The 72089-nt window shown below is 43.3% G+C and overlaps 2 protein-coding genes across 6 annotated transcripts; both read right to left on the bottom strand.

The window, feature by feature from the left end:
* Positions 1-21914: 21914 nt before the first annotated feature.
* Positions 21915-38497, bottom strand: LOC311511438 (transmembrane protein 45B-like). The gene is made up of 8 exons (XM_084612035.1): positions 38421-38497; positions 33185-33361; positions 32528-32629; positions 28383-28595; positions 27778-27990; positions 26361-26545; positions 25002-25147; positions 21915-24367 (listed from the first exon to the last, which is right to left on the bottom strand). The coding sequence occupies exons 3-8, from the start codon at positions 32529-32531 to the stop codon at positions 24238-24240; spliced, it is 891 nt and encodes a 296-aa protein (XP_084468161.1). The 5' UTR covers positions 32532-32629; positions 33185-33361; positions 38421-38497; the 3' UTR covers positions 21915-24237.
* A 3866-nt stretch (positions 38498-42363) lies between these two features.
* LOC311511261 (transmembrane protein 45B-like) lies at positions 42364-70590 on the bottom strand. Of its 5 annotated transcripts, XM_084611680.1 has the most exons (8): positions 70554-70590; positions 59987-60215; positions 54804-54938; positions 49763-49965; positions 48678-48890; positions 46366-46550; positions 45716-45861; positions 42365-43066 (listed from the first exon to the last, which is right to left on the bottom strand). In XM_084611680.1, the coding sequence occupies exons 4-8, from the start codon at positions 49944-49946 to the stop codon at positions 42949-42951; spliced, it is 846 nt and encodes a 281-aa protein (XP_084467806.1). In that variant the 5' UTR covers positions 49947-49965; positions 54804-54938; positions 59987-60215; positions 70554-70590; the 3' UTR covers positions 42365-42948. The 5 variants fall into 5 exon arrangements, with proteins under 5 accessions (XP_084467807.1, XP_084467808.1, XP_084467809.1 ...); XM_084611679.1 differs by lacking the exon at positions 54804-54938; XM_084611681.1 differs by lacking the exons at positions 54804-54938; positions 59987-60215 and having other exon boundaries at positions 42364-43066.
* Positions 70591-72089: the final 1499 nt, after the last annotated feature.

Genomic DNA, 72089 nt, shown 5'->3' with positions numbered 1-72089 from the left:
CCAGAGGAAAAACCCTTGTCACCTCTAAAGGGTTAAGAAGCTGGGGTAACCTCGCTGGCACCTGACCACAATGACCAATGAGGCGACAAGATACTTTCAAAGCTGGAGGTGGGGAGAAACAAAGGTTCTCCCTGTCTGTGTGATCCTTTTGCCGGGAACAGAAAAGGAATGGAGTCTTAGAACTTAGTAAGTAATCTAGCTAGATATGCGTTAGATTCTGTTTTGTTTAAATGACTGATAAAATAAGCTGTGCTGAAGGGAATGTATATTCCTGTTTTTGTGTCTTTTTGTAACTTAAGGTTTTGCCTAGAGGGATTCTCTATGTTTTGAATCCGATTATCCTGTAAGGTATTTACCATCCTGATTTTACAGAGGTGATTCTTTTACTTTTTCTTCAATTAAAATTCTTCTTTTAAGAACCTGATTGCTTTTTCATTGTTCTTAAGATCCAAGGGTTTGGGTCTATGTTCACCAATGCAAATTGGTGAGGATTTTTATCAAGCCTTCCCCAGGAAAGGGGGTGTAGGTTTTGGGAGGATTTTTTGGGGAAAGACGTTTCCAAGCGGGCTCTTTCCCTGTTATATATTTGTTAGATGCTTGGTGGTGGCAGCAATAAAGTCCAAGGGCAAAAGGTAAAATAGTTTGTACTTTGGGGAAGTTTTAACCTAAGCCGGTAAAAATAAGCTTAGGGGGTTTTCCATGCAGGTCCCCACATCTGTACCCTAGAGTTCAGAGTGGGGAAGGAACCTTGACAGTAGGGAAAATAACTGAAATAATTTAAGTTATTTTCAGTTATTTCACTGGTGTCTGTGAAAAGCCAGCATGTGCGCTGTGAAGTTAGGCCATTCTGGATACCACAGCATCAGTTCAGTCCCTGTTTATGCATGTTTCATCTTTTCATCCTAGTTTCCATGTTCAGTCCAGAAAACAATAAATCTTGGTGTCCTTTAAGCAACATTTTTGGTATCTTTCTGAGGTTTTCATTGTCTTGATATCTTAGAAATATATCACTGTTTGCTTCTGAAGTTTCTTTTGAGTTAGCCTTTGATTTTAATGCTCTGTGTGCTCTTTTGACTTCAGGATTTGGGACATCAGCTTCTCCGCTAACACAGTTTTCAACATGTTGTGGATAAAGATAAACATTAGGCTCCCCTTCCTCTTTCTAGTAGGTGGAAATTAAAATTTCTGCTCCAGTCTTCCAGCTCATTGGATTCTAGCTTCAAAAAGTTGCCACCTTCCTTGGGCCTTTGAATATCTATTTCATTTCCTACTTCTGCTGTCTAAGCCACGGATTCCGCTTTAAGCTTTCTTTGCATTTGGGTTTGTATTAAATCTAATTTGTTATGGGGTTACAGAGACAGAAGATTTTTATCTCTGCAACACAGTTTGTCTTGATTCTGCCTCAAATTCTGAAGCATACTAATTATGTTGCGTATGTCTTCTCAGCCTGGTGCTTCTCCTGGTGCAATACTGGGGATCAGCTCAGAACCAGACAGAGGTTGCTTTATGAATTGTGTTTTTATGAAAGATACTTAATGGTGCCGCCTAATTTGCAGGTGTTTGCTTTTCCTGATGGTTCATCCACCTCTTTGGGTTTGCCAGAGGATGTTCTTTTTGTTTAAAAGTATTTGGGGCAGCTCATGTTTTGAGTGAATGCAGAGGCATGGTAGTATGTGTCTGCCCTAGTGCCTTCAGATATTATCCATAATTAGAACTGTAAAATATACATGATTAGATCTTAATTCAAAACACTGCTATACATAAGGCTTCAGATCTTGCCTACCTTTCTCAGACAAACTGTGCCACTGAAGAGATTGAAATTTGGCCCAAATATTTTGAATAAATGGCCAAGTATTCAAAGAGCAGTTGCTCGTGCTAGAGTTAAATTGTAGTTTTTGGCCATCCATTCTTTTATTTTAATGATCCTTTATGATGCAACTCACAAATTTACAGAGAAACCCTCTGTAAGCAGCACTTGCACGACAGTTACACCAACAAATTCCCATCTCTACATACCTACTAGTGAACAAATAGAATAAACTCACCTGAGGAACATTTCTCAGGCCTGATCTACAGCAATTATAGCCACTCAAGGGAGCTGGTTACAACACAATTCTTAATTTGTTGGGTAGCCAAAAGTTTATACATGTTCCCTAGCCTTGGACAGGCCCAAGTGTAGCCCTGTTAAGGAACACAACTAAGATCCCGTCTGCTTAGCATTGAAACTACATTATAATTGGGTCAGCGGATAACTGGGTTCTTGACTCGACTTTAGCTGTAGCATTGACAGCTTGGACACAAACAGTTACAGCTCTCAAGCCTGAATCCCATGCCTGCAAGCTGAACTTTGAAATGCCACCTTATAAAGCATATTGTATCATCTCCTGAATAAAGGAATATTTAATACACCAGTCTTGTACTCTGTATAGGTAAACTCCACTGAATTAAGCTCCCTGTGGTCTGAATCACACACATGCCCCTCCATGAGTACAATTGGTCTTGGAAAGAAGGTGAGTGTATCTGTGCTTTTAGAGTGAAATTCACCCTTGTGCAGAGGGCCTGCACAAGGCCTATGCACTGTGTAAACGCTCAAAATGGGACTTAAGTGGGGCATAGGCCTTCTACTATTATTTATATTAAAGTAACGCCTACAGGCCCTAACTGAGATTGGGGCTCCATTGTGCTAGGTGCTGTACATACATCTAGGGACAGAATCCCTGCCCCAAAGAGCTGTCAATCAAGGCAAGATAGATAAATGGTGGGAGAAAGGAAGTATCCACATTTACAGCTGGGGAATAGAGAGGCATAGAGAGACTTGCCCAAAGGCATGCAGGAAGGCAAGGTCAGGAACTGAACCCACATCTTTTGAGTTCCAAACTAGTATTTTATCTACAAGGCCCCTTTCTGCCTATTCATTGCTTAGGGGTATCTGGACATCCATAGAGTATGTGTGAAAAATATTTGCAAATCCTGAGCATTTTAATGAATTTTAGCATGAATAATCATATGTCTGAAAAACTCATACCAAAAAGTGGATTATTTGCTATTCACTTATTTGTCTTCTGATTAAAAGTGTCAGTCTTCAATTCAGAGAGCAGAAGCAAAAGCCAATAACTTAGATACCCGCCCCAGACACATACAATAGCAAACAGTTACTTTCAGAAACCAAGTATGTCCCCAGAAATCAGGAAGGATCCATTTGTAAATGATTTGGGAAAGGAGAGGGCATTCAAACATGCTTACAATTTGCAGGAACACCTGTACGTTGTCTTTTTACTTGAAAAATATCTTGCACTTAAAATTCCTCAAGATCTTTAGGAAAAAAAAAGTTGCTTGGATTTGTTGTCCTTACTCTTCATCTGATCCATCTAAAAGGACAGTGTAGGAGCAGGTGTCTAACTTAAATTTCTCGATTCCATTCTCTGTGCTTCTAGAGTTTCTCGTGCATCTCTTAAGGCAGCTGTAACAAACAAATGTTGACCAGGTGCAATTAAAAAACAAATGCTGATGCACACCAGAAAGCATGAAATTCACTTCCCTTCCTAGGGCTGGCACAACGAACGGTGAGTCCTACTTTAAACTTCTTTCAAAGAGTAAAGTGGGTTTAAAATGGCGTATACGTTTTGCACTGACCCTCTTGCAGGGGGTTGAATTTCACCCACCATGGATAAATTCACCAAGGATTTACCTAGGGGCTCAAAATTCCCTTCTGCATTTTAAAGTAGTTTTTGGACTCTCACCACATTTGTCTAGGTAAACGTAATGTAATACGAAACGTGGGGCTCTTTGCTAGTATTTCCCCCATATGTCCCAAAATGACCATAGTCCAAAAGCTGTGACTTTTCGGTTAACTGCTTCAGTTCACAATTCCTCGCCAGAGATTTTTTTTTTTTTTTCAGTGCAGCTAGGGCCAACCCTCCCAATACTCCATATAATCACACATATAAGACTGAACCTGGGATGCATTGAAGTATTGGCCACGGTGAAGAGGGTTAAGCAATTCAATGGTATTCTCTGCTCTAATTATAAAGTATGTTTTCCTCATTGCCTTGTGTGATTGGCCTCAGAATTTCTATAAAAGCAGCAAACACTCAAAGCAAAACATAAGCCCCTCAGCGTATCATGGAACTGAAACCGCTCAGTACCGATTGTGTGTCAGTAACACAAGCCCTGGCTAGTTACTGTATAATACACAAAATATTCTGCCACCCTTGCCCAGCACCACCACCTACCAGTAAATGATGGTCTAGTTATAGACAGTGAAGAGAAAAGCCACTGCATCGTGCCAGAAGCAGCACATGGTGATAAACATGATGTTATCACGGTCAGTCTGGTCCCAGCCTGCCCCTGTCCCCTCTCCCCCCCATGGTGGGTACAGCACAAACCCAATCTGGTTAGAATAAAATGATATATTATCTTTCATATACAGAACCCTTGTCAGCCCACCCAATGCCTATCATCCTTCCACCTCTTCCTCCTCCCATTACAATTAAAGGTGATGGATACTGCAGAAAGGCATTTTCACAAATATGCCATCAAGCTTTTAAATTAATTTCCTTCAACCGTGCCCTTCCCTTTCCATAAATGTTCTGTGACCAAGATTTTCCTGGCATGCATGAACAAAGCCACATGCACGAACAAAGCCACATGCACGAGTGTTTCAGCAAAACAGAATTTAAAATTTGCATGGGCAAGTGTTCATGTCGGGTGCGTTTGTGTCAGAGATTGAACCACCTCCACATCAGTGGCTACTTTTGAACACTTAAGTGTCAGCTCTGCACCAGGATGTGGCATCACTGATGGTCCCATTCCAAGTGCCCAAGGCACAACCACTACACAAATGGCTTTTCAGTTCCCTTGGGGGGGGCGGGGGAGGGAAAATAATTTACAGTGTTTCATTGCCCTCCACCTCAGTTAAAAAGGAAGGGAGGGGAATAAAAACATGAGCTGAGGAAAGGGATTTAGAAGAAAAAGGAATTAAATTGATACATTAAACCTATTTTTTGAGAAAGCTGCTGTTACTCCATTGTCATTTCTGCCCTGGCTTCACCAGTTACTGCTTCCAGTTAATAACAACAGAAAAAACTATACAGATGTCCCAAATGTTTTCTGACTGACTATCTCAAAGCACTTGCGGTTTTACAGATCGGGGTCTTCCCAGGACCTGAAGTACATTTATAATCAGTCGTAGCTATTTATCTAGATAGCTATGTGACTCGTACAGTGCTTGACTCCTTAAAATAAGAAGCGTCAGAACAAAGCGCTGGAACAAAAGTATTGGAAGTACACCATTCTGGCTCCCCAAAAGAGAGTGTTACCGCAGTGTTCCAGCAACAACCTGAGCGCTGGGCCCATGTCACTATAGCATCTGAGTGCCTGGTGAAAATTATATGCTATGAGACATTCATGATATTCCCCAGGACAATAACATGGTGATCAGACAATGCAATCACAGAATTAATCTTTTTATGATAGCTAATTACCACACAAATGCTTATTTGACTGCCCATTCATTCAATACCGCAACATACAGATAAGCATGAGCATTCTCAGCTGGAACAGCACTTATTCAGTAATACAAATACCATATGTGATTATTGCTTTCTGCTAAACCTGAAGGTAAATATATGAGAAATCTGCTATGGTCTAGAGAAGGAAGAATTACTACAGTCATGCAATTTAAGTAAACCTGATAATGCTCCCTGAAATTTATACCCTGAATGGAGGGAAGGGATAGCAATCTCCGACAGCTTGATATAGACAGCTTGATATAGACATAAGCCAAAAGTACTTGGTCAGGACAAATGACCTGCCAGAACCAGGATCCCTGGGTGAGGACCATGCTAACACTGAAGAGCTCCAGGATGGGTGATCTCCTATGAACACTTCCAGCAGACAGCAGATGGCAGTGCTAAATATACTGATGAGCAGTAGAAAGTGGATGTGTTGATCCAGCCCAGAGAGGTGCAGGACATGAAAGTAGAAGACACAACCTGCCAAAATTCAAACTATGTAATTCTGCTTCATTGTTCCTCTTCTAGCCAATCAGCCACCACAGGCCCCTGGAACTTGGGCTGCAATTAACGAAGTATACTTGTCATAATTCTGTGATCTGTGGATTTGGAACTCTTCATGGACGGGACTACTTTACATGTCTGTAGAGCATCTTCGAATTAGATAGGTCTGATTAATGTAGTTACACCAGAGGGGTGCTCTTCTGAGATTTTCTCCTTGATTTCTTGGGGTGGGAGGGGAAGAAAGAACTACCCCTCTCCCCACAGTATCAACGAAAGAGCCCATATAGTTGGACCTGTTCTGCACTATGTAACAGCTGATCTATTTCAGCCCAGAGGCGGATTTGTTTCACTGGTGGGTGAAGTGATTCTTGTAACTATAATGGGTCAAATTCTGAAGTCTTTATATCAACAAAACTCCATTTTCCTTGACCCCCAATAAGAATTCAGTAAAAACTGAGGAAGGACTTCAGGATTTGGCACGAAGTGTGGGAAGTTGTGTGACTTTTGGAGTGGGTGAGATAATTTTCTAAACAATGAATTACTTAATTACCCTGAATAAAATTTACCAACTTGAATGGAGTCATTCCAGGGAGGATCACTGTGTCTGTTCCAGTTCTAGGAAAGGCGATTCCAACCTGTAATTACTATTTTAAAACTAGACAGATTATTGTGGTTTTGGGTGGCAGAAGATCCATGGTGTTTCATCCCGTTAGTGCATGCATGGATGCAATTTTTACTCAATTTTCATCGGGGAGGAGGAAATTGTTCCCCCTACTCTTCCCCCAACCTTCAGCCCACACCTGGGAAGAGGAAGGGAGGCAGAATGGAATCTGAGGCTGCTTTATCCATCCCTCATTGCTGGCTGGCTCTTTAGCAGATCAGCTAGGCAGAGGGGGGGCCACTGAAGTTGAAACTTGCTGCTCCTAGGACCACTCTATTCCCTCCTACTGGGCGGGCAGGAGGCTGCTTTCTGGTGCTGGATCAGCTGCTCACGTCCCAACCCTAGCTCTGAGCAGAGAGCAGGGGCATCCCAGCCAGCTTGGGGAGGGGGGGCGGGGAATGAGCTAGCTGCAGCAACCCCCTCCTCCTTCACGAAGTAGGGTGTGGTATGGGAGAGGTGAGTCCGTCCCTGAAAAATCATGAGATTTTTTTTTAAAATCACTATTTTTAAGACAAAGTAATAAACTTGGGATTCTTTTTACTTGTCTTCTGAGCCTTTAGGGTTCACTCCCTTCATGTTTTCAAAAACTTTTTTCTGAAAGCACAAGAGGTAAAAACTTAATTAATTAGTTAATTAGTAGCAGTAGTTAAATGAAAGCTGGGAGTCTCTTGCAATAGCACGATGCCAACGCCTGGAGCTTTAAGAAGAAAAGAGTAGACCCTTGATAAAATCACAAGAGAGTTGGCCAGGCTGGAGTTGCTGGGCGTGGGACAAAGAGGCTCAGGGAGATTTTGGGAGGAGATGTGTCTGAGGCGGGGGGGAGGGGGAAAAGAGAGCTTGGCATTGGGGAGGATGAGGTGTGGGGCAAGAGGGACTGGAAATCTGGAAGGCAGAGTGAGGGAGGGGATGTTTGGGGAGAGCACTATTCAGAGCCAGAGGAGGAGTCACTAGGGACTTTGTTATTGTGATACATTTCAAGTGGGAGGTGCTCAGATACTGCCCTGAGGGCTGATTATACAACATGCCAAGAGAGATCATCACATGCCAATGGCTTCTGTGGAGCTTTGGGGGACTGTGATTCCAGAGCTTAAAGAGATCTGAAAAAAGTGTGTGTGTGTGGTGGTGGTCGGGGGGGGGGGGGGGTCTGTCATAACCTGGGAGCAGCTACTTTGGTAAGACAGCACTTAAAAGGTGAAAGTGAGCCCCTCAGGGAATGTCTACAGTGCAGCTGGGAGCGACCTCCCAACCCAGGGAGACAGCCTCCTATTAGCTTGAGAGCCCGAGCTCCAGCTTGCACTGGCAACACCCATGCTGTTCTAGTCAGCGCCTTATCTCAAGCTCCCCTAGCACAATCTGTGTACCCAGGCTGGGAGGCTCGCTCCCTGCTGCAGTGTAGACATACCTCAGTGACCCTGGTCATTTTACTTTATTGGGAGGGGGGTGTCAGAGACTCCCTGCCACACACACACACACACACACACAGTACCATGGGTCTCCCCACCCATAACTTGGATGACAAAATGTCTCCACTGGGTTAGTGCCATTCCAGATAGATCTGGCAGGGCTGGAGTGTCAGGCTTCGGGGAACACCGCACTTGGCGAGCTTTGCATCCTCCTCCTCCTCACCTCACTCCTAAGATTATAAGCGGGAGCAGAGGTTAACTTAGTTCTACCAACAAATCTCCTTTAGAGGTAACCCCGTCCCTCTGCTACTATGGGTATGTCTACACTGGAGATGTAGGTGTAATTTCCAGCTCAGATAGACATACCCATGTTTTTAATAGCAGTGTCGCTGTGTCTCCATGGGCAGTGGGACTGCTTAGCCGTCTGATTATAATCCTGTCCGAGACCCTAGGTATGCACTCAGGGCAGCTAGCCCATCCTGCTGCCTATGAAGCCATGGCTACACTGCTATTTTTAGCATGCTTGCTTGATCAGAGCTAGCATGGACATGTCTACCCAAGCTGAAAATTACACCTTCAACTCCAGTGGAGACACACTCTGAGTACTTTACTAACGGCCACCTTGCAAAGCGATGGACCAGCACAGCATTCCACCTCAAGGAACCTCCAGCCAGCAATCAAACCATCTGGACCAAGAAACTGACCTAAGTGTTTACCCTCCTTGAGAATACATAGAGTGCAGCAGAAATGGCAAAAGGTCTCAGGGAAGCAGTGATCGGAGTACTTTGCATAATTACATTAAGTGGTATGGTTAGCATAAACAGAGCAAAGGGACGTGATGATATAAAAATAGCATGGACATCAAAAGTTATGTAAACTGAAGCCTGAGCTTGCATATTGTACAGGTTATGTCAGACACAATGCTTACTCTTAGTTAGATGGTTAGTTAATGTGCAAAGGAATAAATATGCTAGAGTATAAGGACATAGTTGGAGACTCTCAGGAGAAATCCACCATGACCTGCCTATGCCTCAGGAAAAAGTAATTGATCAATGCCTCTTTCTGTGTGTCTGCCATTCATTGCTTTTATCATAATTGGGAGAAGAAGAAAAAAAATCAAGCCAGCAGCCTGTGCCTTATTTGAGAGAGCGCACAGATGTTGTGGAGTTGGCCAAGACAGTGCATCCTGCTCTCGGGCAAAGAAGGACGACAGAGAATAACAGCTAGTAGTTGTGGCAGATCTAAGCTGAAATGAAGGTTAAATGCAGAGGGGGAAGCATTACCTACGCATTAGAAGGTTGACACCAAACAAAATCCGGCAAGTGCTAATGATGGCAGATTTGCGGGGGTTAATGTAGTAGACAAAGCATATTATCTGAATCTGTTTCATTGACCCAAACTTCAAGAGTACACATCAGGGTCTTTCTTCTCATGTCTCTGGAACCACTCCCAGGGCTGGGGAAATCCCTTGCCAAATCCAAGAGTCAGTAAGGGCACATACTATGTTACAGGAAGAGAATCTTCACTCTGTTGGAAAAATGTCACAGATGCTGCTTTGACCTAAAAAGTTACCAAACCTGAAACCCAGCCCTCTTACAGAGCAGCTATTAGTGAAATATGATCTCTTCCGTAAACGGAGTAAACTCACATTTTTAAGGTACGATTCTTCTAGACCCCCTTGCCCGGCTAGTAGGACTCCCTTACTGTACAGGGCTGGAAGAACAATTTGATAACACAGGTCTGCTGACCACAGAACCATACCTAATCCACCAGCCCACAGTGGTTTTGAAGCAAGAATTTTTACACCCCCTACTCTTTGTCTCCCTCCCCTGTAAAATAGAGATAATGGTATTTTCCATAGGCATTGGCTAAAAATATGCAAGATTTTAGCTGCCCATGCTCCTGCTTGCCCTCCCTTGTGCTTGCCCCGATGATGAGTATCTTAAAGAAACACTTCAGTTAAATAGGATGTTGCCCCCAGATAATTATGGTATAATTATTACCTTAAGGTAGGAACCTGAGAGGCTTTTGCCTATGCCCCTGACAACACATGGGCAATCACAGTGTGCTAGGAGGCAGATACTACAAGCATGCCTATATGGTATCTGAGAGACAAAGTGGATGAGGTAATATATTTGATTGGACCAACTTCTACTGGTGGGCGAGACAAGCTTTCAAGCTTACACAGAGCTTCAGCTGAGTGATATCTGCAAACTTACCATTACCACAAACCCCCTCCATCCCCCCACAAAGAATTAGTCAGACACTCAGTGAACTGGATTTGAAGATCCCCTTCTATTGACTTGTTTCCCCATCACCGTGACAGGTATTTGATAGCCCAGCTATCGTGCAAACAGCTTAGCCTTATATCGGTGTTACTAACCTTCAATAAACAGCGCCATGAAGCGATCCAGCCCCTGGGGTACCCAGAACTGGAAATAGGTGAGCACATCCACTATGCCGGAGATCCCGAAGAACAACTACCTGGTCGTGTGCTGCCAGGTGGTTAGCATCACCCATTTGTGGGCCTCCTTATCGTAGAGATGTAGGTAAGGGCCACCGGGTGCAAACATCTCACCGAGCATTCCTTAACAGAGGCAAACAATGAGTTGGGCCTTCTTCCAAGTGAGGGCATGTTGGAAGGGAGAACGTTTTCAAGGTTAGAGCGACTTTAACCATGCATTGAGAAATCTATTTAGTATCATCAGTCAGTGTTTGCAGGGCTGCCCAGGGGAGGGGGAGGAGCAAAGGGAGCACGTTTTGCCCCTGGACCCCCATTTGAGAGGGCCCCAAACTGCAATGCCATGCATCAGATCATAATGCCTGCAGCATTATGGAGCAGGCCCTAGTCCCACAGGGCAGGAGTTGCCACTGTGAGGTGAGTGCAGGGCAGACTCGCTTTCCAACCCTGCTCCCACCCCTCCTCAGTGGTCATTTTTTGGAAGGGTAGGAGGCTTCAGTTTCAGATTTTGCCCTGGCCCTCCTTCCTCTCCCCAAAACCCCTCTGTTGTTTTGTTTGAGCTGATGCTTCTGAATGTGAAAGACAAATAGCAGTGGCAAAAGCCAGGCATAGTGCAGCCAGATGCTGTGTAAGCTTCCCTCCCACCCCAGCTCTGCCTACATCCTGCTATCTCAAACTGCAGCAAAATCCTACAATTCCAGTCTTGGGTTTCCACACATAGGGGCGAGAATGCATCTTAGTTATAATTTGCTACTCCAGCCGTGGGCCTTTTCAAAAGGCCCAGAAAGGATGGTCATGTATCTATGGAATTGGATTGGGGGAAAAAAGAGAATTTGTACAGAGAGTCTAGCACACTATGGCTCTGATCCATGACTGGGGCTTCTAGGCACTGCCATAACACAAATGAATAATAGATACGAATTCAACTCCTGGCACTGCCACAGACTTCCTATGTGACCTTGGGCAAGTCACTGAACCTCTCTGAGCCTCAACTGCCCTGTCTGTATAAAGGGAAACTACTTCAAATTGATGCTGTGAGGGTAAATCCATCCAAATAAATCCAGATATTATTGTGATGGGTGAGATATACATCTGCTAGATGGACAGACTGCCACTTGTGCCAGGTTTTATTATATGCTCAACAACAGCTCACTATAGACTGGAATGAGACCAAACTTGTTTGAACACGACTCAGGATTCTAGAGATGACAGATTTCACACTAAACCATCTCTAAGCCACCCAGTCTCCTACCTGTACTCCCCACTCACTCTGTTTTGTTTTGGATCATGCCCCTGTTCATTGGGTATTAAAGAGTATTGATTTCTGGCTACTTCACAGTTGACTCACTCCTCTGCCCCTTCTTGAGCCCACATAATCCTGCCATTTTCCTGCCCCACGCAAGGGATAAGGAAACAAGTTAAATTAAGAACACTCCTGCCTGGGTTGGCGAGGATGTGCTATGGTTTTATTGTGGGGATGGCAAACTATATCACTGGAATTACAGCCTCAGAAATTAAAGGTTTCAGAGTAGCAGCCATGTTAGTCTGTATTCGCAAAAAGAAAAAGGAGTACTTGTGGCACCTTAGCGACTAAATTTGTTAGTCTCTAAGGTGCCACACGTACTCCTTTTCTTTTTTCAGAAATTAAAGTATTTATATTCAGTGGTCACACAAAGATCAAGGGCATAGCAGGACCAAAACCTTGCATGATGTAGAAATTTTAGGACACCTGCATTCCCTAAAAATGTTACTTCTCTGGACGCAACCTCCCATGCCGGGGAAAAGGGGGAAACCACAGAGAAGAATCTTGCTGAAATCACTCATGCGCCAGCGACAGCCCGGTCTGAGTCCAAGCAAGTGTGTGTGTCTGGATGATTTATATAATAACTAACTCTTGTCAGCAATTATTGTTGGATTTGTGAGCGGCTGCTGGGTGTGGGTTGGTGGACTGTGATAAACAGGAGGTCAGATTAGATGATACTGTGGTTTCTTCTGGCTTTAAACTGTATGACACATGGATTCGTTTGAATTATTCATTGAGAGCGAGGTAATCCCAGAAGCTGCAAGCGAGATGATAATTGTCCTTACCCAGCAGAGCCCAGAAAGCTTTGGCCATCCCTCTAGGAGCTCCAGTCTCTGGAAGCGCAGGTTTGTGCAGACAGAGGGCTTCATCTTCTGATTGAAGTATTTCAGCGGGCATTTCACAGCCCACCAGAGCCCAAAGAGCAGGAAGAAAGTTCCTGGAAGGGTGTGTCCTTGGAAAGTTCCCATCACAGAGACAGCTCTCAGGACACTTGGATCTATGAGGCAAACAGCTTATGTAAGAACCCTAGAAGCATGAAGTGACTATTTATATTTGGGTTTTATACTGCTGCCCATTGCCATAGTCGTCTGAGCTCCTAATGGTAAAATGTTTTATGAGGCATCTTGTTAAAACATTGGCAGCCCCTCACTCCTCTTCCAACATTTTTCCAGGGTGAAATGATTCACATCCTCCCATCCTTAAAAAAATCTCTATGTAATCTATTGAAAGTCATGAGTCAGACTGCCCAAAAATTAGGAGATTATTTTAAACAAGAAATAGATTTTTTTTAAAAGAAGTGATAAATTGGGGTTATTTTTATTTGCCTTTTGGTATCCAAATCCTTTAGGGTGCATTCAGTTCACATTTTCATGCTTTTTTCTGCAACCATAAGGACTAGAAACTTATTTTGTTTTTTAAATGAAAGCTGAGATTCTTCCATAGTCACATACTTCCAAGAGCTGGAACCTTAAGAAAAACATGAAATATCACAAGATTCATGATAAAATTGCAAGAGATAGGAAGACTACATTCATAAGCCCACCACACTCTTGTTCTTTAACTGATACATGCGATCATGGCTTGACTTTTAACAAAAATGTACCAATCCAAGGCAGTAGGCACAGATGAAATTTAGTTAAAAATAATTAAATTCAAATGTAGTCAGGGTCCATAATTAAAGCCTTCCCAAAGCCAGCAAAACAGGAAAGCATAAAGACAAGAGTATTGTAATCAAATACCTTTGATCAAAACTAGGAATGGGTGAACTTGTTCCATCTAATTTCACACACACCTTGAATGGCGTGAGTTCAAGAGGTCAGCTCCATCTCAAATCCACTCTAGAAGCGAAGGGATGAGTTAAGAGAGAAAAATACAGTGAAGGAGAAGGTGGGAAAAGAGCAGATTGCGGACCACATTAAAGAAATGCAAACAACAAATGCATGAGAAAACAGAGCAAACGGGGAGAAAGACAAAATCCTAATGGAAACGACACATTATCTAAAAAGCACCCACTAGTGGCAGCTGATGGGGGGAACGGTCCGCTTTTCCACACAGCCCAAGTTTTCCTTCAGCTAGAAAGCCATGAAAAATTGAATCAGCTTTGGAATAAAGGTGGGATTTTCCCATTTGTTTTTTAATAGTAGAAGGTGGGGGGAAGGAAAGGTTTGTGAACGCAAACTAGCTTTACAAGCCTAAAATAACATCCTGAGTTGGGAACAAACAAGGACTGAAATTTCCTAGGGGAGTGGGGAGATTTAATTATTGGGTTCACTGTACCTAATTACCACCACTTCATGCCGACTTACGTAGGGGTCTCCTTTTCTCCAGATCCTTTCCTGGCAAAAAATAATCCTGACAACAGCACAAACCCTGATGCTTCTGAGAGGTCTCCAGTCTCCTTAAAGAAAGCATATGTCTCCTTGCTCTTGTGAGTACTTCTAGGCTGATAGCCCTAGCCCTTTAAATAGACACGGACATTCCCCTTTCGAGTTGGAGGTTAATGGCGGGAAAATTTCTCCTATGCTTTCTGCGCCAGATGCTCACTTCCTAGCCTAGCTCTTGCAGTGATCAAGGTGCCGCTGTGTCTGTAACGATCTGGATTTGAGCAACAGCAGCAGAAGCACATGCAGATGAGGCTGTGAAAGAACACCGCAAAAAAAAGACTCCATACCGCACCCAACCTCACCCACGCCACTCAACCCACACAGTTGTTGGGGTCTGTTGCTTGGGGCTCATTTTACTAACCTCTTTCCCAGTTTAAAAAAAGGTAGTCCTCTGCTGCCAGTTTCGCAGAGGCCTCCAACTGCTCTTCCACACTGGCCTAAACCACACCAAAGAGTGACACTATTTATCACAACATTTCCCAAAGTGTGGGGTGTCTCCCCCTAGGGGTGGGACATAAAGGAGTACCCAGGGTGGGGTGGGGTACAGAAGTGTTATGCCCAAACCTTTAACACCATAAGGTGTAGGGAGAGAGAGGTGCAATTCATTTCATTTTTCCAATGGCACTCAGGGTTCACGTGTTTGGGAAATGCTGCTTTGTGGTAATTTTTTTTTTTTTTTTAGCTTCCAGATAAACGTAAACATGGTGCTGCAAAGAAAATTAACGCGCATGAGGCATGAGAAACAACCATGGAGGGTCGTCAGTATCCAGGAATGTAGCAGTTTAAAGTGATTGGCTGTTTTGTTTATATTAAAAGAGAAACGATGACAATGAGAGAATCACACCAGAGGTAGGCCTGGTTCTGGAAAGACCAAACAATTAAAGAATCAAGACAAAGCCAGAAACACATGTTCACTGGACATGGGCACAGCAGTGACAATGGAATTTGCCAAACTCAGGACGTTCTGATTGTTACACTTCACGGCAAAGAGATAGGTTAGGTAAAAACATAAAATACTCTTGCTAGAAGGTTACAATGTAACATGACTTTATTTCTTAGAATTCAGAACAACTCACAAGAACCCAAAACACAGAGAAAGAGAGAGAGAGACCTCCCAACAGTCTTGGGTTTCATGGCACAGACCTACTTTGACCCCCAAAACCCTCCGTCCCAGTTGAAGCAGAACATTTTCTGCATACAGGGCTGCCTGGTGGGGAGGAGCAGTTTGTCTCAGACCATCCCTTTAGAGAGGGCCCCCAAAATGAGTGGCATTGCAACCTGATGCATGGGGTCTCAGTGCCACTCATGTTTGGCCTGACCTCCATTCTGTCTATGGAGGGACAGCTTGGCCAAATCTGAGTGGTGGTCACAATCCCCATGTGCTAGGTCGCAATGCCAATCAAATTTGGTCAGTCCATCCCTCCATCTCCAGAGGGGCGGATGTTCCAAGCCCGAGTGGTACTGCATCTCACTTTAGCCTCTTGAAACAATGGGAGATATGGAGAAAGCAGGCTGCTCCTTAAAACAGAGAGGCACAACCCACCTCACCTTAATCTAAGATAGCTGGCTGCAAACTGTCGGTCTCTGATTTCGTGCTTCTGTACAGAGCCCCCTGCCTGCAAGCAGGGCCAGGAAAATGCTTGAGAATATGAAATGAAAGATCACAATTTTTACATGGTTTTCAATATACCATATTGATGTATCTTGATTTTTAGTAAGGTTTTTGACACAGTTCCATATGACATTCTTATAAGCAAACTAAGGAAATGTTGTTCAGATGAAATTACTAGAAGGTAGGTGCACAACTGGTTGAAAAACCGTGCTCAAAAAATAGTTATCAATGGTACGCTGTAAAACTGGGAGGGCGTATCTAGTGGGGGTCTCACAGGGGACTGTCCTGGGTCTGGTACTATTCAGTATTTTCATTAATGGACTTGGATAATGGAGTGGAGAGAATTTTTATAAAATTTGTGGATGACACCACGCTGGGAGGTGTTGCAAGCATTTTGGAGGACAGGATCAGAATTCAAAATCATCTTGGCAAATTGGAGAATTGATCTGAAATCAACGAGATGAAATTCAATAAAGACAACTGCAAAGTACTTCACTTAGAAGGAAAAAAATCAAATGCACAACTACAAAATGGAGAATAACTGGCTAGGTGGTTGTATTGCTGAAAATACAATGGGGGTTACAGTGGATCACAAATTGAATATGAGTCAATAATGTGATGCAATTGCAAAAAAGGCTAAAATTCTGAGGTGTGTTAACAGGAGTGTCGTATGTCTGACATGGGAGGTAATTGTCCTGCTCTACTTAGCATTGATAAGACCTCAGCTCGAGTACTATGTAGAGTTCTGGGTACCACCTTTCAGAAAAGATGTGGACAAATTGGAGAGCATCCAGAGGAGAGTAACAAAAAAGATAAAAGGTTTAGAAAACCTGACCTATGAGGAAAGGTTAAAAAAAAATCTGGGCATGTTTAGTCTTAAGAAAAGAAGACTGAAGGGGGAACCTGATAACAGTCTTCAAATATTTTAAGGGCAGTGTCATAAATATAAAGGGAAGGGTAAACACCTTTAAAATCCCTCCTGGCCAGAAGAAAAATCCTTTCACCTGTAAAGGGTTAAGAAGCTAAAGGTAACCTCGCTGGCACCTGACCAAAATGACCAATGAGGAGACAAGATACTTTCAAAAGCTGGGAGGAGGGAGAAAAACAAAGGGTCTGTGTCTGTCTGTGTGATGCTTTTGCCGGGGACAGAACAGGAATGGAGTCTTAGAACTTAGTAAGTAATCTAGCTAGGTATGTGTTAGATTTTGATTTCTTCAAATGGCTGAGAAAATAGCTGTGCTGAATAGAATGAATATTCCTGTCTGTGTGTCTTTTTTGTAACTTAAGGTTTTGCCTAGATGGATTTTCTATGTTTTGAATCTAATTACCCTGTAAGGTATTTACCATCCTGATTTTACAGAGGTGATTCTACAGAATGTGCCCCCATCTCACAGAACCTAGCACAATGGGGCCCTGGTGCATGACTGAGGCTCCTAGATGCTACCAGCATAGAAATATTGTAATTATTAAACTGCATTTTAAGACCTAGCATCATAGATTTACCTTCTAAAGTAATGTATAATGGCATTAATTGTAAGCCAAATTTTAGATACAATGAAAAAAATAGGCATAATATATGAAAATTATTTAATCAGTATAAATACAATTTATCTTTTATTCGTAAAAATCAACGTTCAAAGGATCCATATAATCAATAAAATATCATGTAAATACTTTGCCTTGGTACTAGGGTGACCTGACAGTTACAAAAATCGGGACGGGGCAGGGGGCAATAGGAGCCTATATAAGAAAAAAGACCCCAAAATCGGGACTGTCCCTATAAAATTGGGACATCTGGTCACCCTACTTCGTACCCAAATATTTTATTGGTTTATAATGGCAGATATAGTGGTAAATTTATGCATTTTGAAATAATATTCTATTTCACATATTCTGAAAGTATATTTAAAATAAAATTATTTGCTCAAGCTCTGATGAACCTGAAGTTTAACGAGAATGCATTCACCTAGGAATAGAGTGCAGTGGACAAGAATTAAATGCAACTGTTGGAGGAGCTTTTAAGTCAAAAAGTTATACTGTTATTTTGATCAGATCTGATTTTAGACTGCCACATCTCTGCTGATATTTTGTAAAATCCTGCAGAGACCCGCCAGGTTCATATTAACATATCTGGGTAATGATTTCATATCTAATGTTAGAACAAAACAGCTTGTAAGAGGGACTATAAAAGGCAGCCCTTTTTCACATCCGTCCATACTAAATAAAGTAAATAAATAAATAAATAAATAAAGGCAACTAACTAACCAACCAAATAAGGCTATAAAATTTATAGCCAATTTTGTTATATTTCCTGGGCTTTCCTAGAAACATTCAGTATCTCATTATGACTCTCCGTTAGCAATTTAGACATGATGGCCATAGGTTTATCATTTTCCCGCCTTTTTCAGCCAGATCTGACAGACTCTGTGGGGGCAGCTGAAGGCCCAATTTAAGCACTTCAGGGAGGAATTTCTGAAGCAAACAAATAATATTTTCCCCTTCAGTGGTGCCTGGTATGAGATCTATTTTCAGGTCATTCTGCTTCTCTTCATATTTGTCCATTCTTTTTCAGTGAGATAAATTTCACCCCTAAACTCATTAGTTTACACAGCAGTTTGTTATTCGTTTTCTATATAAGCCAGATGAGATTGAATACTGAAGGCCTCTCTAGAAAGGACAAAAATAATCTTTGAAATCATCTCCAATCTCTGCCAGATATTTTCAGTGCTGCTATGTCTTGAGTTAGACTCTGCAGGTCAGTGAGCCAGACTGGATCATTTGTTGGCCTTTTTAAACTCACGAATCTCTCTTTAATTACCCATATTTTATCCAGTCAGTTAAGATTTAGCTTTTGAGAGAGAAACTTTGTCAATTTGTCCAAAAGATATTAATTTAGAATAAACTTGTGGGTGAGGAGTAAGGACATCCAACATCAGGCAGCCATCTTGCCAGGTACCATAAAACATGCTCCCACCTTTGTGCAATAATTTTTATTATAAAACACACAAGGTTACGTTGTGAAACCATCCATAAGTTACACTCATCACATTTCCTTCTCTACATCCCGATTATTGACAAAAAGAGAGAGACAAAGATATTCATCTGAAGAATGTTCCTCAGACCCCATTTATGGCACAATTATAACCACTCAGGGCACACGCTTACAAACACAATTTTTAAATTTGTTGCGTAGATGTGACCTTGACCACATTCTTTACCCAGGCTTGAATGGATCCAACTTGAGCCTTGCTAATAAAACAGCTAAGTTCCCATCAAAATGGCAAGTTGGAAACACTTTCTAGCGGGTTCACTGGACAACTGTATTTTAATCAGATCTTGACTCAGCTGCAGCTGTAGTGTTGACAGGTCATTTGGGGATGTAGTCCACATTACGCTGGACACAACCACTTTGTGACTTGCCTGCTGTATGTGCAAACTAACCTTTGCATTTCTACCTGAACAATGTACTGAAGCACATTATACCAGTGATTCTCAACTGGGGGTATGCAAGAGGTTTTCCAGGGGGTACATCAACTCATCTAGATATTTGCCTAGTTTTACAAAAGGCTACATAAAAAGCACTAGCGAAGTCAGTACAAACTAAAATTTCCTACAATGACTTGTTTATATTGCTCTCTATACTGAATTGTAAGTACAATATTTATATTCCAATTGATTTCATAATTATATGGTAAAAACAAGGAAGTCAGCAGTTTTTCATTAATAATGTACTGTGTCACTTCTGCATTTTTATGTCTGATTTTGTAAGCAAGTAGATTTTAAGGGAAGCAAAACTTGGGGGACGCAAGACAAATCAGACTCCTGAAAGCGGTACAATCGTCTGGAAAGGTTGAGAGCTGCTGCATTCTACAACAGTGATTTATACAACACTGATTCCTTGAACACCCACGAATCTAGCATTTCCTGGTGCCTGAGTGACAGGTGCGCTCCCAATGAGAACAATTTGCATTGTTAAGCATTTCAGTGCTTTTATTCGTATAGCACCTATTAGTTTAGAGTACACTAATGTAAAATGCTAGCTGCGCCCTTTTGCTTGCTTGCTGAGCAATGGCAAGAGCAAAAAAGAAGCTGTGTCAAAATTTCAAATACCTGTCCATTTTTCAGAACTGAATTGAGGGCAAAGTAAGGAGATGCTAAAAGACGCTGGCTCTATGACTAACAATCTACAGAGGTGAATATTAAAACAGTCACAATTCAGTAGTGCCAGTCATAAAACAAACCCCCTGATTCACAAATAAATACTGTCATAAAAAAATTGTGATTCCTGTTGAATCATGTTATTCAATGTGAAGTATTCAGGAAACCACTGTGTATTTGTGATGCGTTCACAACCCTCCAAATCTTCAAAAATTATAACAGGAATGAGTATTTGTCCACAAAATTCATCCCCTTAAATGTATTATTTACTGTTCAACTAATTATTGATTATTCTCTTGTTTAAAAAGCTTCAGTCATCAAGTCAGGGAGCAGAAACAAAACTGTGCGACCAAGACAACCAACCATACAATAGCAAATAGCCGAAACAAAATCACAGACTGAAAATTAATCTTCCGAACTACTCAGTGAATACTTACTAAAAACCAAATTTGATTTTTAAAAAATAATTCTGATAAATAATTTCAATTTTTATTTACATTTTCACAGTTGCACAAAATATTGTGTTTTAAGCTTTTTTAAAATTATTTTTAGCAGTTAAATTTTCACAGTTGTGGGAAATATTATGCCAGACACTGGGTGGGGAGGCCAGACAATTATTTAACAGCAGCAGACATGGAGATTCAAAATGTTAAAGCTTTATCACCGTTAAAACACACTATTAACATGACATGTCAAAATATATAAAATAAATATCCTTAAATCAAACTCTAATCAGTTTTCAAGCAGTATTTTTCTTAGTTTACCTCTCTGTAAACTTCAGTCATCCTTGATGAAACTGCTTTTCCCCCACCAGTTTGTATGTGTGTGGTGAAATCAACTTTTACTGATAAATATCTAATCCTTCCAAGTCTAAATATATTCTGACAGAAGAGGCTCAGTGTTATGTTTTGGCACACACACAGAGAATTAGATTTTAAAAAAACCCAATTATACTCTTCCTGGAAGGTTGCAACATAACACTACTTTATTTCCTAGAATTGAGAACAACAACAACAACATGCAAGAATCTAAAAACAGAAGGAAAGAAAAACAGGCTGCTCCCTACCACAGGGAGGCACAACTCACCCCACCTTGCTTTAAGTGAGCTCTCTTCAAACTGACTCTTCTGTTCTGCTTTGCTATAGAATCTTCTACCCTGCAAGGAGGACCTAGAACACCCCTCACCGCTGATGCTCCGACAGGGATCGCTTGCAATTCCAGCACAGTCCTCAATACAGCACACCTAGTTCATGAATTATTCATTAACCAGGGATTGGATCCTGCCAACTGCTGAGTACTCTGGCTGCATCCAATGAAACATTTAGGCATGTGACCAACTTTAAGGCCATAAATATTCCATTGATTTTGATCAGATTACTCTCACATGCTTAATGTTGAGCATGTGCTTAAATGTTTTACTGGGAGGAGCCAGTGAGCTCAGCACCTTGCAGTACTGAGCCTCAAAAAAGAGGCTTAAATTCATGCTGAATATTGGACAAAATTTTCACACATAGAGGCTTCAAGTTAGACACTGAATTGCATATTTAGGCACCCAAGTGGCCTAATATGTCAAGATGCAGCAAGAGGTGCTACAGATGTATCTGAAAGCCCCCAAATCAGCTACCTCTTAAACAGCAGCACCAATAACAGGAGTAGAGAAAGGCAAAAAAATTTCAGTGCATACTAAATTTGCCAAAGAATGCATTTTTCAGGGCACCAAAATTATCTGTGAATTTAGGTCAAATCTGGCAAATAGTTTTGGTTAGAAAAAAAAATCTGGAAAAAGCATCTCCAGTTTTTAAATAAACCATTTTGTCATTTTTTAAAAAATGACTTTAAAATGAAATGGCAATTTGAATTCACATTCAAAACATTTCATTTGACCAAACAATTTGTTTGTTTTTGTTTTCTCCGTTTGGCAAGAAAAACTAAAAACCTTCACTTTCAGTTAGAAGCTAAACAGTATTTTTTTCAGCTCAGCAACTGAACTAAAATAAACAAACATTTTTTCACTCAGCTATAGTCGGGAGTAAGGAGAAGATTTTCAAGGACAGAAAATGCATTGGTATTTCCATTGAAAAAAAGACAGGAAAAGAAGCTGAGGTGCTTGAAGACATCAAAGCTACCTTGAAGTAGTAAATGTAGGCCAGAAGGATCTGAAATAGGGATGGGGGAATCTTCTGAGACAGGCTTGAGCAATGACTAAATACAGAGAGCAAGGCTAAGAGGAGGGAACTGTTTCTTGACCATAACATTAGAATCAGTGATTTCTGTATGTGGAACTGCCGAGGTGCAGATTTGTCCATCTCTGTTCAAGGTTAACAGGACGTTTTGTACAATTTGTAAATAACTGGATGACCTAGAGAAGACAACAACTGGGATGTATGCTTTCAGCAGCAGTAAATCAATGCTATTCCCCGCTCTTCTTGCAAGTTTTGTATCTTCTGGCTTGCTTTTTCAGATTGCCCTCAGATTTTCAATAAGCAGCTACCCTCAAATAATGTCCAAATCTACGTATTTTGTTGCCTTGCATCCAGCGAAGATACGGAACTCAGCTAACCGCTCTCGCTGTACCGGTCTAAGGGAATTTAGAGAGCTTTCTACCTATTGTGGCTCACTGTCACAAACCCTGGCTAGTTTCTGTAATATACACACATCCAACAATTCTTCCCCGGCCTAGCCTCACCACATACCAGTAAACAATGGCGTAGTTTGTGGCAACAAGGAGGAGAGCACCCACATAGTGCCAGCTGAAGCACATGGTGATGAACATGATGTTTCCATGGTCAGTGCAGTCCCAGGCTGGCCCAAGGTGGGTATAGCAGAAACCCAATCTGGTTGGAATGAAGGGATACATTATCTTCCAGAGAAGGAAGCAGGTCAACTCAGCTAACTGCTCACGTGCTGAGCGAGACCCTGGGGCTTTGTTTGCACCACTTTGCCCAGTTGTGGTGGGTGGAGAGGCATGCCTTCAGGGAAGGGGAGTAAAACATACGCAGCTTGCATTGTAGTTTCACTCTTTTCTGTGGTATGACTTCAAGCGGCTTGTGCCATGCACAGTAGGCAGGTCAACAGCTCTTTGTGTTGAACGCTGCAGAAAGGTCTTGTAGTAGGAACATGCAAATACTGCCTGTATCCATAGCCACAAGGAGGGTCGCATGCCTCTAACAAATCCCCCCAGCTCCATACATTAATTAGCAGTCTGGATAGGCTGACAGATAAGCACCACCTAATTGAATCTTCTTGCTTGGTTCATTTTCTCTTCTCTCTGTTCCCACTCCAAAGTGTATAGAATCATGGAAAGCAGAGGTAGAAAAGGCCTACCTAGCCCCAGCACATCGAGTTCATGCACCCGAGCTTGTGCAGGAATGAGCCCTGTAGCACAATTTTCAGTGATTCCTCCAGCATGAGTGGCACTTCCTTTAGGAGACTATTCCATAGCAAGAGCTCCCAGCCTGGAAATTTCCCCAGATATTTAGAGTGGCAGGGGGTGGAGAGGAGTGCTGAGCTAAATTTCAGAAATGTTTAGGATGGAAAAAAAAAAATTAAGACAAGTTTTTTTCCTTCTTGGTGCATTAGCTCAAGGTGTGTGTAAACATGCCTTTTTAAAATACTATTTTTATTTGTAGACACATGTACTTGAAAATTATATAATTAAATTATACCGTACACAAAAAACAATGAAATATACCATATTAACACACGAAAGAGAATGATGACCTTCCTGTATATCTCCCAGTACTCTAGCTGTAATCCAGGGGTTTTGGTCAAACCCATTTCAGGGTAGTTCATGAAATGCCAGTCTACGGTTTCGAACTCTACAGTTCAATGCTAAATCTCAATTCGATTCGGAAACTGGATTAGCTGAAGGGGGTGCAAATAGCTTAGCCAACCACGTAGATATGAAATTCCAAATGCCAACTTGCTCATGCAGTGTAGTCATAACATTAGACTGGGTGTAGACATTATCTATAGTATTATTTTAAAAAGGAAAAAAAAATTAGCACACTTTTCAGCTCTAAAGGGCATCTGCAGGGATGGGGGGGGCGGGGAGAGAAAATTCTTACACCTTAGTTCTGTACATATTGCATAATGGGACATTGTACACACTCTCCTCCCACCTTAGATACCCCATTGTAAAGTCTCAACTTTATTTAAAATGGCAAATAAAAATCTCATCTTAAGTGCTTTAAACAAGGTGGACAATCCTCAGGAAAGCAGAGAAGTCAGCCAAGTCCTCACTTTTCATCCAACCCATCCTCTGGGAGAAGGACGGGTTCAGGGCTTTGGTTGGTTTTCCGTAAACAAAACCCACAGTCCAGTTCGACATCGATATTTCCGAAGTTTGCCTGACATGCCTTTCTGTACCTGCATTAAAAAAAAAAAGAAAATAAAAATATTAATGTGCACACTAGCCTGATGATGAAACATTGATCTAATTAGTAACTGATTTGTGTAAAGTCACTAGGCTTTTTGTTATCTTTGTTACATTAAAAACTGTTCAACTCTTTGTAACATGGGATCCTTCACCATCATTTCTCCCATAAGAACATTTAATTTAGGCATATGCTTTTAGTCTGGTTATGTTAACCTGGTATATTCAGCTAGTCAGACTGTTTGTGTCCTAAAAGCCCACTGCTACCAGTGTCAACGATGAGAGAATCAATTAAATATTTTCAAGCAACAACAATTAAGTTATTATGGAAGCACCCACCGTAAAAACACGTGGTTACCCATCAAACAGCAGCAGCTTTAGGTGCTTATTTGTTCTGATTCTCTCCTGCACTTGATACGTACATGTCACTCCCATTGGTACTAATCTGAATTCTGTGCACACAGCGAAATGTGAACAGGTTAATCAGCATAGCACTGCAGTGCTATTAAAAGTAGTTCTAATTATTGCACAAACTATCAGCCACTGACAAATAATGACTAGTTACTGTAAAGTAGACACAAATTGTTGTCTAGTCCTGGCATGCCACTGCCCCGCCCCACCACATACCAAGAAGAAAAAACAGAGTTGGCTGCTGTGACGAGAAGAGCAGCTGCGTAATGCCAGAAGAAGCACATGGTGAGGAATTTGAAGTTTCCATGGTCAGTCTGGTCCCAGCCTGGCCCTCCCCACGGTGGGGACAGCACAAACCCAATCTGGTTAGAAGAAGAAAAAAATGAACCATTTTACAGAGAAAGACAGGTATCAGCCCCTCTAGCACATCTCGGTTATTATGGCAACATCCACCCATTGACTAGAAGCAGAATGCTCTTGGCTCACTATCAAACCACTGCCTGCACCAGTTCTCCCTGCTTGCAACAACCTCTTGGCTTGACAAACTTTTTTAAACAGGGGGATTTGTTAATGTTACATCAGTCTCTAACTCTTTAGATGCCAGAAATGAATACGCTCACCTTTACAATTCTGAACAGAAGGACGGACGCTGGGCAAACCTCAACCTCGCCTCCCCTCCCCTCCCCCAAACCCTTCTCCTGAGCACTAGAATTTGTCTAGTCCACGGTGCTAGACACAAGAAGATTAGAGAGGTTTCCTAGACAAGAAATATTATATAGAGTGGTTAAAACAAACGCTTTGGAGTCAGACGACATGATTCTGTGTTTGAGCTCATTAGCAAAGCCTCAACACTGTTTTAAAGGCAGGTGAATGCTACGACCATGAGGGGGGGACACCCAATTCAAGATTTTGTTATACTTGCAGTGGTCAATATTGCATATATACTCAATTCTCCATATAGTAGCTGCAGTGCAAGAGAAGAGCATAAAACCTATGGCTTATGTGGTGAAATATTCAGGGCAATCTACAGAATCCAGAGATTAAATCCTTTTGACAATGACTTAAAATGCCTTAAAGAATTTTTTATTGGTCTTACCATGTCCTTTCCCCACAAAGCGAAACTGTACTACAAGAGCTGCTAAGCAATACAAACACAGATGGACATTCCTTCCCAAAGTAGGAGCTAAGTGATTTTTAAAGATCCAATGGGCAAAATTCACCCCTGGAGTAAATCCACTGAAGGTAATAGAGAATTTGGCCCAATGTGTCATTACCAAATATTATCTGGAAGAATGAACAGCTATATAGTTACATGGTATTTACTAAGAAACACCCAACAAGATCACCAATAATTAAAGGATACTAACCATGGGTCTATAATGAGTAATGTTAGCTCTTTGGGGCTGTCTTTTTGTTCTGTGTTGGTACAGCACCTAACAGAATGGGGTCCTGCTCCATGACAGGGGCTCCTAGGTGCCGTCACAAAACAAACAATAACATCACTGCCTTCTCTCCTTTCCTTGTCCCCTCCGAACCTAAAGTTCAGCTGAAAAGTATCAGATCAGAACAACTGACCTGCCAGAACCAGGATCCCTGGAGAATGAAAAAACTGGTTCTGAAGAACTCCAGGATGGTGTGATCCCGCAGGAACACTTCCATCAGGGCACAAAAGGCTCCGCCAAATATAGCGATGAGCAGCAAGGAGTGGAGGTGCTGATCCAGAGCAGTATTACTGTAGTCATGGAAACAGAACAAGAAACCTGCCAAAAATCAAACCACATTACATAATAATTAAATTGTATCAAGACAGTGAGTGAAGAGGATCATCAGTGACCATAGGCAGCGTGGGTTGCATTTAATGCAATAGATAGATACATTTTTTTCTGCTTTATGCATATGCAACTACCTGCCCATTAGGCAAAGACGGGATATTTGAATTTTATGGGACAAATCAGGTGAGAGCTCCCCACTCTGATAATCTTCAATCATGGGGAGCGGCAAGGAGGACAAAACATTACACTCCATAGCACCAAGCTTAAAAAATTGCACCCCAAGACTATCTGCTTCCTCCAGCAAGGCAGAGCTTAAAGCTTCTTTTGCCCTAGTCTATAGTGTCTGCCCGATAGGGCATCAGATGGGTGCGTCTGCAGTACCCACTCCCTGTCCAAAACAGGAAGCAGCAATAAGAGTCAGTCCAAGTCTCGGAGCAGAACAGTGAGCTTTATACTGGAATGTCTTCCCTGCCAAGGATCAAGCCAAGGAAAAGAAGCTCCATTTCGGTCACTGCACATCACCATAAGTCACCACGAGAAGGATCAGGTCCTAACACACAATCAACCTCCTCCCCCATAATCACACAGGGCCATAGGAGAGGGGAAGGAGCTTCCTCTCCCTAAACCACCACTGCCATCTAGTGGCTGTAAAATATGCATAGCCTCCAAATATCCAACTCATCACTGCAGTCAGGGCCCTATGCACGCCTGTTTCCCATGCCTCCAAAGCTGGTTCTGCCTTTCTGTGATTATTATTAGAGCAAAGTTTGGTTCCCCTCTTTAGTGGTCACGTAGCGGACATTACAATTTCTATGGCTGCCTTTGTTGTCCGCACAATATGGCGGAGTTGGGATGCTGCACCACTAAAAACAAAGGGCCTTGGGACTGTTTCATTGCCCTGCTGGACGCATGTAATTAGAACCAGGAAAAATGCTCACAACAACAACACGAACACAAAACCTCACAGAACTTGCCAGGATTCATTGCAGGTTCAAACCTTGGGCCACGTGCATTGAGAGCTTCAATTGAGGCTCTGAGACTTTTCACATGAACCTGGGCACCAGCCACAGTTTCATATCCAATCCCATCAAAATGTGATCCAGTGACTCATGAAGCAGTTTATTAGCTCTCCAGCTATGTTCTCTCAACCAAGTTTCTGTCATCTGAAAAGTTCAAGTCAGCCAAATAGTTCAGCCCTTTTGTCATTACTTACTACTCACCTTCAGTAAACATAGCCACAGACAGCAAGAGGCGATCCAGTCCCAGAGACAGCTTGAGCGGGGAATAGGAGAGAACATCCACAATGCCCGAGAGGCCATAGAAGAGGTACATGGTCATGTACTGCCAGTTAGTCAGCTTCTCCCAGCTGTGGGTCTCCCCACTGTAGAGACCCATGTGGGGGCCGTCGGGGACAAACTGCTCAGCCAGCATCCCTAGACAGCAGAGGCAAATACAGATGATGTTTTTTTCCTTCTAAATGAGGATAGGATGCAGAATATCATCCAGGCTGAAGAGAATGAGAAGTCCCAATGGAGTTTGTTTAGGATCACCTATTGGAGACACTTCCTGGTATGCAATTCATAAAGCATGCTTGTAGGGTGGTGTAGGGTTTGCCTGGTTGTTTTTGAGGATGCTGTAAGACTTCTACATAAAATGCTAAAATGAAGGCCACTAAGGCATCTGAAAACAGAATCATCCATTTTCTGCCACGGGGCAAGTCCACAGAATCTCTGATGAGAGAATACTTGCAGCATGGGAATGGCAGGTTTTTCATGGGCCATTGGGCTACTTGGGAAAGTAGTAGTGACTAATAGTCCATCCTTACCTGCTACAGCAAGGAAAGCTTTGGCTGCCCCTTCGAGGATATCCAGTTTTTGGATCCAGCGGCTTGCCTGACTGTCTGCATTCAGCGTCCGGCTCAAGTATTTTAGTGGGTATTTCACAGACCACCCGAGCCCAAAGACCAGGAAGAAAGTGCCCCTAAGGGCATTGCCTTTGAAGCTTGACATCACTGAGCCAACTTGCTGGATACCTGGGCCTGAAAGGATAACAATGTTCAAAGTCACCCTGTCATTGATCACCCTGACAACAGGATGACTCAGAGGAGCCTTGCCTCTCTAGATGCAGTGTCCTGGAGTCTGCAATGTTGTCACACCAAGGCACTTGGCTTCCTATGAAATCCCAATGCACATCTCTGTCCTTATAACAGAGTGGTAATCAACAGTGATTAGAAAAGAAATACAGAAAGAGCCACGATACCACTGGAGGAGAAGGGGGAAGGATTTGCATAATAAATGGATTGCCCATGGCAGGGGCTTTTTAATGCTATGGGAAATCATAGAATCATAGTACTGGAAGGGACCTCAAGAGGTCATCTAATCCAGTCCCCTGCACTCGTGGCAGGACTAATTATTTAGACCATTCCCTTGATAATATTTACAGAAGAGCAGGGCAGCCAGATGCTTTTTAAATGGGAAGGAAGCAAAGTTATTGCTGGCAAAAAGTAAGTAGGTAAGATTTTTAGGAACATTAACTCCCTTCAGGCAAAGTAATTAATAGGGTGCGAGTCCAGCCAGCCAGGTTGGATGTGATTTCTTAATCGCTCCAGAGAACTTTGGCTTCATTAAAACTTGAATACTGAACAACCGAGATAAACAAATGAGATTTCTATAAACTTAAGATGACCAGACATCCCAGGTTTTGGGGAACAGCCTAGAATCCCACGTACAAAAATGCAAGGATCACAGAGCACATATGGAAAATGTAACAATGACTACATTGGCACGTCCATGCATGATTCTCACATCAAGCATGTGAGATGCATTGACACCAGACTTAGAGATTGAATCTTCAGAAACAAGGAGACAGTTAATGTCTGAGGGCATTGTTTTCTGTGTTGGACTCACAGAGCAAGGCCAGAGGTGGGAACCGGTTGACATAAAACAAAACAAACAAAAATCAAAACAGAAGAAGTTGAGATCCAATGAGCATTTCTGGCCATGGGAAACTGGGAAACTGTACACTTTGAGGAATATTAACTGGCACTCAAAATCTAGCAAGAGGTCCAAGAAACTCGTGCAGCGAGCACAGGAATGCACAAGGAGTTATCATTCAAATGCTTGCTACAAAATTCTCATGCTGTGCTTTAAATAAATATTCTCTTGGGACAGTCTCATTTCCTCTTAGTACCCTCCTGCTACTTAAACCTTCCTTTTGCCATTTTGTACCCTTCCATTCTTCTTCATGCATTCTCCTGTGTCATTCTTGTACTGGGAAACACGTCCCCTTTTGTGCCACACAAACCTTCCTCTCTTTCATCAGATCTTTATCACTCTCCTTCCACTAAGACTAATAATAACCCACCAAAAAGAGAGACAGACACTGTACTCTGATGATATTGAACCTTTCCTGTTTATATCATATGTTAGTGTCCAGTTTATACTGTGAACCCCTTGGGGCAGTGATTATCCTTATGGAATGTTTGTAGAGTCCTGAGCACATGGGCTGTCAGAATCTAGATCGACAACACCTTGACACATTTTCTAAGTCCTCCCATGCTCGGAGTAATTAGGTGTGCAATTCAAAATTAAGATAGGGTGTGGTATGGATAGGTACTGGAGATGAGGGATGAGGATGGCTTTACAAAACCTCAAAAGGTTGGGTTTGTGTTTTACAAAACCCAAGTCAGGACAGATTGGCTCTGGCCTCATTTTCTCCAAGTGGAGTTGATTAAAATAAGTGATTCTGGTTTTGGATCATCTTTACACCTATATGCTCAGATAAAAGCATTATCCTTTATGCCACCAGGGCCTACCTTTCATTCTTACTTAGAACATCTATGTACAATGAGTTATGATGGGTCTCAGTTTAAAAAGTAACACCTAAAAAAGTCCCCATTGACATGGCACAGGAACACCCATATATTTCTCATCACGGACAGAGGTTAATAGTAGGGTATCTTGGAAATCAATACTAGAACTAATTGTATTCTGTGGTCCAGCTGGCATAAATGGTCATAGCTCCCTTGACCCAAATGGAGCTGTGTTAATTTATGCCTGTTGATGATCTAGCCCGGTAGACACATTTATCAGTAACTTGGCATATGGAGTGAATGGGGAGGTAGCAAAAGCTGCTGTGAAATATTTAGGTTGGAGAAGGATTGTGAAGAATGACAAAATGAATTTAAAAACCTTAATGGGCAGCCAGAATGGCAAAATAAAATGTAAAATAGTAAGTGTGAATTAATGGACACAGAAAGGAATGTTTTAAGCCACTCAGAGTAGTTGGTCTGAATGAGATTATCTTGCATGCAGAGGATTGTGGTGTTATTGAAGATGGCCATGTCTGTTAACAACTCTGTGCACTGAGCAATCTATGTATTGCCATAAGTGAACAAGATGCTTTGCAGAGTAATAGGAAGACAACGTCTCCACCTCAAAGAGCTTACATTCCAAATTAGACAGATAATTATAGACAATGGGTCAGGAGTGTGGGGAAGGGGAAAACACCTGGAGAGGGGAGGAGAGGAGAAAGAGAGTCACTTTTTTTTGAGAAGACTGTATTTTCATTCTTGCAGGACATGTACACTGTAGGTGTTTGTTTTGCATTTGTGTTTCCCCAAATATAATTAGGGGTCAGAGAGGAAATGGATTGCACCTGAGGGGAGATAAGTGGCAGAAGCGAAGACAAAGGAAGTGACTTTTAGAGAGGGATCTGAAAGCAGAGAGTCCATTAAACACAATGTGTGTCATATGTAAAATTATATGTAAGCTCTTTGGGGGCAGGAACTATGTCTTATTTGTTCATTAACACACTTTGCATAATTTTAGGTACTGTACCTATAATAAATACAACCCTTTCTGGACTCTGAACTCACCATTTTGACAGATAATAGTTTAGAGGCACACCAGTTGGAAAGACAGGTTTTTTTTTAAGAAGAATTATGGTTAGCACCGAGGTCAGACACTTTCAAATTACTAAAAACAAATAAACACAGTATCTTTCAACCAGCCCCATGGCACTAACTGTGAAGCCTACTTCATCACATCTCCTGCTTTATCAGCTGTGTAATTTAGATATAGATCCATGGGGAAAATGGACTAAATTCTAAGCAAGTTGTAGTTTAGAAACAAACCCAGATCAGCTGCAAAGAATCAAAAACTTGGCTCATATTTTACAGTGAACTAATCTGCATTCCAATAGACTGGGAATATGGCTTTGATCAGAAGGTATCGTTATCTGAGTTTCCCTTCTCTCTGTTCTGGCAGACTGCAATGCTTTTGAGATTTTGAGGTCACTTGCCTGATAGTCATATAAGACACCTGCATTATCGCCCTAAAGAGCGTTTCATCGTTGCATTGACTGCTGTGTTCAGTCTCCCCGTGTTCTGTTTTTTAGCTCTTCAGCTCCAAACCCTGATCTCTTTTATATGCCTTCTCCCCTATCTCAAATACCCCAGGACCTGTTCACCTAACAGAGATGGGTTCAGCTTATTGCTTACTTCATAACAGGGCACTGGTGCAACAGTCTGTGCAGAGAAATGTGCTTTGTTGCATTTTAAATTAATCAGGGCTTTACAACCTCTTCCCCCAATGGGAAAGATAGGTGCCTGTGTGGGAGGAGAAGCGATAGACGGGACAATATGAACAGCAGTTATTTCTAGAGAGGAGTTTGGACCAATCCCCTAAGATCTGAGCAGCCCTTAACTTCATCTGTGGAAGGGGCCTGAAATACTGACAGTGTCTTGGAACCTGCCCAGCTGTGTTGATAAATACCAGCCTAAGCCACAAAGCCCTTTGGCCAAGCTCTAGAGCTCAAGTGGGCCCATTTAGTCATGAACATTCACAGGGCATTGCAAATCCCTTTCCAATTTGGCGAGGTTCACATCCCCTTTCCCAAGAACAGGGTTTCATTTGCATGGGAGGAGGGGACACGGCTGTTACCCCTGCGAATAGCTGAATGTGCACGTACCCATGACTCTTGGTTCCACAGCGCCTGCTCTCTGCTCAGAAGGATTCCAGTCAGCCCATCGGGGGACGCGGCAATGTGAATTTTTGGTGACCAATCACAGCACTTATAATGAGAACCGCCATGGTAAATAATTCACATACATTCATAAAAAAAAAAAGCAAACAATCAGAGCCTGCTTGTGGATAATTTGCCAAGAGGAGAAAGAGAGCTCCTCAGCTGGTTGACTGCCATGCACACACACCTGGAAGCATCTGCTTTCTGGGTGTTGAGCTGCTGGCTGACCTCGCCCAGTGGTTAGGCTGGTGGAGGGGATCCCTGAGGAAGGAGCGACCTTCAGCTCAGCATAGCCTTCCAACATCCTCCAAAAACCAATCGCTGGAAGATCCTTTTCACTAAAGATCACTAAGTTTAAGAGCCAGACAGTGACTCTTTTGGGGGGTGGGGTGGGGAAAAAGAGGGGTTAACCATGGGAACTCGAAAAGACCTCCTGAGCATCTCTTCATCCCAACAGCATGAAACGTATTCCCAGCTTGTTCCCCCTTGCATCTAGATCACCCTTCCTTCCAGCTCCCTAGACCTTAGAAAACTCAGAAAGCCAGGTTCACACACAGACCATTCAGCATCTCCCCATGGAAGGGAGGAGGAAGGGGAATTTACCTGTGCTGTCTGCACTGCCTGCTTCCTTCCTGCTGCAGAGGTGAGGTGCACCTGTTCCCACTCGCACTCCAGATGTGAGCAGCAGCAGCGGTAAGAAGAAGTGAGATGGAAGTCCCAGATAAGGGGAGGAGTAGAGCAGGGAGGTGACTCTCCATCCGGATGCTCCACCCTAAACATCTTCAAACCAGATCAGAAAAGGTCTGAGTCAACCAGTTTTCACAATGATTGACACCTGTTTGCTGCTGTATTTCCAAAGGAAAGTTAACGTTCTTCTGTCATTTCACCATAAAATTAAAAAACAAACAAACCCAACACTAAATTTTTGTTCTTGTGATAACCTGGCTTACTCAGGTTACATCATATTCAGGTTTTGATGACTGAAGATAGCCTGGTCAGTATTCTGACTAGTCAAGTTTGTTGCAGTTCAAAGGGATGGGAGAACTCAATAGCCTTACAAGTTGGAAGCTCGCAAAATTTTTCGGGCCTGAATTCTCAGTTACATTAATGCCCCATCACATGGCTTTGACAGTGTGAAGCAGGTGTAACTGCCAGAGGGGTGCAAGGGGGTGGGGGTAGGAGTTAATATAACTGAGAATTCAGGCCATGGGTTTCATAAGTTGAAGCAGAGAACTTGTGAAATCTCCCTCCGTCATAAAACACTCATTCATTTCTATGAAGATTCAATTATAAAGTCCTCTTAATCTATCTATAAGCACTCACTTCTTTCATCTAACATTCCACCACTAACCCTCCACTGAGCAGCTGCTCAGTATCATCATACCCACATTAAACAAAAGATGACGAGTTAATATAGCTACTTAAACAATTGCAAAGGTCTCATGAGTGTAACATCACAAGTAAATACAAAGTGCTCCTTTAAGCTCCTTTCTGACCCCTCAAAGTCTTTATGGGCTGCATATAGAAAAGGTTGCGAGCTCCTCAGGGCAAGAACCTGGTCTTATTTTCTACTTACAGAGCATCACACCCCTCTATGGTGTTTTAATACAAAGCAGCGTGGTAATATGCTTTTCATGCTTTTGTTTAGGACCAAAAGTAAGATCCAACCAGAGACCAGGAGGCTTACAAACGAGCTGGCTGCTGAAGCGTACTGCATCTGCGTGCCATGTATTAGTACATTTTTCAATGCAATCCAAGTACGGATGGCCAGGGAAGCCTCCCACCCAATGTAAAATACCCAAAGCAATACTTCACTACTAACACTAGGCCATCTCCTACCAATGGCCTAGCCTGTAGCTATCACCTCAGATAGCTTTGGAACGAGAGCAATACGTCTCAGGTTCTGAGGAAGCACCTTTCTCTCCCAAGTGCTGGTTCCATTATTAGTGGTCTGTGTTTACCACAGGTGCCTATTCTCACTGGGGTGCGGGTGGTGGGTTGGTGGTGGCAGACAAAGGTGAGGGTAACATCACAGAAGTTGGTCCAATAGAAGATGTTACCTCACCCACCTTGTCCCTCTAATATCCTGGGTCTCACGTGGCTACAACACCACTGCAAACCACGACGGTGAGGACAGCCCAGGAAGCGATAGCCTCTGTCACTTCACCGCCGCACCAGCGTACAGGGACACTAGCGTGGTCAGCACCCCAGTTGCTAAGCAACACAGCTGGGAGATGGAAAGCATTCACTTCTGCTTTCATGACAGTTGACAGGCACTAGCATCAGCGGAGGCCATCCGGGACTAGTCAAGGAAATCCAGTTGGTGAGGCTGGAAGAGGTGCTGGGAAGGAGAGACTTGGAGCTGTCGAGCTGGGTGGAGAGGACAGCAAACACCGCTGAAGCAACTATCCTACCCAAGAGGAAAGGCGGAAGCGGTGGCAGGTGCCTCTGGCAAACAGCAGCAGTGGAAAGCGGCCTCGCAAAGACTGGAGCTCCACATCTTCCAGTCTCTCTCTACTCCCAGATGTGAGGAAAAGACGTAAGGGGGACAGTTCCGGCCACAATGAATTCTCTGCACAAGGGAGGCCGGCCAGCTCTTTTAGCCTGAACTGGAGAGAAACCCAGCATGGCAGAGTGAGGCAGGTGAAAACAAGGGAGGATTTAACAAGAAGCCTGAAAGAAAAAGAACCCCATCCCTCACCCCTGCATGTGGTTTCACCCAGGCTTAGCCTTTAAGACCCTGAGAGAGAGCTGGCCTGGCATCCCCAGTGCAGAGAAAATACAACAGAGAGACTCGGGTGTGGAGAGGGATCCTCTCTCAGCCCTGCTGTTTGGCACCAGAGGCCTGCCAGTTTTACCTCAGAGGTGCCTCAACCTCCCTCGGGGCCTGAGCACCACAAACAGGGCAGCTGCCCATTACCACCGATCAACGTCGCTATCAGTGACACCGTGCCCGGTGGTGGCAGCGAGACTGCCTGGGGAGAGCTCTATTCCTATCCCCGCCTTACGCTTCTTGAGGGACACTGAGCAAGTCACAGCCTCCCTGGGCCTCAATTCTATAGATAATAATATAACCTAGCTCTTACACGGTGCTTTTCCAGCAGTGATCTCAAAGCATTTTTACAAAGGAAGGTCACGATGAATGGACTCTGATTCCAAGGCCAGAGGGGACCACTCTGATCATCTGGTCTAACCTCCTGTACAACACAGGCCGGAGAACTGCCCCAGAATAATTTCTAGAGCAGAGCTTTTTGGGGAAAAAAAAAAAAAAAAACAAAAAAACAAACAACAAACCAATCTTGACTGGAAAATTGCCAGTGATGGAGAATCCCTTATGGCCCTTGATAGGTTGCCCCAGTGCTGAATTGCCCTCACTGTTAAAAAATTTATGCCTTATTTCCAGCCTGAATTTGTCTAGCTTTAACTTCCAGCCAGTAATATACATTTCTCTGCTAAATTGAAGAGCCAGGACTATAACCCAGGTCTCTCCTGAGTCCCGGTCCTGTCTTGCACTTCCTTAGTGCCTTCCAGCTGCCAATCTCATGCCCCTTTAAAAAAAAAATTAATTAAGCCTCAACCTCCCCTCCCTGGAAAGCAGGTTGGACCTAAGCCCATTTCACAGGTGGTAAAATTGAGGTTGAGCCACTATTAGGGAAATGTAAGTGGAAGGCCTAACAGCTGGGAGGAAAGGAGATGCAATAAGCAGCAGCCAGCTGCCAAATTGACACTTTCAGGCTTACGGGGCTTTTCTCTGCCAAATGTAGAGGGCCAGTGATGAGCAAAACATGCTAGGATAGGTTTCCGTAAAAGGGTGACTCTACAATAGTGTGTTTCAATCAGCTGTAAAGACAGGAAGTGGCCAAGTTTCCACTTTCCTTTGTGGGAAAGGGACCTGACTGAAGGACTTTCCCAGGCTGGGGCAAGGCATAGGAAATAGCTCCATTTTTTAAAAAACAAAAAGGATGTTTTTATAATAAAAACCAAAAAGTGAAGTTCTGACAACAGCTTGGCAACATGAGGTGGACAATACCGCCACTATATTGCACCTGGAGATATTAATGCACATGTTCCTGGTCCTAGACTGGTCAGTAACAGAACTGGGAATTGAGAAGCCAGAGGCTGAATTCACCACTGGTGTGAGCGGCCGCACGTCCGCTGAAGTTTTATGCCGAGCTCAATTCTCCTCCCCAGCCTACCCTTGTGAGATGACCATACTTGAAGTTAATGAAAAAAAATTGTGATCACGTTTGCCTACTTCACAGGGAAATGGGGAGGCTGATTTAATTAAAGGTTTAATTAAAGGTTAATGAAATGGCTTGAGTTCGGGAGATGGAAGGATGCTAGGGAAGTGTGAATTATTATTGCTCACACAGGCCTGTCAAACAGGCAATATAATTGGTGAAACAAGTGGTATAAGTGTGGGCAGGACTTGTTCAGCTTCCTACACTTTGATTTCAATCTTGCATAAAAGAGGCAGTGAAGGCAGGTGGTGGTGGATCCTATCTTTAGTTGAGGACATGAAATGAGTCCTGCATGGACTTTCTGTAGTAATATTAGACTTGTTGCAGTATTGTCTTCAGGTGGAGCAACAACAGGTTTCCAACTTAATTGCCTTTTGTTTTTGGTTAATACTGTTAAGATTAAGAAAGTGAGTCAGACTTAATGTTACTGATATTATCTTAAGATGATCAACAACATCCTCCTACCCGATATTATCAGATTACTCATGTCCGCAACAGGCACCTGTGGTAGCAACACCAGCCACTGCTCTGGAATGTGATCTTACAGCAACTCCAAAGTGCGTCTACAAGAGTCTAAAGTGGGGAGCGGGGAAAGGATATTATCACATGTATTAAAGTCTGTGTCTGCCTTCTCTGGAAGGATAAATTAGCTACATAGATGTTCCCATCAGAGAAGGAAATCAGGCCATGTATACACTACAAAATTATGCCAACTTAACTTATGTTGGCATACAGCTACCGCTGTTATTAAATCACTTGTGCATGAGCACACTTGGCTCCTTGTGTCGACCATGCGTGTCCTCACCAGGAGCTCTTGTATCGATTGTATTGTCAGCGTGGGGGCATACGGGGGCAGCTCCTGAAAGCCAGTAACAGTCAATGTAAACAACACAGTGTTTACACTGATACTGCATCAACCTAATAACTTTGATTGTGACTCTAAGCCACTTGGGAAGGTGGGGTCACTAAATCAGCGTAGAGAGGCACTTATGTCAGCAGGAGCCAGATTTAAATGAAGACACTTCCACAGCTAGTTCGACACAAGGCAGCTCACGTCAACTTAACCGTGCAGTGTAGACCAGGCCTCAGAAATAAGAAAGCAGACAAAATGTGGCTAATGTGGGTTTGTGTCTTAGTATATTTTAAATCAACCGTAAACAAATAGTTGAGCATAAGATTTCGAAGTAAGTGGCTGATGTTAGCATTTAAACTGTGGAAACCAGTTAGTTCACTATTTACTTTAGTCATGTTTTGGGAATGGTATAAACAATGCAGGCTGGATAAAGTTGTTTTGATTTGCACTGTATTAGTTCCTTTCTGCAATAGCAGACCTGTGGCAGGGGAAACACCTGTAGGAATGCCTCCCCTTAGCTTTTGACCAATATCAGCTTCTGAGGTCCTGGATGTGATTAGGGAGATTAAGGTTCTGGATTGCGATTTGGATCCATGTTTTGGAGAGGTTTATCATTGAGAGACTGACCATCAAACATTGCCTTATCAAAGGGGAGATTAACAGCATGAACAATCAGACTCATGCTCCAGGAAACATCTCTTAATGTGGACAGTTTTACTAGGGATCTCCTTGTCTTTAATCTTACCTTTTTTGGAGAAGACGGAGAAGGCTGTAGTGATGTCAGGTCTGCTTCATTTGGAGTCCTCAGATTTCCTTGATCCTCTACAGTCCAGAATTGGACCCATATGTAGTACAGTCCAGAATTGGACCTGCACTAGTCAGCGGTTGATTATCTTCTGACAGAGATCAAAATATCTGTGCTGGTTTCTTCAGGCCCATTAGCTGCCTTTCACAATGACAACATGTCTTCAGGGGCAAGTGGAGTCTCTCTGCAGGATAGGCTAGATGGAGTCCAGTGAGTGGTGTTGTTTTTTCCTAAAACTTCCCATCAAGAGGAAAGTGCTACACCCCTCCCCCCATTTTCAGTTTATACTAAGACTAGGGAAAATTGTGAGACAGATGGTTCGGGCTTGAGTGCTATTGTGATTGCTGCCAACTTGGCCAAAACACCAGGGACTGAACCAGAGGTAAAAACATGAGCTGCTACAACTTGAATAAAGAGCTAAGCCTCTCCCTTTCTGTAGACTGGGCAGAGTGGGATCTGTAACACATGCTTACCAGTGAGATACACTATTGTATGCTAGGACATTCATCTCTACATCTCCAGGTCATTGGATTCATGCAATGTGGTGTCACTCAGCTTTGTCAATAATTATGTAGAGGATGGAGCTTGGAAGAAAGTGATCTGTTAGGAGGCTCAGTCCAGAGAAGACAAAGTTAATTTCAGCAGGCATGGAAATAACAGTAAAAAAAAAAAAAAAGAAAGAGAGAGGAAATATTAGCCCCTTTAACTGAGATGGGGTTGGGGCAGGGAGCTCATCTTTTTTAAAAAAAACCCTATTGGTTGCATTTTGCGACCACAGGGGTCTGGCTGAATCAGTTAGCTGCTTCTGGATGTCCAGAGAAGCGGGTAGGGAAAAAGAAAAGCACCTTTGGCCATTGTTTTGGCTTTTTGTGCCGAGCAGAACTCGAGAAGGTCTTTTCAATATACTAGATTATTTCAAAGTGGGCCCATAGTTGAAATAAAATTTTCCACTCTCCTCAGAAAGTTAGAAGTCCCTTTTGAGATGCTGTCTAACAGGCAGTAGATGGGATTGCATATTTTCTTTCTCCCATTGCTAATTCCTCCCTCCCACTCTCCCAGTCACTAGATGTGATGATACTTTGGAAGAAACATGCTTCACAGAGAGAAAACAAGTTAGCAAGCATTATACTGATGAATCTTAAGACATTTTTAGAACTGGGGAGTCAATGAGGCAGAAGAGAAGTTATTCCAGATGGTAGGAACAGCAGAGGAAAAAGAAGCACTTTGCTACAAATGTGACCAGATTGCGATAAAGGATAGAAAAAGATGCTGGATGAGAACAGGGAGTGACAGAAAAAGCAATTTATTTGATCGACAGCAGCATGTATGGCCCTGAAGAACTGTAAAAAGACCATTCTCACTTTTTAAGGAGCTCTCACAAAGAGCAGAGTAAATCCAATGAATGTTTCAAAAATCAAGATCAATTTTGATCTTGATCCTATCTTATGAAAATAGAATTCAATCATTTCTTTTGGGAGAGGAGAGATGCAAGGTGATCATCATCTAAATTCTTGAGACATTAGTGCACTATACACCACCATCTTCTCTTCCAACCTCTGCTGCCACCACGTGGTCATTTAATTTTTAAATAAGCAGAAACATTCTGCAGTGTCACCTCAGTTCTACATATTATTCAATTAAGCTTATTTTCACCCCTTTGCAATTTAGGTAATTCATCTTGTCCCCATTTGGATATTGGCTTGCTTATGATTAGAGAAGAAACAAAATTCTGAAAGACGCTCACAGCAAGTTTTGTATCATTGTAAGGGGGAACGAATGATGTAGCTCATTTAGGTAAAACATTCCAGACACATTACTGCAGGGGGAAATGGTTTCTACAAAATGTCTATTGTATAAAATAGTTCAAATCCTTGCAGCTTACAGTTAAGGCTCTTGTCAACTCGATTAATTGGGAGAAGATGCTGTTTCTTGATTCTTTACACATCAATTCATTCATGCTTCTCCTAGTATTCAAGAATGCAAAATAAAGCTGTTCAGTGGAAAGAAGAAAAAAAATGAGAGAGTAGTAAAGCTAGCATTCAGGTAAAGGTATGCGGTTAGTTTTTGCAACTTTGTTAATTAGCAATAAGGTTTCGATTCTAGACTCTTTAGACAGCATTCAAGTCTTCTCACCATGCACACACAAGCTCAATAGGACATTAACATGCAAGCCATGCCTCCCCTGGGTGCATAAACATACATCCACAGATAGATATAATTTGAGCCTATTGTAAAATAAATAGGTGGTTCCGTTAAGCCAGGACAAAAACAAAATCAATTTTCATTCTACTCCTAACAGTTATTAAAACACACTGTAGTCTGTGACGGCAGAGCATCATTCATATCCAAGGGATATAAGGATTTGAACTTTGGATGTTTGCAACACAAATATTTTTTAAAATTCTCCCTCAGCCTCCCCACAACCAGTGTCAGACCATTTCTATCTGAACTAGGGAGCGGCATTTCCAGCGTCCCTCTGGATCTAATTATCTGGCAAAGGCAAGTTGAAGAAAGCATAGAGCTTGGTCAGCAAGTTCTCTTAATGCCCTTCGCAGACGTTTCTCTTTGTTGTGTCAGAAGGGACCAGACACATAGCAGCTGCTGGTATAGGCAACAACTGAAAGTTCATTACAGTATCCTACTCACAGGGAAAATGACTTTCTGCCTATCCCTATGGCAGCCCAGAAACGGACTCCTCGTTCTTTCAGACCTAGAGGGAGGCACACAGGTTGGTGACAGAAAAGTCAGATTATAAGAGAGACAAATGCCCCAATAATAAAATAATGTAAGCCTCAGGGCCTGAAGATTCAGAGGGATGAAACTCTGCTCCCTCTAGAGAAGGGGAAAAACTATCATTATTTACATTAATTATAATGTTGCTTACCCATAATTCCACCTGAGTTTTGTTTCTGTGGTTGGAACTTAAGTTTTGATTTTATATATAAAAGGTTATTGTTGTATTCATTAAAGGACACAAGCATTGTGCAGTATATGCCTCGGCAGGAGCAGGTGAGCCTGACCTTATGGGTAGTGAACTTGGGTTTTGGCAACAAAACTCAAGTTCAACAAGGAAGTGGGGGCAGAACCCTTTTCCTGGAGACTAGAATCACTATCCCAGCAAGCAGGGACTCTGTCCAAGGCTCTGGTTTTACTCGGAGTTCCCCACCTGGAGATTCTGTGACCTGTAAATTTGCTGAACTAGGTCAGAGCCGACCAACAGCATCACAGAGCTGATTTCCCAGCAATGCCTGAGCAGACTCACAGGGACTCACTGCTCAGCAACCCAGCAGACAGCTGCAGAGCAGATTTCACAGCACCCCCACCCACCAGGCTGGCACAAGCAGAGCAGATATTATGGAACTGGACCAGATAGCTCCATATCTGCAGTGGGACCTGGCTCAGCAGCTCTTTCAGAGGAGTATATGGCACCTAAAAAAAAAAAAACAAAAAAAACCCCCAAACACACAACCCTCCCCTCCCACCCAATCAATCATTGCTTGAGATCAGGAATGGGATTTAAGAAGCAGGAGAAAGAGGAACATGTCCCAGAAGCAACATTCATTGGGCAGGACAGCTAGACTCTAAATCAGCCTGTGCAGCACTGGAATGGGACACACATATTTGTCCTATCCAACCTTCAGGAGTATGGTTTACATCTGTCAAAAACCTGAAGTTGTGTTCAGATTACCTCAGACTCTGGGATATCCATTAGGGACCTTGTTCCAATCTACTTTACCTGGGAGGCTTTTCATACTCTGGTGATAGGCAGCAGTACAAAACCTGAAGACAGACAGGCCAAAGAGTAAGAAGGTAATGTTTAGTACCTTCTGTGCAATACTCAGCTTATAAACTGATGAATTACGGACACCTGGTCAAGTAGGATTTTTATTTCTTATCATTTCAGTCTTTGTAAGGCTTGCCTCAAAAATATAAAAAAAGACTTAAGCTGATAGACGTAGTACAAAATTTCAATAGCGTACAATTGAACAATGACAGTGCACATTCTTTGGCATAGGCCTGTGCTCTTCCTGCTTGGGGTGACCCTTCCGAATCCTTTACTCCACAAGGAGTCACTGGAGTTATTGAAGCCCAGTCTGGAGGTTTCTCCAACTTCGATTATCACAGGTCAGCCCTCCATTCACTCTGAAAATGTACCTGGGAGGTTCTGGTCCATCACTATGGCGGCAGCATAGACCCGAGATCCCATAAGCCAAACTGTCCTGACATTTGAATTTCTGCATTTGATTTTGCCATTAAAGAAATCGCTCAGAAGTAGGATATTTCAGATCCAAAGGGCTTCAGGGAATTTACAGGAGAGCAGAGATCACATCTTGAGTCTGTCCATACTGTTCAGCAGTAAAATTGCAGGATTTTCCTTCTTGATATTCCAATATAAATATTACTTGGATTAAAAAAAATTGATTCTCATAATCTTTAGGAAATAAAAGATATCAGCCAAGGTGCACCGTCATTCCTCATCCGATCCATTTAAGAGGGCAACATGGGAGCTTTTGTCACTTTTCTGCTTCCGAACCTCAAGTCCAATATCTATTTCTCCATTGTTTCTCTTACATCTTTGAATGCAGCTGTAACACACAAACAATAATAGTCATGGTTACGGAAACCGCCACCCACCAGTGCTGCTTTGCATGCCACTAATATTAGGGTGGCAGGATTATATACATGGGTAAGAATTTGCTTGCATGGGTTGTAGTGATTTGTGTTATTCTGCGATGTTGAATGATTTCTCTGCTCTCCCCTGCATCAGGTTTTTCACGTGCTGTGACCCACGAACCAGGTGCTGAGGAGGAATGAAGGCGAAGCCTGGCTGAGCTGCATGAACACCGGTAAGCAGCAACGCCCCCGCCTTCCCGAATCAATTCCCTGTCAAAAGGGACCCCACCAACCAGAATAGACTTTCTGGCACTGAGCCTCACGACTTCTGGAAAGACCCCAGCCTCATGTGCTATGACCTATGATATTAGGCACAATATAGGGAGATGGGGGCTGTATAGGGTGTGTCGCCTCTCTGCAAGAAGCACCTTACCCTGTGTCCGGGAGGAAGAGATCCCTCCCCATCTATCCTGGAGTGACACCCTCACCACATGCTGAAAAGGCAGATTTCACCTCTTACCCCAGCAAGCCCCTTGTTTGATACTCCTGGAGAGTGCCCTCAAAAGGAAGACCCCACTATACACACACACACACAGTGCTCTAGGCATTATTTTGGGTTGTTCTGTGACCTGTGTTATACAGAGGAGCGGACCAGATGATCACAATGGTCCACTCTTGTCTTGAAATTGATCAGTCTCCTAATGCCAACTATCTAGTGCTGCAGAGGGATTACAGGCATTGCATGGGGCTGGAATAGCAGGCCTGGTAATTCTGTAGCAGCTCCTCGGGCCATTCCCTGCAGAGGGATTGGCACGTGCCTATCGCTAACTTGTACAGAGAGAGCGACATCTGGATGGCAGTGCTTGTGATGCCAGAGGCTGATGGCTTCAGGGAACTGATCCATACCAGGCAGAGACAAGGCTGCCTCGTGCTAAGGGCAGGTGGCGGCAAGGTGACACACAGCCCTGGATACCCCTGGCGAGCATCACACTTGCACGTTCCAAACACTGCATTTAATGTAGCTACTGCAGGGCTGGCTGTGCAAGGGCAAGATGCTCAGACAAAATGGGCTTGTCCAGCATGCCTGTATTAGCTTGGTGCAGCCATTAGCGAGATACGATATTCCATACGTAAGTACAGATGGGATATGGTCACCTCAGCTGTGATACAGTGAAATGTTTCTCTGTGTGTATGGGGAGACATGGGAGGAAGAATGCTCCTGGGTTTCAGCACAGGGCTGGAAGTCAAGAGACCATGTTCTATTACAGAGCTCAGCCACAAATGTTGAGTGTGACAGCAGACACGTCATTAAGGGGTAAGTTTTCAGAAAGATGTTCCTCCTGTCGTAGGCACAAATTGTACTCACAGTGGTGTAAACGACCGCTTTTGTGCTCCTGGTATTGAGCCCAAATCGGAGTGTTCCAGATCTCTAAGTATTTGAGTGCAGGCAAAATCTGAGGGTTAGATAGTTCACATGGGCATATTTTAAAAGGTATTTAGAGGCCTATGGATGCTAATAGGCATCCAATGGGATTTTCAAAGACACTTAGACACCTGTCTGCATCTTTAGACACCAATATATACCTTTACAAATCTGGCCCCAAACCTATTTTGTAGGCATAAAAATATATCTGCATATAGCAGCTGTAAAAAGGGAAGCCAGGTCTCAGCTAGGTTGAAAAATATACATATCCCTTAATCTCTTGTGGCTGTTTCTCAGTGTTGCCAACTCTCATGATTTTATCACAGGTCTTGTGATAATTCATGTTTTTCTTTAAGCCCCAGCTGCTGGAGTGAATATATGAGATTCCCATCTTTAAAAAAAAAAAAAAAAAAAAAGTTTCTAGCCTGTGACACTTTGGACAACTCATGTTTCTCTGTGCACGAGTTCCCCCCCGTAAAATGGAGATGAAAGTACTTCCCTATCTCACCGAAGCGTTGTCTGGATAAAGACAGACTGTGCGGTGCTCAGGTATTATAGTGCTGGGGCCATACAAAGACCTAAGACAGACGGATAGCCCTCCTGATTGCATGGAAAGCTGACCCTGTTGTACCAGGAAAACTCAGAGACCAGGAAGCCTTAAAAAGAACCCCAACTTTATTTAACTTTTGAAATAATGAGATTTTTAAAGCTAAATTATGATTTTCTCAAGGCTAAGTCCTTTTTATATTTTTTAATATTTAGGGTTGGCATTATTTTGCTCTGCCTTCTAGACAAAGGTGCTGTGAATCTAGATGTCATTGCCATTTTAAAGTGCTTTGAAATCCTTAGAACGAAATCGACATCGCAATGCCAAGTGCTACATATTCCCAACAATAATTTGACAGTTGTTTCTTCTATACATTTTTTTAAAAATTAAACCTTCACTTTCAATTGCCAGCCAGCACCCAGTGCAAAGAAATAAAAATGGTTAAGACTTCAAGAAGCAACTTTAGAGGCTTGCTGACATTGCTTTGAATCTGTGCATCTGGCAAGTGAAGGATACGCCTCTCGGCATGCCCTGAAATTTAAAGACGTTTGATGCCACTAAGACTTTGTATTGCAGGTCATGATATGAGCCATTATACATCATGCTCCAATTGTTTCCCCTTCTTCCCCTGCCCTCCCACCACTAACATACCAGTAAGTGAGAGCGTAGTTGGCAATCATAATGAGAATAGCAGCCGCGTAGTGCCAGAAGAAGCACATGGTGACAAACATGATATTGTCATGGTCATCCTCATTCCAGGCTGGGCCTCCCCGTGGTGGGAACAACACAAATCCAATCTGGTTAGAATAAAATGATTTGTTAGCTTTGAGGGGAAAAGAAAAAAAAATAGGTGGATGCCTAACCCTCCAACCTCTAATATCACTTTACTTCACCCTCATTATTACAATGCTTCACTCACTAATGGCGTGATCTGACCCCCACTCATGCACAATGCTGGACTTGTGGCTCAAGCTCTGACTGGGGCTCAGCAGACCTGAGTTCAAGTCCCATCTTTGCCACAAACTTGCTATGTGACCTTGGGTAATTCACTTAAAATCTTTGTTCCTCAGTTTCCCCATCTGCAAAATCTGCAAAACGTAAAGGACCTGGGGCTAGTAGGTTTTCAGGACAATTGTTCATAGATGGGTTTTGGAGCACTTACCAAGTAAACCCTGAAAGATAATCCTTCAGTGACAACTGATTTGAATGTACAGTGATGTACATCCCTCCCCCACACCACATTTCTCCACCCCCAATGCCTAGTCTTAGAACAAATCTGAAGGTGTTGAACCAGAACTGACCTGCCAGAACCAGGTTCCCTGCAGGATGGTGAGGCTAGCCCTGAAGAGCTCCAAGACAATGTTGTCGCGGAGGAAGACTTCCAGCAGGATGTTGAAGGCCCCACCGAACACGGCAATGAGCAGCAGGGAGTGGATGTGCTTATCTAGCATGGGGCGGTGAAGGACGTGATAATAAAAGAGAAAACCTGTTGAAATTCATACCAAATTCAGAGTGGCATCATTAGTAAGGAACATATAGATTTTGCATTGCAGTTTTCATCAAAAAAATAAATAAAAATCTCGAAGCGCCTGGCAAAAGGAGGCGATCACCATTCCATTATCTCCATTTTACAGATGGGGAAACTGAAGCACATGGAAGCGAAGCAATTTGCCCAAGGTCACCCCGGAGAGCAGTGGCAGACTGGAAATCAAACCCAGGTCCCCATCCTGTGATAGTTGCTGGTTCACACATCACCAGCAAAACTAATAGGTTTCAGCTGCAGATCTCTGCAGAAAGCCCGCTGTTCCCCTGCTCCCACTGCACACATGCATGCACACACTCGTGAGTTTATGGCACTGGCAGGCAGAAAGAAATCTTGGCATATTAACTGAGCCAAGCTGCCATGGAACCTCATCAGGCCAGCTTTCCCCAATTATAGCCTGTATGTCAAGGCAACAAGAAGTTGTCTCAAAGCCTTTGAGCTGAGCGTACGGACGACTGAAGCAAAGGAAAAGAGAATGGCACAGCAATCCCCGTTTGAAGGTGCTAGGTCAACTCCCATCACCACCAGCAGTCCGTCCCCTCACTACTGAGTTTTTGCTCTCTATTGTACTTCATTAGTTTAACCCTCACTATTTCCTCCAGGAGTTTGCAAATGGAGATTAGCATGGACAGTGTCCTTTTAAATCCTAAGCCTTTGCAAACGATCATTTCAGTGTCTGAATATCCATGTCAAAAGTCATTGATATCTATTCTCCCTCCCCCCCACACACACACTCTCTCTGTTCTGCATTCTTTAAAGTCATGGGAACAGGAGGAGGAAAAGAATCTCGAGATGTTCCTAGACACAGTGGATTCACTACCAACAGGAGCTCCATTCGCACATGGCCATTGGCTTGCTTTGTTCAAGTCAAGTGAAGCCTGAAATCCTGGTTCAAGATGTGTTGACTTGAAGCCAGTGCATAGGCCACTTGGATTGGACAGGTGAGACGAAAGCAGGCAAGACCAACGCTGCCTACAGTGGAAGTATTTGCTCTCTGGGGGTACACATGACACAAGGACAAAACTCTATAGATGTGAGGCAAGAGTAGCATCCACCAGCTGTTTGTGGTAACAAGGGAACTCAGCCTGCTGCTTCATACCACAAAACCATCGTCATCTGAGGAATCCATGCCAGCCTATGGCAAGTATTGTATGGTTTTAAAGCCTGTTAGTAATCATGAGGCAGTTGCTATTGAAATAATGGCAGGATCTTTAGCTTTATCGGTGTCAGTTACATTATACTCCCTTATCTCTACACAAAGAGCTCACCTGCCTGATATTCATTGCTGGGCATCAGAAAGGCCCTCGCTCTAGTGACAGTGCAAGAAGTGACTGGCCCACTCCTTGTTGTGATAATGGTGTGACACATCCTGATCCCAGCTCTAAAGCCATGCCCTGACCAGCGCTTCCAGATTCTGGCCACTTAATTTCAGTCTTCAACTCTATCTACTTCCATATGACGTGAATTCAGCTAGGAAACCTGAAATCTCCTGTGGTCTTCAAACCGCCTCATAGTCAGAGACACAAAGAAATCCCTTTCACTGCAGAAAAAAGTTCTGGTACAATAAAGCCAGATTGAGGTCTCCTCTGATTTAGACGTGGTGGCTGCCCTTCACATCTCATTAGAGGTGGACGTTAAGTAACACCCCATGCCCCAATTCATCCCAACTTTGCTGAAGTTCAGAAGTTGGCAAGATCCAGTGTCTCTCAGCAACTCACCATTAATTATTCTTTCATGATACTTCCTGTGTTTTGTATCTATGAGATCCCCAAACTTTCTTCCTGAACCCAGCTGCTTCCAGCAACATCTGGAGATGTTTCCAGCCATTTCAGAATCCAATTAACAGAGTTTATTCCAGTGATATTTTGTGTAGTTTCTCCAGACTCTTAACTGTTTTTCCTCAGCACATTAGCAGGTTTTACAATCTAGTTATCCTCCTAGCGGTAGACATTCAAAGCTGTCTAGTGCATCTATGTCCCCAACTCCCATTAGGTTCAGTGGGTATCTGTCAAAATCCTCTGAGCAGCTTTGGGAATCTCAGCCCTAGCTGTTTGCCATCAGGCTACTAACCTTCAACAAACACAGCCACCGACAGCATAAGACGATCCAGTCCAAGGGGCACCTTGAGCGGGGAGTAAGTGAGCACATCCACCACACCTGAGAGTCCATAGAACAGGTACATGGTCGTGTGCTGCCAGTTCATCAACTTCACCCAGCTGCGTTCCTCGCCACTGTAGAGATACAAGTGGGGGCCATCGGGAACAAACTGCTCAGCCAGCATTCCTGGACAGAGACAAATACAGGGTTACATGTCCTTCCTTTTAAGGGAGGAAATTAAAAAAAGAGGGAAATCCAAAACCAAGAAAAGGAAATACCTTTTTCATACAATCTGTGATTAGACTGTGGAACTCACTGCCACAGGAAATCACTAAGAACAGGAATGTAACAAGATGCAAAAAGGGAATGGATATTTATATGGATATCAAGTTATCATAATTAGTGAAAACAACATTTTTGGAAGGGAGATTAAAGCTTGTGCTTTACAGCTTAAACCAATCTCTGTTAGAGACCAAGGTGAGACCTATCTTGGGGACATATTATTACAGATCTGGCTACTGCAGAGTTCTTGCACTATTCTCTGGCTCATCTGGTTCTGACTACTGTTAGAGACAGACACTAGACAAGATGTACCCGTGGTCTGATCCAGTCTGGCAATGTCTATGAGGAACAGATTTGAAGACAGAACATTCTCCAGGCTGGAGAGAATGAAAAAGGCCCAGTAGAGTTTCTCTCTGTTTGCCAGAAGCTGGGAATGGCCAACAGGGGATGGATCACTTGATGATTACCAGCTCTGTTCATTTCCTCTGGGGCACCTGGCATTGGCCACTGTCAGAAGGCAGGATACTGGGCTAGATGGACCTTTGGTGTGACCCCGTATGGCCGTGTTTATGTTCTTATGCTTCACATCACCCATTGGAGACACTTGGTAGTGTGCAGTTCATTGGGCCTTGTTTATATATTGTACACGTAGGATCAAATTTACCCTTACTTTTATGAAATTAAGGGGCTGAAGGGTGGGTGAAAAAGTCAGACAATAATTGTAGCATGGTGAATTGTCTTGGGTGGTCGGGGATGCACTGTGTTCTAATCCTTACCTATCAGGGCAAAGATGATTTTGACCACTCCTTCAATGACATCCAGGCGTTGGAAACAGTGGTTTCTATGGGACTTTTTATTCACCTTCTCGCTGAAGTACCTCAGGGGGTATTTCACAGACCACCAGATGCCAAAGAGCAGGAAGAAACTGCCTGGGAGAGCATGACCTTTGAAATTTGCCATCACGATTCACCTGCTGGTGCTAAAAGACAAGGAAATAAAAGAAAAGGCGTACTTGTGGCACCTTAGAGATTAACAAATTTATTTGAGCATAAGCTTTCATGAGCTACAGCTCACTTCATCGGATGGATAAAAAAAAAGACCATTGAGAGAAGGGCTTTTACAATCTCCCTAACAATGCAAATAAGCCTTGTCCATGGGACATGACCACAGCTAGCTCAGGAAGAGAGCTCTGTTTTCACATCTATTTCAAGATAATTTTACAACCCAAATATTTGCTTTTCACATTGTCATTTTAAGAGGCAGTGGCATAGCAGATACATTACGCAGATTCCCCATCGTCCAAGCGCAGTCACTAACTGGTAACCCCATGCCCTGCCAGCAGTGCCCCTACCAGAGAAGAGAAGAGTGCCTCCCTCTGGCTGAGCTACCAGGACTAGGCTAATCTTTACTCAGATACTGATCACACACACTGTATATCATGATCAGTGATGCAGAGCCATTTGTAGAGGGATTTTGGCCCCTGTGACTCTGGACCCAAGAGGAAAAGAATCCTCTTTGAAACTGACCAATATCCCTTCAGAGGAAGCATTAAAAACAAAACAAAACAGAGTTAGAGTTAGAATGGACCTTCTATACATGTAGCATGGGCAGAGATTAGCATGAAACTATCTAGAGGCTCCACCAGGGTATATTGGACCGGTGAGCTCTGAATAGCTGTGGACTGCAAAGTACTGTACAGGTCCAGATGAGCTTCTGAGCTTTGTGGTGTACATGCACCTGTGCGGGTGATGGAGCAAGTGCATCACTGCAAGAGGAAAAAGCATGCAAGAAGTTGAAACAAGCCATCTTGTTGGTAGCCCTGGGAATCCACAGCACATCCAAACTGCCTGGCAGGCAATGCAGTCTTGATGTCACTCCTCACTGTATTGTATCTTAAGGACAAGAGAAGCATCTCACCATTTCGCTAGTCTGTGTTTGAACTTGAAATAGTTCTTGAAGCCTATTTTGAAGGATGGCTTGCGGGCAAGGATGAAGCTCTAGGATGGAGCTGCCAAATTAGTAGGGTACTGTGGCAGATTTGCAAAAGCTTCAAAGGGGAAACACACAGGGGTAAGAAAAGAATGACAATGTATTCACTGGCATTAAACCCTTCCAGACAACAATTCATCCAAACCCATTGCCTCTGATCCAGTTTGTGGCTTTTGCAAATAACCAAATAAGAACAGAGCAGGCAGGGCTGCTACACAAAAGACCTATTCAGAGTAGAAACACAGGGTCACTTTTGTGGTGCAAGCTCTTCCCAACGCTGGCAAGAAAATAAATCTAAATACAGAAGCCACCGGTTCACTGTGCAATATGAGCCAGTGAAGGAGGCCATTACAAACATTATTTGTTTAAGACCAAACGCTGATGATTTTCATGGTGTGTGAAGAACTACCGTCCCTGGATGCTGTACAGAGATTTTTAATTTAAAGAAATAATCTGTTTCCCAAAGCTCAAATCTTCAACAAGAGAAGTCAGCTGGGTGCCAGCTACCATTGCTTCCTCTGGGCCATAGCATATTTTACATGGCTCTGGATATTCAGCTTCTACGCGCTCATGTGCTGCACACTCCCCTATGGTTCTTCGTATAGCTCCAGGCAATTACTGCTTGACTGAAATGCTACACTCTCTGTGGGTGAAAAGTGCTATATAAGAATTGGGTATTAATATACTGTACCCACAGCCCAGTGTGCATGTGGCTGGACTTGGACAGTGAAGAAAGCTCAGATATCAGTGAATGGACTCTCCCTGGTTCTGCACAACTTCACTAACTTACATTTCTATGGTATGTTTTATGGTAAAGATGCCCCAAGTGCTTCACAAAAAGATAAGCCTGTACCCTTGCAGGTAGATTACTTTGCCTACCAGAGAAGTGTAGCCACCTCAGGGGAAGAATAGGCCAACTTTAACAGTGCAAGGCAACAGTGAATAGTTTGGGGAAGGAACTGCAGCAGTCATAACCATTTGACATATGGCTGCCATTGGGCTCTCTCCTGGCTATGAGGAGGTCTTTCCAAAGTGGGTTTGTGTTGTTAATTGCTTCTTCTTTCTAATCCACCCATCACTATATTTCCCCTTTCTCCTTCCCTTGACATAGGTCATTTACAAGAGCAAGACATCACAGATTTTGCATCAATGCTTGACAGGGTATGTATCCTATGTATTTCAGGCAGAGCAAAGGCTGATCAGAAGGAGTGACACAGACCTAGCTAGGAGGGTGGGAGAAGGAGGGAACATTGAGGAATGATTCACTGGGTGGGTGGCTGACCGACAGGCAGGGCTAGCCCTGTGCTGCATGAATGACCTTACACCTACTCTGGAAGTGGTGAGCCATTTCTGGAACGGTTGCAATGGAGCAGTCCACCAGCAATCTAAACAGAGACCTGAGCTCATGTCTTCAGTGTTCCATGCTTTATGTTGGCTGCTGATCCAATTTCAGGTCCATTTCAAGCTTTTGCCCTTATCTATGGGGCTTTAAATTGGCTAGAAAAATGTGGCTGTGTTACACCCCACCATGGCCACTTAGTTCAATGCAATAGTACGGCTGATGGAGCCTGGGCTCCAATTAACTTTCTCAGCAAAGGCCCCCAAACGGTTGAAATTGCGGACACCAGAGAGCAAGCTGAGCCTGAATCTTACATCCTTCAAGGTACATTGCAAGACTCATCAGTTTCCTTGGGTCTTCTAACGTACAAGCTGCAGATTGACTGCAATGATTTACTTCTGGAAGTAACCACCTAGGACTTCTGTTAAGGAAATGACTAAACAGAAGGGACAGAGCAGGTCTTTACATGGAAGGAACAGATGTTACACAATGGCAGACAGATGTGAAAATGATGGAGCTCTGAGAAATGCCAGCTGTAGTGCAATCAGGGTGTGAGATTGCGCCACTGTTCCTTTCCTCTGCCTCCATCCAGGGAGGGAGCAGAAAGGTGAATACTACATGGGAGGGGCTCATTTCACAACTACCCACACCCTGCCCTGGAGGCATTTGGTATTGACCTCAGCACGGCAATGAGGCCATCCTGACACACCTGCTTTTATTGGCTCCCTGGAATAATCAGGATTAGTCAGTGGCCACAAAGAGACATGAAGATCTGCCAGATGCCAGTGGGAGTACAGGGCCAGCAACTTTTCTGTTACAAAAGAAAGGAAGATGCTGGCTGAAAGCAGCCTGAGCAGAGATGGCCTATGGGGAAGATATAGAGATGGGTCCTTCCTATAAAAAGGCAGTGGCCACTAACTTCTCCTGCTGATGGGTGAACTTCAAAATGGTCCAGAGCCTCAGCAGACCCAAGGGATTTAACAAGGCTGGACTGACCCCTTGCAGGAATGGCCTTGTGTTATTCTGAGCTTTGGCTCTTAGTCCTTGATGAGTGGAACTAGGAAGCACAGAGGTGAGGTTACATGTTTAATTTAAACCTTCCAAAAGGTATAGATCACTTCTTATTTGGCCTGGTTGCTGTATTTCAAAACAGTCACCCTGGGTCCTCCACACAACCCAGACCAGCTCATGAAGCCCATCTGTCACTTATAATCCCAAACCTGTTACCCATTTCCCCCCTCCTTGTACATCTCTTCTGTCACAGTTTCAGGGCAAATGCACCAGTATTCCCCCTCCACTGTCCTTTGAGGCTTCCCGGTTAAAATTTCCGGCTCCCAGCAGTCATCTCTCTGGGGCAGAGACCTGAGTCTCACTGACTCCTGACAAGGGATTTTAAGACTGCACAGCTCCTTGGATTGGCACTGTGATGTCCCCAGCAAGCCAGACTGCCTAAGCAGGCCAGCACCCGCGCTTTGCTTTCTCTCCAAATGCTACAACCAGTATATAACCTGCAGTCACAGCTCCATCTAAGCAAGCACTTTTATTCTTCAGATAAAAGCTCCACAGAGAAAATGCATTAGAAGAAGTTCCTACTTTCATGCTAAAAAGCTTACCAAAGGTCACACCAACCTCCAACCTTGGGCTTTGGTAGATTTAAGTCCTTCAAAAGCCACAGCTGGCTTTTCCCTGCTGGTTACAAGTTTATATCAGTCTTGAATTCAGAACCAGAACAAAAACTGGGCAGATCAGCTGTTTCTTTATGCAGTTTGGGCCTTTGATCTTGGCCTCAAGTAACAGGTAATCAGCAGACAAAGACCCTCTCCTCAGGATAAAGCTTTAAAAAACTAGATTTTTGCATGACTGGAGTTGGGTAATTTGCATTAACCTCTCCCTAGGGATGCCCCAGGAAATCCACTTCATACTTATTGTCTCAAAAGTCCATACTCGTCTGGCACATTTTCAAGATAGTCTTTTGAACTCCCATTTCTTACATCAGGCACATCTCCCCCCTGGGGAGGTTAAATACAATCCCTGCCCACAACACAAACTTACTGCAATTAGTTTTTTCAAGGATATTGCAAGAAATTGCCATATCTAGCACATCTTCTTGCCAGTCTCCCCCTTCACCAAATAAGCATCTGGAATTGCTTTCAAACTTCCCCTTATTGATGCAGCTTCAGACCACCCATCCTTTACCTTCCATCTTCCCTACTCAACTGCAATAGCTCCTCCCTGCCATTTTCTAACCACATGCAAGATACCCCTCAAATCTTGCACCAATGCTGCTTAATAAGCTGCTGTGCTGAACTTCCTACAGAAGAGGAGGCCTGAAATCTCCACTGCAATGAACTGGTCCTTCTACAAATGTTGCATCATAGGCATCCTTACTATTGACGAGTTCTAGTGGGGAGGGAGAGAAAGAGTAATATTTCCATGATGAAACACACCAACTCAGTTTATTATGAACCATGTGGTCTTTTGTCAATTACCTGCAAGTGTTCAAAAAACAGCTGGGTATTTGTGAGAACGTTTGCCAATACCAAAAGTTTTGTGAATTTCAGCACTACTTATTCACTGAGAAATTCATAACAGCGTCATTCCACAATTAAAAATGGTCATCTGATCTGGAAGCAAAAACATGACATGACTGATAAAGTGTTTTTAAGACAGCACATCAACTGAAAATGATTTGTACAAGTGGCGCAGTGAACATCCTGATGTAGTCTAAGAAAATCAGATTTAGCCCATGAACACTAGCCAAGCAACAGGTTAAATGTATAATTAATTTTATTTGTAAGATATAGTTTAGCTAGTTCAACACCCTGCATCAAGATCCTAACCCGGCACAGAAAAGCGTGCAATTCAGAATTCATTTGAAAATGGAGAGGATAGGTTAAGGAGAAAACTGATTTCAGAGGTCAGCTTCTATTTGTGTCTGGCATGGCAAGTTCTGACTAGGTGCAAAACAAAAGACCAAGAGGATTGTTAGGAACAGAGGAAGAATGAGCGCAAAGTTGTGAATAGGAAGGTCACTGGTCTTTAAGGTAAAGACAAGTCTGAACTTGGTGGATGAGTGGAAGGTAGTGAAGAGATGCAAAGAGACACTAGCAGTCAGAGCATCAGGAGGGCGGAGTGGGGAGAGAGAAGATTTTGACAGCACGATTTTGGATAGACTCGAGTGGGCACAAAATGGGATGTGGAGAGTCCAGAGAAGAGGCAGTTGCAGCAGTCAAAGCAAAAGATGGACAAGAGTTGGGGTTATAGGAACAGAGAGGGAAAGAGGATTTCAAAAGACGGAATGCAGTACAGTAAGATTTAGGGATAAAAAAAGAAAGGTGTAAAACAGATCCCTCAGTTTATATAGAGTGACAGGAAGGATAATACAGTTACAGATCTTGAGTGACACTCTGATGTATGACCATGCTTTATTATATAGCACCACAGTTTCAATATCACAGAATGAACTTTTCACCTCTTAACATAGAGAACAGCAGGTTGAGAGTCCCAGTGTTTCACTTAATCATGGAGCACACGCACATCCAGTTACATAGGTGAATCAGGGGATTGGTTTCCTAGGAGAATTGTAGCAATTAAATACAGTATGTTCCTGTTTGCCTCTTGCTAGTTTGCTTAACAAGGTGAAGAAACTGTTAGCTATTTGATCTAGCCTTGAGCATATGTCAGGAAGACCATCTGGCATAATTACAGATCAGCTGTGCCAGGATGATCAATTACGCTTTTTTAATTAATAGCTGAAGCTGAAACTCAATGCACCCAAATGTTTCTCTTCTGTTTATTAGTCTCTCTCTCAAAAAGAGACTTACATTTAATAGTAAGCAGCAGCCATATATATCTTGCTGCTTTGAATTAGTTTATTTAAATAGCAAGCAATGATGAGATGGGGCTGAACTGCAGAGTTCAGAGCTGGATCTGACCTTGCAACTCACCATTCCCATCCCCTCAGCTCACCAACTCCACAGGGATTTTCACACAAAATACCATCAGTATAGGCTCACCAAGGCACTGACTGGAAAGTTCTCAGCAGCCTGGCTCCATCAGAGCTGTGTTGCTATGGAGCTGGGTAGTGGGGCCTAGGAGGCAGTGCAGAAACACAGACCCTCTGTGCAGAGAGCGCTAAGCACCAGCAGAGGACTCAACGTCCTCATATTTTAGGGCCCTTTCCACTCCACTACTCAATAGGGGCAGGGACCACCTTTTCGTTCTGTGTTTATACAGCGCCTGGCACAATGGGGTCCTGGTTCATGACTGAGGCTCGTATGTGCTACGGCAATACAAACACCAACCAACCAACATGGCCAAAAATCCACAAAATCCTTCTAAAGATTCTGGTCCCATGTGGGTTTCCCATCATGTAGAGGATGTCTGGGGCTAAGATTTTAAAATAGTTGCATCACTGTAGGGCTTTGACTGGCTGAGACTTTGTTTAAATGGCAAAGTTGCACTGGCTTAGTTTAAATTGGTTTTTAAATTAATTTAATTAAACCTGTGGTGTTCAATGCTTAAGGTGCTTCCAGGAGCAATTCTTTATTCCATATCTTGTTCCAACGGGCTGGGCATAGAAATGTAGGGCTGGAAGGGACCTCCAGAGATCATCAAGTCCAGCCCCCCACGCTGAGGCAGGACCAAGTAAATCTAGACCATAGAATTCATAGAATTCATAGATATTTAGGTCAGAAGGGACCATTATGATCATCTAGTCCGACCTCCTGCACAATGCAGGCCACAGAATTTCACCCACCACTCCTAAAAAAGACCTCACACCTATATCTGTGCTATTGAAGTCCTCAAATTGTAGTTTGAAGACCTCAAGGAGCAGAGAATCCTCCAGCAAGTGACCCGTGCCCCATGCTACAGAGGAAGGCGAAAAACCTCCAGGGCCTTCCAATCTGCCCTGGAGGAAAATTCCTTCCCGACCCCAAATATGGCGATCAGCTAAACCCTGAGCATATGGGCAAGATTCATCAGCCAGATACTACAGAAAATTTTTTCCCGGGTAACTTGGATCTTAGACCAACCTGTTCTTAAAAATTTCCAGTCACGGAGATTCCACAACCTCCCTTGGAAGCCTACTCCAGATCTTTACCTACCCTTATAGTTGGAAAGATTTTCCTAATATCTAACCTAAATCTCCCTTGACAAGTCCATTATTTCTTGTCCTAGCTACAGTGGACATGGAGAACAACTGATCACCATCTTCTTCTTAACAGCCCTTAACATATTTGAAGACTTATCAGATCCTCCCTCAGTCTTCTTAGGACTAAAGATGCCCAGTTTTTAAAATCTTTCCTCATAGGTCAGGTTTTCTAAACCTTTTATCATTTTTGTTGCTCTTCTCTGGACTCTCTCCAATTTGCTGACATCTTTCTTAAAGCGTGGCACACAGAATTGGTCACAGTACTCCAACTGAGGTGAACAAGAGCTTCACAGCACCCTGTCTAGATTATCTTTCTGGAAAGCCCTGCCCTTAATGCCACAAAACCAGTGCAAATCCCCACGTGGACGCTTATTTCAGTTTAACTTAAACGTGTCCCCAATCAACTTAAGGTAGAGCAAAATACGCCACCCTTACACCAAACTAAAAGCATTCACACAGAGCCTTGCACTGGTTTAAATCATCGCCTTCAGTTAAACCAGTGATACTTTCTCACGTAGACGAGCCTTGAGCGTTATGGTCATTGTTCAGTGCTGGCTCTAGTTTTCTTACTGTTTATTGTACAGTTACTTCTTCAGCTGAAGAGGTAGAGGACTTTTCTTCCATTGCTGAGGTCCTGGGTTCCATTCCTACAAAACCACCAGATAGGAGCTACCAATAAAGATATATTGCTATCCCTGCAAGTAGCTCTTATACGAGGATATTTACTCCTAGAATGGAACTAGCCCATACAATAAAATACTATTGTCCTGCATATTTGACAGCAACGTTGTGGCCAGCTGTTACGAAAGCAATGAAAGACTGCCTCACTCCACAGCTGAAGGGGAGAGATTATTGGCAAATGAGTACATTTGCATTTTGTGTTTAATGAGCCAAACACAGAATCCTTTACCATCAATATTGGTACAATCCAACAGTTTTATGTATTAGGCACGTTATTTCCTTGGAGACACACCAACCACCTACCCAAATTGCTATAAAGAGGCCACATACATATACACTATGCAGATGGCTGAAAATATAAGCTTTCTGGGTAAATAGATGACCACACAATAAGCCTGTATGAGAGCTCTAGCAGCTGGACATTAATGGCAATTAAAGGTGTGCTCCATAAAATGGGCGCTGCCAGAACGTTATCACCTCATCATAATTAATAGATGCACAGACACGTCAAGGCATGGAACATTAAGGCCATATCCTCTGCCCTGTTAGACTGCACACAACCTGTTCCAGAATCAAAATGCATTTGCAGGAGAGTAGAAAATGATCTTCAGTGTATTTTTAAGCGTACCAAGATAGGACTAACATTTCCCCATGTGACTGACCCACCCTGAGACTAACAGAATGATCATGTGTCCTGACTCATCCTGCCCAGCACAGAACAGCTTGCAGTGTTTCTGTGCCAATGTCAACAGAGACTCAGGTAAGCACAAAAAAAGCAATAGGCTGTCAAGCATTTCCGTGCAGAGTCTTGCTCTGATTACTCTGGAGCAGGGAATAGGGCAGAGTAACCTGTCTGGAATATGTAACCACTGGGAATACAAACGTGCCTGCATGCACTTGTCTCTGCTGTTAACTTGTACCTTTTCTCGTCATTCACCTTTTGCCTATTGTCTAAATCCTAGTGCTCCATGGTCTGAGTTATTTGTTTGTAAAGTCCCAAGCACAACAGAGCCCTGATCCTTGTCTGGGGTCCTTCGCACTACCACATTAGACGTAAGCCAAAACAGCCCAATGACTTCAGATGGAGTTGTGGGTGCTCAATATCTCCTGAGAAACAGGCCCAAGGCATCCCACCTTGAGCACCCAAAATTAGAGGCTGCTTTTTCAGAAATTGCCTTGCCCTAACTTGATTTCCTCCTTACTCCATTAGTCAGTTCACCTGCTTGTTCCATCACATACCTGATTCTCCACGCACTTTAATTACCGAACTTTGCTCTACTGCCTGTTTATTACAGTATCGTGCTATTAGTCGCCTTAATCATGGACCTGGGGCTTCTATTCTGATCACTTTCACAGCTCAGTTTGTTTCTTGTGCTGTTGCTAATTCCCCGTTCTCTCAAGGAATTAGCAGTGTCTGGACATAGCCAGCTGCTGCTCACCCCTGCTTCTGAATGCACCCCTTCTGGGTCAGTCTCTTCCTGCACCTCCTCTTTCTCCAGCTGCCCTCCTTTTCTTCTATTCCCACCACCAGTTCCACTTTCTCTGCCCTTCCCCATCTCCCACCTCCTTGCTCTGCCACTCAGTTCTACATCCACCCCCTCTTCTGCCACCACCAGAGTCAATTGCCCCAATTCTGCCCATCTCCTTTATCTCGCCCCTCCTGACACCTTGATCCCTCTGGCCCCTCACCCTTCCATTTCACTCCACACTCCTGATCACTTTAGAACACTTGTCCCATCTCAAGATGGATCACTCAGGCAAACATCTAATCTTTTATTGCGCGCCCCCCCCCCCCCCGCCTGCCATTTAGTGAAATGCAGACCCTTCTTCTCCTACCCAGCACTGTCATGCAGCAGCTTCAGCTTTCCCCAGGGTCATTAGGCTTCTCTCCTGCTTCTTCCAATTCACCAGAACTGCCTCAGAGGACCTCTTCATGGCCAAGTTTGGAGCCTCTGGAGCTTTCCAAGGGTCTCATCTGCTTTACTGGACCGCTGCACATATCCTCCTGGAATCAGTTTCCTTTATCCTGTCAATAACACTTCATCTTGCACAATCTGGTTCCTGGCTGTGTACAGTGAAAAATAAAGTCCAAAGTCCAGTATGCCACTGTAGCAAATAGCTTACAGAGACCCACTCCACACCCTCCCATCTCACTCAAAATACGAAAATCACGCACATAGGTTCACACACAGACCATGCCCTACAGAAGAACCACACTGGTGTTGATGGGAGGTACCATGTCGGGTTGAGAACAGTGCCTATGGCTCTTGCGTGCGTGCATGGCGTTAGAAGGATCATTTTAGCAGTCTTAAGGGAACTGCTGGCCACTTAATTCAAGTGAATTACAGGCAGTCTTCCAACCTCAACATGAATTTAGCTCACTCATACATTTCACTAGCAAAAGCTGCAGGAAAGTCTCAGACAGGATTTGTGTGTCCGTCCTGCCACTCTTGGTGCAAGTGCATCTCTTGCAACAAACACCCAGTTTGATTCAGCTTCTAAAGTAAAGCCAGCCAAACCTCGGTGTTAATGGACTATTTCAACTCCTGCTCACCTGAATGTGTATAGCAATACTGCGCTCTTCACATCTGTTCCAAACATTCAGTAATTAGACTTGGTAGTAACTGACCCGGCAGTGTAATTGGACAAATAAGCCAGTTCACTTATCTGGTCAGATACTGTGGAGTCCTCAAGGTTTCTCTATGTATATTTAGATCTTGCTCAGCTTTTATAGAATAATGGCCCCCTGAATCAACACTATTCACTCCTGGTTCTAGTTCTGAAATACATCTGGAACGTTTAACTAGAGATCCTTTGATCTATGGGGGGACCCAAAGCTCAATAAGGCCTCCCATTCTCTCTCAATTTCATTCCCCTCAAGCAAGTGCTTTACTAGGGGAGAGGGTATGATTTCCAAGAGCCTCTCAATTCTTTACCTGCAAACTTGTTCAAAGGTGGGTGGGAAAGATTAGAAATAAAAGGGAAAGTTTGAATTTCTGTAGGTGCATGGTTTGAAGCCATGCAGATGGCAGTGACTTCTATTGCTGGTGATTAATTGCCAGCAGCTTAACAGAAAAAGAACTAAATCCCTTTTATATGAGAGCTGCTCACCCTTTCTCTGCCCCCAGAAATGAGTACACTTATTATTTACATGCTGAACAAATCTGAGTGCAAGTGTATGACAGGATTGCATGTGATGGTAGTGGGCAGAGCTCAACAGCCCTGAGGTTCACTTTCCATTTAGGTCTTATGTTCCTAAGAACTCATGGTTCACAGTTTCAGCCAGACATCTGCAAAGGTCAAGAAGAGATTCCTTTCCCCCCCACTGTATTCTGGGATTTAAAACAAACACACACAAACCCACCTTCCTCTGAAGCATCAGGAATAGTAACAGCTGGAGATGGGACAGAGGTGGCACCAGGCATTCTGCCTCTCAGGTGGTTGGCTGGTTTGTTCTTGCTTACATGCTCGGGGTCTAACTGATCACCATATGTGGGGTTGGGAAGGAATTTTTCCCCAGGTCAGATTGACAGTGAGCTTGTTTTGTTTTAAACCTCCCTCTGCAGCATGTGGGTGTAGGTCACTTGCCAGGATCATCTGGGTAAGCTCACTTAATGACCTTGGGCAGTGGTGTGCCTCAGCCCCTCCTACTCTCTGTCTGTGGCACCTAATAGTCTAGTCTTCTGTGGGCTGTAATATTTTGGCCTAGTTTCAGTGGTTGGGTGTAATGTGCAGGTGCTGGGTAGTGTTGGTGGCCTTTGATGTACAGGAAGTCAGACTAGATGAACTGGTGATCCCTTCTGGCCTTAAACTCTGACAAGTCAACAGATATTCTATAGGAATAATGGTCAATAACCTGTGCCAGTTCTAGGGGTTATTTTTTGTTCACGGGTTTACGAACAGCTCACCGGATGACCAGTCAACTGGAAAAGAGTAGTGTCACTCCCCCCCCGAGCTCCATCCATAAACCAAGTTGCATCCACTGGAGAGGTGACTGAGATGCCACTCACCACAGATCTTGGTAACGGGATCATCCCACTGCTTTTTTGCATGCTTCGAGCTACAGTGAAGTAATTAATGTTGAAAGGACATTCTCATCAGTCCTCAGAGCTAATAACCCATTGGGATGGGTGGCAGCATTTCACACTTTTTGGGGCTGTTGTTCCAGGCTGCCTGCAGGCTCTGGAAGACATCACTGTATGTGTTACTCCTAGATGGCATTTGAAAAGTTAGGTGAAAGCTAAGATTCTAGAGCAAAGATGGCAGCTTCCAGCCAAAAGGCCCTAGCTCACTAACCAGCTCTGTTTGGCCTCTGCTTTATAAGAGGCAGCTACACATGGCAAGCTCACTTGCTTCATTTATTGCAAGCCCCCAGTGGCCAGTGCAATGTTATTCCCTACTTCCAGCCCCTGAAGGATACTGCTCCTTTTCCCACAGTCATCAGGGAGTGGCAACACTAGGGCAGCTGAGGTAGAAGAGGCCTTCCTTCCCCATGTAGTTTCTATACTCCAGATGTTCTCACCAAGTGTCTGGTTCCTCTCTGACAGAGTATAGTGAAACCTCATAGGCTGGGATGCTCTCAGCGTTTTCCTCAGGAATTGAAATTAGGGGGAAAAAAATACATGGGGAGGAGTGAGGACTGATGAGGCATGAGACCATTAGGGTGAAGGTAGGTAGTATGGCACCATAGTAAAAACTGAAAAATGGTTCACAACCATTTTATTAGATTTAACTCACTTTTTAAAATCTCACAAATTAAAGTTGGCTACACAAATCTAGTATGAAGCACTATGTCTACCTTCATCTTGGTTTCCTGTTGTAATTTTGCACAACTCTGTTAATGAACTTCTTGAATGCAGTGCTTTCATTTTTGGTGGCTTCTCATGTGTCCAGTACTTCCAGTCCTTCATGATATGGTCATGATCACGCAGAAAGCGACTTCTTTCAGAACAAAATTCTATTCAATGAGGAAAAAGAACACTCAGTTATAGCTGTCGTGACTGGGACTAGAAAGAGATGAATTCCTACTTCTTTCATCCCAGGAAACATAGCACAAAAATTAGGTTGAACCACTAGTGATGATAAAGAAGTTGAAGTTAAATCTACACTTGTTCATTGTATGATATTCCACTCTGTGTTCAAATTCTCTATTCTGTCCTGGTCACATGGCAGCCCCATTGCAGGGAGTGCCTCACTCCACTGAACTGTCAGTGTTTTGTAAGACAGGCATCTGTAAAAGCTACATAGAGGTTGATAGAATCCAGAAGTTGGTGTTGTAGACATGTAAGAATCAAGTCTGTGTATTTTACTTTTTCAGCTGGCTTATACTAACTCCTTAAATGAAGTGCCCTAATTAGTCAACTTCTGAACTGAAGTCTTTGCTTCTTTCAGTGCGTTTTCAATAGATATCTGATTGATACAAGTGTAGTTTTCATTGCTGGACAGAGATCTACTACTATTGTAGAAGATGCCTGGATGGCATTGTATAATGACCCAAGTGGTTTCAACAGTGGACTTACGAGAGAATGGCAATTGTCTTCTCTGAAGTTAGTAGCAAAAGGAGTCCACCAGCCTAACTACTGAGATCCGTCCCATCTCGGTAGTTTCCAAAGCCAATAATAATGGTTGAAGTAATTTTAAGACAATAGCCAAGGATCACTCATGAGAAAGCCAGCAGGTTTTCCCAGGTTGGACTAATTTGAACTTCAGTCCCAGTGTATCATCTATATTTTCCAAGATGACTTTTGGACTTTTTCCTTTTGGACTCTTGCTGGCGAGAAAAAAAAAAAAAAAAAAAAAAAAAAGAGTATGATGATATTAAATGCCTTTGAAGATTCTGTAGCTCGTACTAGTAGGAGTAGACAGCCTCTGTAGTTTGAATAGGAGAGTTTAGAGTTACACTTTTCTCTGAGCAAGCTTTGTACTTCACTAGGTCTTCCAGAGAAGTTTGCAGCTCCATCAAATGCACAAGCAGCCCTCTCTCTGAAGTTCAATTTACAAGCATTTAACTCTAAGACGTGTGTTGTCAGAGTTTTAGCCATGTGTCTTCTATAACCTGAACATCTAGAAATTCATCTACTGGCCTACGACTGACATCACGATAACATATGCAGTGACTTAATACTTGACACCTATTTGCATTGATTCATTCATCAGCCATGTATGCACATTTTCTGAATGTGGTGAGAGAGTTCTTCACTTTTTCAACTGCGGAGTCTTTCACTGTTGCACCACATGATTCTAACCATGTCAGTTGAGTTTCTTGAAGAAAGAGAGTGAGCATTTGCTGGTCTTTGGTCAGAAGCAGTATCCAACTTTAGAATTAACAAATGACCATGCACTTCACATTGGCCTCCAGTGTGTAGAGCGTGGTATCTCTTGCTTAAAGAGCAAGTATGATGTGACAGCCATGTTTGTTTGAATAAATTGTGTCTCCAGCATTTTTAACAACCTTGTTAAGTACTTCTAAAATTGGCTGTGACAATGACTGGCTTATAAGGCTTTCTGCATCTCCATGCAATCTAGAGGATTTGTGTTTTGCACCTTTTCACATAGTTTGTCAGCATTGGCTTTGCTGATCGCTCTGGCAATCCAAGCTCCTCCACTTTTATTATATAAATCCATGGTATGCTCACATCTTGAATACTGCATGCAGTTCCTGTCACCCCCTCTCAAAAAAGATGTACTGGAATTGGAAAAAGTACAGAGAAGGGTAACTAAAATGATTAGGGGTATGGAACAACTTCCATAGGAGGAGAGATTAAAAAGACTGGGACTTTTCAGCTTGGAAAAGAGAGGACTAAGAGAAGAGAGGACTAAGAGGAGATATGACTTGACTGGTGTGGAGAAAGTGAATAAGCTCCTTCACATAACACAAGAACTAGGGGTCACCCAATGAAATTAATAGGCAGCAAGTTTAAAAACAGACAAAAGGAAGTATTTCTTAAAACACAATACAGAGTCAACCTGTGGAACTTTTCGCCAGGAGATATTGTGAAGGCCAAAACTATTACTGGGTTCAAAAAAGAACGAGATACTCATGAAGGATATGCCCATCAATGGCTATTAGCCAGGGTGGGTAGGGATGCAACACCTTGCCCTGAGAGCCTCTGCTTGCTAGAAGCTGGGAATGCACAACAGAGGATGAATCACTCAGTAATTGCCTTGTTCTGTTAATTCCCTTTGAAGCACCTGGCATTGGCCACTATTGGAAGACAGGGTACTGGACTAGATGGACCATTGGTCTAACCCAATATGGCTGTTCTTATGTTAAAATTAATTATAATAAAAATGTTTATTACAGAAACTCCAAGATAATGACCTCTCAAGATAGCAACTTTTTTTTTTTTTTTTAAATCTTTGCTTACTAGGAAATGTTTATTTATATAAAAGTTTCTTAGTCACAAATCTAGCATTCTGGAGCAAAGTCACTAAAATGTAGTCCAACAAACAAATGTTCTTTTCACACGCCCCTCTCTTCTCCCTCTACTGCATCCCACTCATAGTTATTGTCCTTGGTCAGTGAAGACCTGGAGTTCAGAGGTGCTTTCACATGAGTTCACCTCCCATCCTGGGAGAAGGCATCATGCTTGGTCGTCCAGCTGCTCACCACTCGCTCTGGTCACTCTGGCTGCTGCTGTTTGTTGTGCCACCATTCACTCCACTGCTGATGGCCCTGTACCATCACCTTCTGCTGCCACTGTGACCTCTGCGAGTCGTCTCTTGAAGTTCTGCCTAGCACTCAGTGATTTCAGCTCTCAGTGGGAGAGCCACACAGTGAGTGCAGGCTGGACTGTCATTTCCACAGAAATGCTGTCCTGCAGCAGGTCTAAGCACTTAGACCTGATTATTAGTGATTTCAGCTCTAGTGATGACTTAAAACAAAACAAAGACTCTCTATGGAGCCTGTCAAGGTTCCTTCCCCACTCTGAACTCTAGGGTACAGATGTGGGACCTGCATGAAAACCTCCTAAGCTTACTTTTACCAGCTTAGGTTAAAACTTCCCGAAGGTACAAACTATTTTACCTTTTGCCCTTGGACTTTATTGCTGCCACCACCAAACGTGTAACCGGTATATTACTGGGAAAGAGTCCATTTGGAAACGTCTCTTACACCCCCTTTCCTGGGCTTGATAAAAATCCTCACCAATTTGCATAGGTGAACACGGGCCCAAACCCTTGGATCTTAAGAACAATGAAAAAGCAATCAGATTCTTAAAAGAAGAATTTTAATAGATGAAAAAGTAAAAAGAATCACCTCTATAAAATCAGGATGGTAAATACCTTACAGGGTAACCAGATTCAAGACATAGAGAATCCCTCTAGGCAAAACCTTAAGTTACAAAAAGACACAAAAACAGTAATCTACATTCCATTCAGCACAGCTGATTTTCTCAGCCATTTAAAGAAATCAGAATCTAACATCTATCTAGCTAGATTACTTACTAAATTCTAAGATTCCATTCCTTTTCTGTCCCCGGCAAAAGCATCACACAGACCGAGAAAGTCTTTGTTTCTCCCTCCCCCCAGCTTTTGAAAGTATCTTGTCTCCTCATTGGTCATTTTGGTCAGGTGCCAGTGAGGTTATCCTAGCTTCTTAACCCTTTGCAGGTGAAAGGGTTTTTCCTCTGGCCAGGAGGGATTTAAAGGTGTTTACCCTTCCCTTTATATTTATGACATAGCCTAATAAGCTCTATCTTTAAATAGGGGAGAGGGGCAAGTCAAATAGTGCCTGTGACTCTTAGGCACAGCCCACACCACCAAGCAAAACCCCGTCCCACGCCACCCACCTCTCCCCACTGGGATCTGCCATCCAAACCTCTTGCTTCACAAGTGCAGTTCACTTGAGGGGTGACCAATGCTTAATTTGTAATGAAAGAGGAGCCGGGACTCAAGCAAGGTTTTTACTTTCCTAATTAATGTGGCAAGCCCGGAACTATGTACTGCCAAGCCTAGAAGTGCCAGGGCTCAGTCCTGGCAAAAATTAAGCCTTGAGGGTGACCCCTTCAATCAGGGCAGGCTAAGTACAGTTCTGCTGCCCTTTACTCAATCAACAACAACATTTCATGACCCCCACATTCAATACCAAAATGTGGGGGTCATGGACCTGGGGATTACAGTGGATGAGAAGCTGGATATGAGTCAGCAGGGTGCCCTTGTTGCCAAAAAGGCCAACGGTATATTGGATGTATTAGTAGGAGCATTGCCAGCAGATGGAGGGAAGTGATTATTCCCCTCTATTCGGCACTGGTGAGGCCATATCTGGAGTACTGCGTCCAGTTTTGGTCCCCTCACTACAGAAGGGATGTGGACAATTTGGAGAGAGTCCAGCGGAGGGCAACGAAAATGATTAGGGGGCTGGGGCACATGACTTACGAGGAGAGGCTGAGGGAACTGGGATTATTTAGTCTGCAGAAGAGAAGAGTGAGGGGGGGATTTGATAGCAGCCTTCAACTGCCTGAAGGGGGGTTCCAAAGAGGATGGAGCTTGGCTGTTCTCAGTGGTGGCAGATGACAGAACAAGGAACAATGGTCTCAACTTGCAGTGGTGGCGGTCTAGGCTGGATATTAGGAAACACTATTTCACTAGGGGGGTGGTGAAGCACTGGAATAGGTTACCTAAGGAGGTGGTGGAATCTCCATCCTTAGAGGTTTTTAAGGCCCGGCTTGACAAAGCCCTGGCTGGGATGATTTAGTTGGTGTTGGTCTGCTTTGAGCAGGGGATTGGACTAAATGACTTCCTGAGGACTCTTCCAACCCTAATCTTCTATGATTCTAAAATTATTTGTAACCCAACACCAGCCAAAATGGATCACTTGGGCAGCACAGCTCTGTCTGCTGGGTACCTAGGCAGAGTAGGTGAGTTCATATAAATAATCTGATCCTGAATCCTTCCCCTGGCTCATCACTAGCTGTCAGGGGAGAGCTCATTCAGACCTTGCTTACAAATCATAATTTGAAATTATAATGTTGGCCAACATTACCGAAATGAATGTGCCAGCATTGTCAGAAAACACAGCAGCTGTGTGAAGAAGCTAGTCTTTGTTCATACTTTTCAAACCTATTTTACTTTTTCAGGTACAAGTATTTTATCATACACTGTACAGGCTTTTTAAATGGGAATTGAAACATGAATACAAATTCACATTTCCAACCAATGATGAAATTGGAATCACTGCATTTAACGAGTTGACCACTTTGGGGGGGGGGGGGGGAGGAAGAGTTGGGGAAAGTCAGGCAGGATTTACACCACCACTGGGCAGCAGGGGGGTGTAGGGAAATCCCTGGATGCTCTAGGATGGAGGGTGGAAAGGTGCTTCCACTGAACCTTCATGCAGTGGGACAATATGTGGGGGAGAAGACAGAGACAAATGGTGAGAATATGTCCCCCAACTCTTATAAAGAGAACAAAAAGATGATAAAAGGAACCAACAAGAGATGTGTGGAGAAAGCTACTCTCACAAACTTAAGTTGTTCCTAAACTTGTTTCCTTCTCTTGCCCCATTCACCCATTACCGATCTTGAAATCCTCCTTGTGCAACATCAAATTTAAATGTTGGCATGATGCTGTATTTGTCTGCAAATTCTCACACATCCCTATAAACATATAAACACTTCAACCTCTCCCCTTGGGAATCTATTTGCTTGTTTGTTAGTGCTCCCTGTCAGGCTAAACTTCCCCTTTGCAGAATTTCATGCCATTAATCACACATTTTCGTATATCCCTTTCCTCCAGCTGCACCCAGGGAGAATTGTGATGGTTTTGAACAGTTGTTATTAAACTAATTAGGCTGATGAAAAAAATCTGCAAGACCAGTGGAGCAACTTTCCTTCATTCTACAGTTACTTCTGAAAATTTCCAGTCTTCGGTTAAAAAAAAAAAAAAAAAAGACCTAACGAATCAAATTAATTATATAATTGACACCTAAAATGCCTGAAAGTCACTTTTGGGGGAACGGGGTGCGCACATGCAGCCTGCTCATAGATGCTACCCTAGAAATTCAAGCTGTTAGCAATTTTCTTCCATCAGCATTTGAGATCAGTACATAGGGTTTTGTACTGTATCAGACGTTGTACCTTATGCTAGAAAAGAGATTGGTTACCAATTTTAATAGATGACGGGGATGACTTTTTACCCTTCCTTATTGTTCCTATCAGAATTTTTGCTGAAGCAAGTCTGCCACTGGTATCAAGCTTTGATAAGAGTTATTTCTGGACTCTGATCTTGCTGCTATTCTTTGCTCTAGAAGCATTTGTTTATTTTTCACTTACTGTAAAAGAATAAAACATTTCTGGACAATGCTACAGAGAGAGTGCCTGAGGGCAAATGCATTTCAGGCCAGCAGCTCAACAACATATGGATCTCATCTAGATTTTGTTCTAGGCTTTAGAAGAAAAGGCTCTGTCTCATTAGTTTGGTTGAAGACAGAGCAGAAGAATCAGGATTAAAGAAAGAGAATCATAAAGCTACATTAGTCTGGTGACAGAGCAAGATCCTCAACAAGTCCAAGGACCAAGTGGCCAAGGACAGAAAGTATCATTTTACACATAATGTCATTGAAAGTTGGTCTTTTCCTCTCCTGCTTCCAAAGCTTTCAATTGCCATTAGCCTGATGTACCTTAGTGTAGCCGACTCACATTGTTTAGAGGTTTCCTTCTTGTAAGTTATTGGCTGCAAGGCTCCTAGATCTTTAACCACTAGGCTCCCTGATCAGTTTGCTACCACGACATACGCGGTGTGGTCACCGTTCACCTCCCCAGGTTAGCGAGAGCAAACGCAAACCAAACACTCCCCAGCCCAGGGACCCCTCTGTGACATCGGTCTGTAGAGAAAGAAGGAAGTGCAGGGCTCACACACACAGGCAGAGTCACCATCAGAGCAACCACACCACAGGGCTCTGCCTTGTCGTGCTTGTTCTTTTATTTGCTGCTTTCTGAAACCCAAGGAGAAGAATGGAGGGGGCTTGTGCTGGAGACTGGGACATTGGGGTGGATGGGGGGGGGGAGAACCCCGTCCCTCCATAGGGAAAACTATCACTTTGGGGGGGAAGGGAAGGGCAGGGCGGGCCAGGGCATTAGCATGAGACTCACCTGAGCAAAGCCTTCCATCACCGCGATACACACCCTCCTACTCACGGAACTGTATCCCGGAGCTTCTACCTGGCCCAGGCTGCTTAGAGAGCGGAGCGGAGCGCAGCCCTCTTGGGTGGGGGAATAAGAGAGAGGGTTTCGGCTCCTCTCCTCTAAACATGGAGAAAATTCCCAACCCAGGAGACCCCCTTTCTTCATTCTCCAGCCCCCGGCAGACTAATAAGGGGAGTGGTCTCTAAACACGAAGCATAAAACCTGCAGGTACCTAGCCCTCCCCTCCCCAGCTCTCAGTCCGCTCACCCGCAGAACTTTACCTGCTGCTCCAGCCCCAAGCGCACCTGTCGCTCTCTGGATACAGGTGAGCGGCTGACGCAGAGCAAGCAGGCACAGGTGAGGGAGGGAACTGAGGAGGCACAAGGCTCCGCCCCATTCTCCCGAGCCCAAACCTCTGGGGAGGAAAAAAAAGGAAACCCCTTCTAGTCAATGGGGTCCCCGCTTTTAATTAGTGTTATGGCTGGAGTTTTCATAAGAAGCTGGGAGAATTTTCCTTTACCCCAAATTTCCTAATATTTACACTTACTTCTAACATTCTGCCTGTGTATTTCCTCTGTCCTGTGCTGTTGATTTGCACTTTGTTTTCTATGTCTGGAAGCAGCCTGGCAAGTCCCTTGGCACAAGTTTAGGGTGATGGTCTTATAGCTTCTGCGTCACATTCCTTTTTACTTAAAACAAAATACAGAAGAGAGGGGTGGAAATAAACGCTGGCTTTATTATGTTATAAAGCACTGGAAAGATCCTGATGTTCTGAGCCCGCAGGCATCCCAGAGCGGGAGGTCCTGAACCTCTGAAAGTTCAGCCATATATTTTAAATCATGAATATCTTGGACATTCTAATTTAGGATCTAATTTGCTTCCAAGGCTTTGTTACTTTTCAGTTATTACAGGAGTCTGTGGTTTTGTGACACATGTTCTTTAAATAAAAAAAGACATTTTTGGTAAACAAATAAGGGTGAAATCTTGGGACCATTGAAGTCAATGGGAGTTTTGCTATTAACTTCAATGGCACGAGGATTTCACCCCAGATCTCTATTTTTTTTCTTATAATTCAAAAGACTGAATTACCAGGCTCCCACATGGATTATCTTGAGGTCCTTAGCTATGAGAACGGGTTCAGATTCACCATTGCCCTGTACTTTGTGTAAAAATCTACACCAGTCAAAAGTGAATGTAAACCACTATCCTTCTGAATACAGAACAGCAGTGAACAGGGCCCCTATCCTTTGGATAGAACCCAGCACACCAATTTTGGTGTGCAATAAGGAAAGCATAGGTACAACAGGGATAAAAGGAAGGATGGATGGATCGATGGGAGAATTTTTGAGTCAAAAGACTAGGTATGTCAGAGTTGGGAAAGTTATATTAAGATAATATTAAAAATGGTACACCTTATTTAATATTATGATAAATGATCTTCCAAAATGAATAAATCCTGGCATAGGTATCATTCTATTTGCAGATGATTGTGCTTTATGGATTTGGAGCAGGAATATTGAGGTGTCATAAAAGAGAATCAACAAAGCGTTACTATAGATTTCAAACTGAGGAAATGCCTCGGGTTTCAAGTTGTCCATTGCTAAAATCAAAGACTGATCTTTACTAAAAGGAAAGCTGCAAAGGAATACAAATTGTATCTGTGTGGAGAACAAACAGATATAGCTAAAAGGTGTTTAAATTCTTAGCGGGGAATATTTGACACTAAGTTACTTTGGAAGGATCATATAGACTGTTAAAGATAAATGGGCAGCTATTCTAGAAAACAGAGTTCATTCATAATAATACTGTGTACTTAC

The sequence above is a fragment of the Lepidochelys olivacea genome (assembly GCF_965140295.1).
Source record: "Lepidochelys olivacea isolate rLepOli2 genome assembly, chromosome: 22".
NCBI lineage: Eukaryota > Metazoa > Chordata > Testudines > Cheloniidae > Lepidochelys > Lepidochelys olivacea.
The sequence above is the reverse complement of the archived record's forward strand: the minus strand, read 5'-3'. Positions and strand labels throughout refer to the sequence as shown.

What these genes read in the sequence shown, in the direction of transcription:
- LOC311511438 (XM_084612035.1), bottom strand. An exon ending in AGCTTTCCTTGCTGTAGCAG is followed by an intron (nt 27,991 to 28,382) that starts GTAAGGATGGAC and finishes TCTGCTGTCTAG; the next exon opens with GGATGCTGGCTGAGCAGTTT. An exon ending in AACTCTGTTTTTTCTTCTTG is followed by an intron (nt 24,368 to 25,001) that starts GTATGTGGTGGG and finishes TTTTTAATGCAG; the next exon opens with GTACAGAAAGGCATGTCAGG.
- LOC311511261 (XM_084611681.1), bottom strand. Translation starts at nt 49,946, where the DNA reads ATGGCAAATTTCAAAGGTCATGCTCTCCCAGGCAGTTTCTTCCTGCTC. An exon ending in GGTGGCTGTGTTTGTTGAAG is followed by an intron (nt 46,551 to 48,677) that starts GTTAGTAGCCTG and finishes GAATTTCAACAG; the next exon opens with GTTTTCTCTTTTATTATCAC. An exon ending in AGGGAACCTGGTTCTGGCAG is followed by an intron (nt 45,862 to 46,365) that starts GTCAGTTCTGGT and finishes TATTCTAACCAG; the next exon opens with ATTGGATTTGTGTTGTTCCC.